Source organism: Sphaerodactylus townsendi, linkage group LG03 (genome assembly GCF_021028975.2).
Source record: "Sphaerodactylus townsendi isolate TG3544 linkage group LG03, MPM_Stown_v2.3, whole genome shotgun sequence".
Lineage (NCBI taxonomy): Eukaryota > Metazoa > Chordata > Lepidosauria > Squamata > Sphaerodactylidae > Sphaerodactylus > Sphaerodactylus townsendi.
The window spans coordinates 149,171,024-149,242,763 of record NC_059427.1 but is presented as its reverse complement, the minus strand read 5'-3'; the positions used below and the strand labels follow the sequence as shown (position 1 = coordinate 149,242,763).

Below are 71,740 nucleotides of genomic sequence, written 5' to 3'. Positions count from 1 at the left end.
AGAAGGCACCGCACGACAGAGAAAAAGGTTTTATTTTAGGTCAAGAAAGTGCAACTGCTAGGAGCTAAGCACTGCATCGTGCCAAATTAAGGTTAGAAGTGGAAAGGAGGTTCGAACCATTTAGAAATAGCAGGTGGAGAAGCATGGGGGCCAGAGGCGTAGCAAGGGGGGAAAGCACCTGGTGCACCGGTGCGTCTCCTGCCTGGAAATGCCCCGCCCCACCCCAGAACACCCCCGCCACACCCTCGCCACACCCCCACAGGGGAGCGCGCCCAGTCCTGGGATTCCAATAATTTAACAACAGGGTTCCAGTGGTGGAATTCAAATAATTTAACAACTGGTTGTTGACAAGCACCATTTTAACAACCGATTCTGCCGAAGTAGTGTGAACCTGTTGAATCCCACCACTGAGCATGCCTGGTGCGTCGCGCAACACCGCCCCCCCCCAGCACCTTGGAGCTACACCTCTGCTTGGGGCAGCTGTGCATTGTCTTTTCCTGAACTCCTGCTAAGACAGTGGTTCTCAACCTGGGGGTCAGGACCCCTTTGGGGGTCAAATTACCCTTTTCCAGAGGTCTCCTAAGACTCTCTGCATCAGTGTTCTCCATCTGTAAAATGGATAAATGTTAGGGTTGGGGGTCACCACAACATGAGGAACTATATTAAAGGGTTGCGGCATTAGGAAGGTTGAGAACCACTGTGCTAAGGTTTGAAGCTCTCTAGTCTATACTTTTGCTGGTTTAGTTCTCTAGTCTATTCTGTAACTAAACTAATATAGCATAGTCCTTGCCACCTTCAGATTGCTGGTGCACTGGAGGAACTGCATGTTTGAGTCCACACAAACCATTCTATGCAAGTAGTAGAAGAAGAGTTTGAATTTGTACCAGACTTTTCTTAACTGTAAGGAGTTTCAAAGCAGCTTACAGACCCTTTCCCTTCCTCTCTCCAAAACAAACACCTTGTGAGTTAAGGTGGGGCTAAGAGAGTTCTGAGAGAACTGAGAACTGTAGTCAGAGGTAAGCCAGCCGGTTTCATGTGGAGAAGTGGAGAATCGAACCAGGTTCTCCAGATTAGAGTCTGCTTCTCTTAATCACCAAACCACACTGGCATTCGTGGTTTAAATGCTGGTATAAACCATTCCTAGTAGCCCTGCGATGGCGAACCTTTTTGAGACCGAGTGCCCAAATTGCAACCCAAAACCCACTTATTTATTGCAAAGTGCCAACACGGCAATTTAACCTGAATACTGAGGTTTTAGTTTAGAAAAAATGGTTGGCTCCGAGGCGTGCGTTACTCAGGAGTAAGCTTGGTGGTAGTCGATGGCTTTGCTTTGAAGCAAACATGCAACTCTTCCAATGGGTAAATCATGACACTAGGAGGGTTTACTCAGAAGCAAGCCCCATTGCCAGCAACCAAGCTTACTCCCAGGCTACGCTTTAGTTCTTTGCATGAAAATCAGTGGGGTTTAACAGCACTTAATAGCTTCCCGAACTGCTTCCCGAAAACTAGGTCTTAGATTTAATCCCGAACTGCTTCCCGAAAACTAGGTCTTAGATTTAATGCTAATAATCAAGCCCAGCAGCCCAGGCCAGCCTCGATGTGGGGGGGGGCACTCTGTTTGCGCGTGCCCACAGAGAGGGCTCTGAGTGCCACCTCTGGCACCCGGGCCATAGGTTCGCCACCACTGTACTAGCCTGTGGCTATAGAAGACTTTTAGTAAGTTGTGCATAGGGTTTTTAAAAAAGCTGTGCCTGCCAAGAATTCCCTAACATGCACAGTAAGTAGAAGTGTAACAGTTTTTAGCCTGGAAAGTGGATCATCTCAGCTCTAGCACACTTTTAAAAATATGTGGAAGATTTCTGAGTTATTTCTTTCTGAAGGCTCAGTTGCGGTCTACGGAGTGAGAGGGAGAAGGCATTGTTCGCATCACACTGCTTTGCAAGATGTGTTGATTCAGTTGTAGGAGCCGTGCAGAGTGGTGATAATCCAAAGTTCCTGCCAACTCTGTGTGTGTGTTCTCCGTGTTACACTTTGACCTGGGGTGGCCAGATCCAGGTTGGGAAATACCCGGAGATCATTTTGGGGGGAAGCCTGAGGAGGTTGGGGTTTAGGGAGGGAAGGGCTTCAATGGGGTATAATTCCATAGAGTCTGCCTAGATGGGCCATTTTCTCCAGGTGAACTGATCTCGGCTGCCTGGAGTTCAGTTGTAATAGTGGGAGATCTCTAGCTACCACCTGGAAGTTCGCAGCCTTACTGTGACATGGATACATCTGATCTGTGTAAGGGATCCCTGGGCCTTGCTGTAAGATGAAGGTCTGGAGCAGGTGAATGTTTGCTTCTTCCCTTCCTGACCAAATGATTGATTACAGGTGTATGCCATCCTTCCTCCATGGCAGTGTGCATAATCATTCTCACCCTTTAATCCACTTTACTATCTGGTATCGTTGGTTAAACTGTGAGGCAGGTCAACTCAGTAAGCTTCACAGGGGGAAGAAGAGGAGGAGTTAGGATTTATACCTTGCCTTTCTCTCCTATATGGAGACTCAAGGTGGCTTACAAACTCACCAGGTCACCCAGTTCACCAGAGTCTGCCACACATGTGGACCAGTGGGGAGCAAAACCTGCTTCTCCAGATTAGAGTCCACCACTTCTAATCATTACACCATGCTGGTTCTCTCTGAACTCCCTGGGAGAGGAATCCCCAACTTTGTTGAGCCTGAAGGGACTTCCCAAATTTTAAGAACAGTGAGTGGGTTGCACCACAAAATGGCTGCCATGGGGACTGGGTCGATCAGAAAATATTGGCAGGTTCCAAGCCAAATGCCCTTCTGTAATAGAGGCAGCTGCTTCAAGATGGGTGGTCCCTAAAGACAGAAAGGTGTCTGGGATCCTTCGGAAGCTTTTTATTGTGTTTTGCTTTGGGGACAGCTTTGGGCACCTCAGTGGCCATCCCAGGCACCAGATTGGGAATTACTGTCCTAGGACAAGTGTGTAACTCAGCGTATCCCACTGATCTGCAGCTCTGGGACTTGGCGGCGGTACTAAAAATGTCATCCAAGTCACAGGCAACATGTGGCGATCCTGTAGTGTTTTTAAGGCAAGAGATGTTAAGAGGTGTTCTGCCATTGCCTGCCTCTGTGCTGTGACCCTAATATTCCTGGGTGATCTCGCATCCAAATTCTAACCAGGCCCAACTCTGTTTAGCTTTCAAGGTCTGAAGAGATTGGGCCAGTCTGGACCTTCCAGGTCAGAACCCCTTGTTATATCACCGTGGTGGCGAACCTTTGGCACTCCAGATGTTATGGACTACAATTCCCATCAGCCCCTGCCAGCATGGCCAATTGGAGACTGCGGAAAAAATAGGAGGAACTCAACCAATTCATATATACTATATAGCTGATGCCCGATTGAGATGAAGAGAGGCATGGCCAATTGGCCATGCTGGCAGGGGCTGATGGGAATTGTAGTCCATAACATCTGGCGTGCCAAAGGTTCGCCACCACTGTTATATCAGATCAAGTAGGCAAAAGTGGTGGTAACTTCGAGCTGTTTTGTATTTTTCTCTGTACAGCCTTCCATCAAGTTATACAAACCTTTGAGATAGTGTTGTCAACTCTAGGAAATTCCTGGAGATCTGCAGGTAGAACTTGGGAATGGGCCTCAGCTGGGTGTAATACCATGAGGTCCACCCTATGATGTTGCTATTTTCTCCAGGGAAACTGGTCTCTACAGTCCAAAGATCAGCTACAATCTTGGGAGGACTCTGGACTGCACCTGGAGACTGAGGAAAAAAATAGGAGGAACTCAACCAATTCGTATATACTATATAGCTGATGCCCGATTGAGATGAAGAGAGGCCCTAGGACGGGAGTGTCCAAAGGTGGCCCTCCAGATGTTCATGGACACCCCTGGCCTAGACTATTCCACTTGTGAAGCCCCTCCCAACCCTCCACTCTCAGGACGACAGAAAGATGGAAGAGTGTTTTAAACAAAATGGAGTAAAGCCAAGGATAATGACGGGTGTTTTAAAATTCCGCGATTCACAATTCCTCCTCGAACGGGTGTAAGATGCTGTTAAATTCTGTATGGATTGGGGAAAAAAATGCATAGATGTTAAAATTAGAACTGTGAAAAAGTTCCGCCACAACCAAACTTGGTAAACATTTTGTGGAATAGGCAGGAATTTGTCAAAAATATTCTACACTTTGGCTGGAGGGCCCCCTAGATCATGAGGCCCTAGGTTTTAGCCTGCCCAGCCTATGGGTAAATCTAGCACTGGAAGCTGGCAGCCCTACATTAACAAATTATGCGCAGACAATTGCCGGCCATTGAAAAGCACACCATTGTGCAATCAGGTCGAAGAATGAAGAACTAACATGTAAAAGGTTATTTCTCCTCTCTCCTTTCTTGGCAAAGGATTGTTGAGGGGGAGGGGATTAAACAGCGTACCTGTGGACGATCACAAAGAAGCGCACCTGCTCCTATTAAAAAAAGACTTCCATGGAAACGCGGGAAGCAAAAGTTGGCGGTTGATCTTATACAAAAGGCCCCTCTGTTTTCTTTGGGAAATGCCAATGGGGGGATCAGCTTCTTGCCCGTTCCCCTCACCCAGCCACACCTTTGGTGTTTAAAGTATATATATGTGTGTGTGTGTGTTGGCAAGCCAGCACAGACAGGAACAGAAAGCAAACAATACTGATAAGTCCCCAGGGTGGGTCCCCATAGACTGAAAAGTCAACAGCCTGTAATGTTTTCTGCAACTGTAGCCAACAGTATCCAGCTGGGGTTGGGGGAGGAAGAAAGAGGGAAAGGCTGTGGGTAGGGCTGCCGCCTTAATAATTTTAATCGACCTTTTAAAAGTCTCCCAGTCCCATACCTCACAATCAAAGGGCGTTTTCCTATTTGACATCAAGGACAAATGTCTACTGCAGATTTCAACTGGTTTTTTTTAAAAAAGTTATTTAATACAGTTTTATCCTGCCTGTTCCCTCACACCTCAAGGCAGTCGATATGGGCCTCGCCTCCTCCATTTTACCCGCACAGCAATCCTGTGGGTAGGCTAGGCTGAGAGAATGTGACTGGCTCAACTGGGTTAATGGCAATCCTAGTCCAGCCCTACCCGCGACACAAGCGTGACGCTCAAAGCACCTAAAATGTTTCTAAAACATTTTTAATCCCCACTTTAACACGATGTATGTCTGCCCTCACCCCCTTGAAACGATCCATGGCTGCTATTATGTCATCTCCCTTTTTTTTTAGTTTGTTGCCAAATCGATACTTTGTCGGCTTCACAGACTTGTTCTGTTATTCTCTGCACCTTGTATAATCGGGTGCCTTGAAAATTAGCCCCCCCCCCATGCAAAAAGGTACAGAAATGCTCCAGGAACAGGAAAGGGGGGATGGAGAGTGAGCTCACAAAATGGCGCTGAGGAGCAAGTTCAGGGAAGGTGTGGAAAATGTCTTACAGAGATCTCATCAGCAAGGGAAGCCATTTTGAAAATGTTTCAACTGAAGAATCATTTTAAATGGTCATTCAAGTAAGACCTGTTGAGGCGGCCAATAAAACATTTGAGACCCAAACTGTGCAGAACTCCATGGATGAAATGTTTTAATTCCTGCCTCAGAATATTTTTTAAAAATTGGGGAAAGAGAGGGCCAAGATGCCCAAACCACCTTTCCTCAGATACCTTTGGACACAGTTGTTCAGGGGGAGGTTGTGGATCTTGGCACAGTCAATGAAGTACATTTCCTAGGTGGGGTTTTTTTGTTTGTTTTTTGAGGAGGCAGCTATAAGAGAGTTAATACTGTATAGTAGTGATACAGTTCTGTAGTATAGTTTTCCACCAGGAAACAATTTTGAGCCTCTCAGGTTTCTCGTGTCAGCCCATGTAGAAGTCATTAATGTAGGAAAGAATTCAGAAGAAGAAAAACTACCAATGCAGATATTTATGCTTAGCTTTTTTTAAAAAATGAAAATTTGTTTTAAAAACAAAAAACCTCACCCATCTTCTCAACAATGATGTATTTACTGTTGTCACTCTTCTTTGTCATAGATATTTGTGCAATTGAATTCTGACTTGCACTGTTACCACAAGGTCACTTTGTGACTCTGGTATCATCAGTGTTTCTCAGCCCCAATTCCCCATCAGCATGTTTTCTCATTTTAATTTTGAAAAGTGGTTTGCAAATTCAATCACGTGAGGACCATCCTTGCTATCTAGGATGCAAAATGGTTCTCTCTGTGTTGCCTGTTTTACTCTTTGGAAAACAACAGGCCATAAATGGGTAAGGAAGCTTGTGGCTTACCTACACAACAGGTTTTAGGCTCATGCAATGGAATTCTCCCCACCCCCATCAAAGGAATAAAGATTCTGACACACAGAAGACTATGGCACTTTCCGCACGGGCCAAAACCACGGGCAAAAACGACCTGGCTCCCCTTCCCCTCCCTCAGGGCTAAGCGTCAGGGTCAGCCCCTCAAAAACACCTCGCTTAAAGTTGGGAGTTTTTGAGGCGAACAGCGTATTCTCTTTCACGGGCATCGGGTGCTAACAGCACCGCTGGAACACCATTGCTTCGTCTCCTCTCTTACTTACCTCGCCGCCAGCTTGCCGCTTTCAGTCTGCCTCCTGCCCAGCCCATGCTGTCCTCCGACCCCTGGAGGTTAGAGGGCAGCGTGGGCGGGGCTTAGGAGGACAGCAGGGTGGTGACAGCGATGAGGTAAGTAAGAGAGGGACGGGGAAGAGGCGGCTCCGTGCGGAGCCGCCTCTCCTGCACCGGCCTCTGTTGGGGCCTCACTGCGACGCCAGACATGCGAACGGCCTCCACCCCCACGCCGGCAGAATTCTTGCCGGTGTGAGGGTGCATAGAGGCCCGTGCAGAAAGGGCCTCTGTGTGAGGAAGGTAATTAGTTAGAATACATCCCTTATTAGTTGTTTGCAAGCTGTTATAAGAGCCCGTTCACACATGCTAGTCACTAAGGGTTGGCTGCCAGTGGCTGGCAAACCCCAGGAGACTGATGAGGAAGGGCCGTATCCTGGCCATTTCAACACAAGTCACTGAAAATGTTTGCAAAATGTTTTTAGCCCTCCCAGTTTGTCCACACTCACCGCATCGTAACACTTCCTGGACACAATTTTGTGATTCTCTCGTTTTGTTTTAATGTCTTTGTGGATTTGTAACTTTGATGTCTCAAAGTCTCATGCTGCGATTCTTCATGGATTGTGTCTTTGGCCCTTTCAGCACGGGCCATAAACGGCACCCTGGGGACGGCAAAAACGCCATCCCCAGGGAGCCATTTGCACAGGCGGCGCTGCGAAAACGCAGCAGTGCTGACCTGGCTCCCCTCCCCCTCCCCCAGGGCGGCGTCAGGCTGCCTCCAAAAACCTCCGTCCTGGAGGGAAGTTTTTGGAAAAACAGCGCATTCCCGGCGATGCGGTGCAAATGGCACCACCAGGAACACGCTGTTTTTCCCGTCCCTCTCCCACTCACCTCGTCGCCTTCGTCGCCCTGCTGGCCTCCTAAGACCCTCCCTCGCTGTCCTCTGACCCCTGGGGGAGGGACAGGGGAGAGGCGGCTCCTCCTGTGCCGGCCTCTGCGAGGGCCACTCGCATGCTCTCGTGCGAACGGCCCCCACCCCTCCACCGGCATTCCTGCCGGTGGGGAAGCACCCTTTGGCCCGTGCGGAAAGGGCCTTTGTATCTTTGAAGATATCAGCCCCCCCCCCCAATTTTTAAAAATGATGGAAGTCGACAGGGGAGATGATGGAGCGAGCTCAGAAAATGGTGCTGAGGAGGATGTTCGGGGACTGCAGAGAGTCTTGGGAAACATTATACAAACATCTGCCCAGCAAGGTGAAGACATTTTGAAAATGTTTTCACTAAAAGAATTACTAAAATAGTGGATGCATATAAAACATTTTGAGGTTAGAAATAAAACATTTTGGACTGAAAACCAGGACTAAAAGCTTTCAGAGAAAAGGTATTATTTCCTGCCTCAAAACTTTTTTATTTTGGTTGTGTGGAAAAGACCCCTAATAGTGTTGCACAATGCTGCAGTTTCGCTTCTGGTCATTTTATGGCAAGATATTCTAAAATTCACCCAAAACTCTGTGGTAAAAATGGTAGAGTGTGGGATGAATTCTACATCATCCTGTGATTCATTGACGTAATTTCCTATTACGTAGCTAGAAACAGTCCTACGGCATCATGAGGTGTCACTTCACTCCATTTCTTCCTTGATATTCCTTTGAGTGCTGGCAAGGAATGGGGGCATGCTAGAGGAGGTAGCCCCACTGGTGGGAAGCAAATGGCAACCCTAATGTCATTGTTTCATGCTGAAATAATCCCCTGCTGGGGATGGATGTTTGAATGCACTTGGAGGGTCAAATTTGCACCAACAGTTTCTCAGGATGGCAAGCTATCCACATGGGAGGTGCCATCAGAGACCATATCATGCCCGTGTTGCGCCGCCTGCACTGGCTCCCAGTTGAGTTCCGAATCGTCTTCAAGGTATTGGTGTTAACCTTTAAGGCCTTACGCGGTCTGGGACCTTCGTACCTAAGGGACCGTCTGGCCCCATATGTCCCACGTCGGTCTCTGCGTTCGGCAGAGGCCAACTTGCTGGGGATTCCCGCCCCCTCCATGATGCGGCTGGCCCCTGCCTGGTGGAATGCTCTCCCTCCAGCTGTCCGGGCCCTGCGGGACCTAAATGAGTTCCGCAGGGCCTGTAAGACTGAGCTATTCCGCCGGGCCTTTGGGGAGGCCGGCTGCTGATTATGCCCGTTAACAGCTTGGACCCGCTGTTCCCCCTCTCAGAGGAGTTTAAATGGTCATACGCCATCTGTATTTTAAATGGTTAAGAATTTAAGCGCTGCATTTTAATATTTAATATTTAATATTGTATTTTATCCTTCCACTTGTTTGTATTAATGTTGTAAACCGCCCTGAGCCCCTCGGGGGAGGGCGGTATATAAGTGGAACAAATAAATAAATAAATAAATAAATAAATAAATAAATAAATAAATAAATGAGAAGCAGCTACCGCAGGGATTTGATCAATGTCGTCGGTTTGCAAATGGTTTCCTGCCATTTGCAGTGGCATAGTGAAAGTAATTCATTTTGCTCAAATTCATTCCCCCCCCCCCCGAAATTAACGTGATACATGAAAGTTAGCTGCTCGAAATGCATCTTCTACGTGCAGGGGCCTATCTATGGAAAATAGCGTCTATGGCAACCCTGCGCATGGCATTGGTGCACTCTAGGAGGCAGAGAAGGAGAGTCCGGTGGCTGAAGACCAGTGGAGCTATTCACAGAGCTTTGGTGGACTCTTTCCTTCTTCCGTGCCCTTCTTCAGGCACAGATATTTCAGGCTGCCCCTTCCCCTCGTTGGATGAAACTATTCTGGCCCAGGGAGCTCTGGAGAGCGCAGGCACAATCCCTTGGACTGGGAAGCCTACTTAGCCTGACAAGCTAGTTGAGGTCAATGGCCACTTGACATTGACCACTTGATGCTCCTACCTCTCCAGAAAGACAGAAAGAAGGTGAGGTAGGCTAAGAAGACCATCTCCCTTGGCCTTTACTGAAAGGGCCAGGCAAACGCAATCCTGTGGCCGTCCCCCAGGGGCGTAACGAGGCAGCCCTGGGCAAACTGTAGCCCTGGGCAAAACCTGAGTTGGATGCCCCCCCCCCATGGGCGGCCACTCCACCATGACCAATTTTTTTTGGCACCAGGACATTGGTGCCTGCAGAGGGTGCATTTTTAGACATATCAGCACCAATATTTCAGCATATCATCAGGAGACTGTCATTATGCTACTCCCCAAGTTTGGTGAGGTTTGGTTCAAGGAGTCCAAAGTTATGGACTCCCAAAGGGGGTGCCCCTATCCCTCATTGTTTCCAATGGGAGCTAATAGGAGATGGGGGCTACAGTTTTGAGGGTCCATAACTTTGGCCCCCCTGAACCAAACCTCACCAAACTTAAGGGGTAGCATAAGGGCAGTCTCCTAATGATACGCTGAAATTTTGGTGCCACTAGCCTAAAAACTGTGCCCCCTGCAGGCCAAAAATGGAAAACCTCTAAAATACCCCAAAACGGACCCAGCATTTTGATGCCCCCCCACAAGGTGATGCCCTGGGCAGCTGCCCACCTTGCCCAATGGGCATTACGCCAGTGCCGTCCCCCATCCCCCTGGAGATCCTGAAGATATTGGGCTAGCCGCGGGGGGGGGGAGTTGAATGTCCCATGCAGTGTCGAATATCCCATGCGGTGAACAGGGCTTCCAACAGCTGGGGTGGGGGAAGCAATATTCTGGGGCTTGAGCACCAGCTTAATGCACAGCAGCAAGCGGGGAGGGGTCCTTGCATGGAGCCAGGGCCAACCCTGCTGTTGTGGACCATCAACCCACGAAGCCTCTCTCTGTTCAAGAGGCTGGGTGCTTGTCCTGCCAGCTCTGGGCAGGTGCTCCGCTGGGCGTGCGTGCAGCCGGCTGGCAGGGGGGCAGGCAAGACAGTGAGAAGGGGGAGGTGCCAGCCGGCTCACCAATATGAATGCTCAGCCTCTCCCAGCGGCAGTAGCTGGTGCCGGAGTTACAGCCACAGCCCAAGGGAGGAAGACTGACAGAGTTGTGTATGGCACCTGCAGTGGGTGGCAGGCATATAACTGGGCAGTGGTGGAGGCAGGCAGGCAGGCAGGGATGGCGCCCACCTTCAAGTGGTGCCCAGGGCATGTGCCATATCTGCTATACCTCAGATATACCACTGTCCACGGGACTGTGTTGGAAGCAACCCATACAACTAGACCAGGGGTCTGCAACCTGTGGCTCTCCAGATGTTAATGGACTACAATTCCCATCAGCCCCTGCCAGCATAGGGAATTGGCCATGCTGTCAGGGGGTGATGGGAGTTGTAGTCCATGAACATCTGGAGAGCCACAGGTTGCAGACCTCTGAACTAGACTGTGCAACAAATTTGAATCCCAAGCATGATTCCACTTCCTTTGCCCCCCCCCCTGTGAAATGCTGTCATGGCAACCATATGAATTAATGTTGTCCAGTTGTACTGTCATTAGCTTGCTCAGATTTTGCACACTGAGGGCTGCGGCTTCCTTTGTGGAGTCATCTTGTGTTGGGTCTTCCTGTTTGCCTGCTGCCTTCAACTATTACTAGCATGAGTATCTTTTCCAGGGGCACTTGTTTTTTCACAATGTGACCAAAGTACAATAGCCGCAGTTTAGTAATGTTAGCTTTTAGGGGGAGTTCAGGTTTCATATGCTCTAGAACCCACAGATGTATCTTTTTGGCAGCCCACAGTATCCATAAAACTCATTCCGCACCACATTTAAAAATATGTGAAAGATGTAGGAACCACGCTCTGTTTTGTAGTTGGCCACATGAACCATATCGCAGTGAGCTCTGGGAATGAGGACCTACTTGATAGTGGTGAGGAAAACACCTAACATTACTTCTAATTCGCGGGAAGGTTCTAGCCCAGGCCTGGCAGTACTCCAGCCCATACATCATGGACTACAATTCCCATCAGCCCCTGCCACAAGGGCCATGCTGACAGGGGCTGATGGGAATTGTAGTCCGTGAACATCTGGAGAGCCGCAGGTTGCAGACCCTGTCCTATCACATTTTATAGGATTGGGGTTGGCTACCTCCAGCTGTTGGCTGGAAATCTCCTGCTATTACACCTGATCTCCAGGTGACAGATCTCAGTTCGCCTCAAGGAAAAGGCCCCTTTGGAAGGTGGGCTCCATGACATAATACCCCATTGAAGTCCTTCCCCTCCCCAAACCCCACCCTTCTTAGGCTTTACCCCAAAAACCTCTAGGTATTTCCCAACCTGGAGCTGGCAGCCCTACGCAGGGTCTCGTGTTGTGTGTGTCAGTGTGCAGTTTTGCAAGCTGGTGATATGTGGGACGGAACCAACAAACTGAAGGGAAACAAAACCCAATCTGTAAAACAAACTAGGAACCAAAAAGTTGAGAGAAAAGGAAAAAAAATAAGTGTAATATATATTTAATGTCCCCTCCTCAACCTTTTGTTCCTGATATGAGGCCCTGGAGCATGAAAATCAACGTGACTGCTTGGGGCTATCTTTTTATCTTATCTATCATTTAACTCTCACAGCCCTAGAGTTAGTGAGAATCTAAAATGAGATCACCCCACTTGTGTTATCTTTTACGGAAGGGCAAGATCTGACCTCAATCAAATAAACAAATCAGGCCTGTAATAACTTACCGTACTCACCAGGGTTCCAGAGAACAATACATTTAAAAATGTACCTCAGACCATAAATAAAAGCCAAAGTACTAACATGAAGGGCCATTCGGGGGTTGTATGTTTGGAATTAGCGGTTCAGAACATATAACTAGAGCTGCATCAACTGCACGGATCACCTACTTGTTTCAGGGGCTCGATTTAAATTACGTTTAAAGCCCTTCGTGGCACAGACAGATTGGCTATTGAACTTACACATAATTTTTCGAATGGGCTGCTTCCCCACAGAGCAGCTGATAGTCAGGCGCAAGCATAGACAAACCCCAGCAGCTCTACTCGGTCCCCCATCAGAAACGATAACAGATGTCAGCGTCCAGCTGTCTCCTCCTCCCATGTGGTTGCCACTTTGCAGTTGGATGCCATGGCTGAGCTGATGCCCATTATTGGTATCTATCAGCTTCGTCCCTGCAGTGCTGGCCTGTGTCGCTGTGGGGGCTGCTCAGCTTGGCCCTGGGCCATTTTCATTTCCCAGTCTACCCTGCTTCAATGGCCTAGAAACCTCATTCATTCTGTCAGCTCTTCCATTATAGGAGACCTCTCAGAAGCAGCCCTTGACCCCTGCCACTGCTCAGTGGGGAGATGGAGGTGGGGGGTGGGAGGTGAGGCAAAAAATTGATGTTGATCTGACAGTGTGATGTCACTTTTGGGGGAATCCAGAGTGACATCATTGCATCATTGCATCATTGCATTGGCACGATACTCTAAGATTCACTATTTCTAGAACATTGGGCCAACACAGGCCCCTTCTGCACATTATTATTATTATTATTATTTATTTAATTTATATACCGCCCGATCCCCGAAGGGCTACATGCAGAATAGTGCACTTTCAAACCAGTTTCAATCCACTTTGCAGCTGGATTTTACTATGCGGAATAGCAAAATCCACTCTCAAACAATTGTGTAAGTGGATTGAAAATGCATTATTCTGTATCTGTGGGAGGGGCCGCAACGATGTCACTTCCAGCCTCACGCTGGAAGTGACATCATGCCAATGGAGCTATCATTCCCGACATGTCCATCATGCTAAGCCTTCTGCTTGGTGCCAGCTGGCAGTCCTAGACCTCATAACCATTAGCTTCTTCTGGCATAACCCCAGATTACAGTTGCCAAGTCTGAGTTGGGACATCCCTGGAGATTGGGGGGTGGAGCCTGGGGAGGGTAGTAATAGGGGTCTCAGCAGGGCATAATGTAATAAGGACCACCCAAAGCATCCATTTTCTCCAGCGGAACCGTTCTTGGCCATTTCCCCACTGAGAAATTAAAGCTGGATACAACCAGGTTTCAAAAGAAACGGCACCTTTTCATCACGGTTTCACCCTCCCCACTGCAGCGTGTGTCTGACGAGGACATCTATGTCTATCACACTTTCAAAAACAGCAGCACTCCCCAAGTTCGCATGATCGAACACGCAATCTGCTCAGCGGCTCTTTCATCCTCGTCCTGATTGGCTGTTGAGCTGTGTTGGGGTGGGAATTTTTTAAAACTGTTTTTTTTTTTTTGCACAGCTACGTCACCACATGCATGCATAGATAAGATGGTAGCTGTTTTTTGCACTAAGCTACATTTACGCGCGGCTTCAGCACTCTTTACCCATGCAACTGCACGGGCATGAAAGTCTAATTTTAGTTAACAGTTGGCACAGAAATCATGTTCCACGCAGCCACATTTCAACATAGCCTCCGCCGGAGTGAAAAAAAAAGGGCTGTGTGTGAATCGCGCACAGCCCACTGCGCTCTGATTGGCTGGAAGGCTCCACGTCACTGCCAACGGCGGGAAAACAAACCTACACTCAACCCCCCGAACCTCCCCACCGATCTGGATTCAGCGCGCGTTTTTTAAAAAGGCGCCCTTTCATACAGGTTCTTTAAAAACACTTGATAAGAGGGAGGGGGAGTTCCAGAACCGGGATGAATCTGTGTTTGGCGGTTGAGCGGTGGGGAGTTCTTGCTGAAACCTGGATATTTCGTGTAAGTATCATGCGATTAATTGACCGTGGGGATTCGACCCTTGTTTGTCTGGAGATCAGTTGTAATTCTGGGGGACCTCTTCCCTGTGTGCAATCATCAAACAACCTTCTCTTTGCAGTGACTTTCTTAGGACTATTCATCGAGCAACAGTCTGCTGGTAGATTCTTGCTGTGGTCCTGCAGCATAACAGAGTGGGTGCAGAGGACACTTTCTATATTCAGGAAATCATGCAAAGCAGTCTTATTTCAGAAGGAAGTTAATGGTTTTGCTGGGCCTGCCTGCATTTCTATGCCGTGCGTTGTTTTATTTTTGATTTTTTTTGACCGATTGTTCTCTTGTTATCTGCCTTTTACTACCTGAGAACGGGGTGTAATAATTAAAGAAATACAGAAAGGCTGCAGTTAGGGCAAAATCCGTGAGCTGGAAATGCCGAAGAGCCGGCTTTGCCCTCAGCTGCCTTATCTCCAGTTCCTGCCCTTTGAACTCTTGTTAAAGGAAACTGGCCGGATGAGTCAGAATTCCCAAAGTGGGTGCAGCAGCTCAGCACGCAAGGCTCAGAAGCAAAAAATATCTCTCCCCTCCTTTTTGGCTTGCAACACTTTGGAAAATACTTAAGAAAATACTTACTTTGCAATCCATTCCAATTAGTGTTGCCATCTCTGACTTGGGGCAGTCCTGGAAATTTGAAGCCAGTGTGTGAAGGGTGTGTTCTGGGGAGGGGAGGGATCTCTGGAGGGACATCGTGCCATCCTGCCTGCCTGCCAGCCACCATTTTTTATTTTTTATTTTATACAACTGCATGCCATCTCTCTGCCTAATCAGGACCACCCAGGCAGCTAACCGTTACAACAAATCTTTATAAAAACATATCATAACAGTAATTCAGTCCGAATGAAAATAGCTGTTCAAAGCACATAAACAATGCTTAAATCATAAGGCAGAAAGGAGGGGTCCTTGAAGGAATGTTGGATGAAACGAAGTCTTGAGAGAGGCTACAGCTCTTATCTGTCTGGAATCCAGAAAGTCTCACGTTCAATCTCCCAGCATCTTCAGTTCCAGAGATGATGTGAAAGAGCTCTGCAAAAGTCCCTAGGAATATATATGCAGCTGCAGCTATAAGCTTCAGGTTCTTCTAAGAACATAAGAACGTAAGAAAGAGCTTGCTTGATCAGACCAGAGTCCATCTAGTCCAGCACTCTGCTGCTCGCAGTGGCCCACCAGGTGCCTTCGGGAGCTCACGTGCAGCAGGTGAAAGCAATGGCCTTCTGTTTTCCCAAGCACCTGGTCTGCTAAGGCATTTGCAATGTAGCCATAGATCGACGTCTCCTCCATAAATCTGTCCAAGCCACTTTTAAAGCTATCCAGGTTAGTGGCCATCACCACCTCCTGTGGCAGCATAAGTGTGCTGAGGAAGATTCAAGCCAAGTTGGCAGGATTTCCAGGATGTAAATTTTCCAGGATGTTTGAGAATCAAAGCTTCCTTGATGAGATGCTGCCGCTGGGAATCTGTAGAAACCTGCTGTTCTACTGTAGACTGACATGGTTACCCACCTGAAGCAGCACGGTACTTGCTTAACTTTTTATCATCCATCTTATCTGTGCAGACGTGGAGTGGTGGTTAAGAGCAGGTGGACTCTAATCTGGAGGACCGGGTTTGATTCTCTAATCTGGTGAACTGGATTTGGCTCTAATCTGGCGAACTGGATTTGTTTCCCCGCTCCTATGAAGCCTGCTGGGTGACCTTGGGCTTTGCACAGCACATTCAGAACTCTCTCAGTCCCAGGGGCGTAATGCCCATTGGGCAAGGTGGGCAGCTGCCCAGGGCATCACCTTGTGGGGGGGGGGCACCAAAAATTCAGGGTTTGTTTTTGGGTATTTTTAGTGGTTTTCTGTTTTTGGCCTGCAGGGGGCGCAGTTTTAAGGCTAGAGGCACCAAAAATTCAGCGTATCATCTGGAGACTGTCCTTATGCTACCCCCCATGTTTGGCATAGTTCGGTTGAGGGAGTCCAAAGTTATGGACTCCCAAAAGGGGTGCCCCATCCCTCATTGTTTCCAATGGGAGCTAATAGGAGATGGGGGCTACAGTTTTGAGGGTCCATAACTTTGGCCCCCCTGAACCAAACTGCACCAAACCTGGGGAGTGTCATTAGGGCAGTCTCCTGATGATACGCTGCAATTTTGGTGCCAATATGTCTAAAAATGCACCCCCTGCAGGCACCAATGACTTGGTGCAAAAATAAATTTTGGTCGTGGTGGGGTGGCCGCCCAGCTCAGGTTTTGCCCAGGGCTTCAGTTTGCCTCGTTACACCCCTGCTCAGTCCCACCTACCTCACAAGGGAAAGAAGAAGTGGAAAGGTCTTTGTAAGCCGCCTTGAGAATCCTGACAGGAGACGAAGGTGGGGTATAAATGCAAACACTTTTTCTTCTTAGCCCTGTGGGTTTTGGTTTTAGAACAATGGTTTTAGAACTTCTCCATACAGCAATGTATGTATATACATATGACTGTATGGTAAAACACCCATTTGGCACACAGTAAGTCTCTGGAATCTCCAGTTGAAAAGATCAGATAGTAGGTCAAGTCAAAGACCTGAGACAGAGACCATGTGGTCTGAAAAACACGGCTTACTTGAGTAGCCAGTATTGACCTTGATGGTCTTCATGAGTGTTTATTACTTTGGATATATGAACTGAAGTCGGCCCGCGAGGGTCGTGAATGGGAAGCAGGCGATGGCAATATCATCCCAAGTGGGAGAGAGCCAGAGGTAGGAAGTTTGATCCGTGGATCTGGCAACTCTACGGATCTGGCAACTCTGCTGTGTGCTAGTCCCTGGCACCTTTTATTAGGGTTTGCAATGGGGGCGGACCGGGAGGCGGGAGAGCGGGAGAATATCATATGATACATGACATCATGCTAGCTGTTGCCTACGCAGCGGGAGGAAACGCTCAAGGCCTGGGTGTGTAATCCATACCTGGGGGCAAGCGCCCCTTTGTCCCTTTGTCTGGGACACCTGGTGACCGTGAGTCAGGTAGTTCATGACCTGTGACTCACGGGACCTTCTAATGGGGTCTGGGGGATGGGTGAGCGTGTGCGCCCAGAAGGACACAGATGGCACAGGCATTCCTGCGCTCTTTCTGAGGCTCTGCTGGGTTCACGGGGCTCATCCCTACAATGAACTATTGCTCTTCAATATTTCCCACTTCAAATATCTAACCAGTCATTTACTTCACATGGGGCTGACCTACTATTCATCTTTCCTCATTCTACACTGATTGACCTACCTTGGGCTCCTAGTCACCATTTTGTCGTGTTTCTTGTTTAGCTTCTATCTCAGTCTCAGTCTTTATTCTATTCAATCGAAGACCAGCATAACTTCACAGATTCTCCACAGACAGTAATAACTGGTAAACTCTAAACCAGTGATGGCGAACCTTTTCAAGACTGAGTGCCCAAACTGCAACCCAAAACTCACTTATTTATCGCAAAGTGCCAACATGGCAATTTAACCTGAATACTTGGTAAGGTTTTAATTATAGAAAACGGCTAGCTCGCCCAAGTACAAGCATTTTGGGCAGTGCAGTGGTAGTCGGTGGCTTTGCTTTGAAGCAACTGTGGAACATTTTGAACGGGTGAATCACGACCCTAGGAGGGTTTACTCAGAAGCAAGCCCCATTGCCAGCAACCTAGCTTACTCCCAGGTAAAGGATCGTGCTTTAATTCTTCCCATGAAAATCAGTCGGGTTTAACAGAGCTTAACAGGGTTACCTACACTACTTCCCCAAAACTAGGTCTTAGGTTTAATGCTAATAATCTCCCTGAAATAATTACACTATTATCACATGACAAATTCTGTGCACATGTGCCCACAGAGAGGGCTCTGATTGCCACCTCTGGCACCCGTGCCATAGGTTCGCCACCACTGCTCTAAACTAATGTCCACTTTTAAGTCCATAAAGATAAATATAAACTTAAAAAAGTATTAAAAGATTTAACATTCAGTATTTACATTTAAGCCTTCATCATCAATGTTTGGAAATGTTGCCATATTTCATATGCTTTTCTACAGCTGTGATTGGGCATAAGTTGCTTCCAACAATGAAAAAAAATAACAGATGTTGGTTACATCTGTGGAATCATCACATGTGGTTTGGAAAACGTGGCAGGAAGTGGAGCTGGTGATTAATAAAGGGTGCATCTAAGGGTCACAAAATCAGACCCATTTTAACGACTTCTGCCACTGAGTCCAAATAATTCAGATGGAGCTTTCTGATTTTTAAAACAATGGGAGCAGAATTTCGGCAGCAGGGTTTTGTGCTATGATTTGTATGTATGAGTAAATCTGAACAAGCCATTTTATCCCCCCCCCCACTCTACCCCCAACAGATATGAAGATGAGATCAACAAGCGCACCGGGGCGGAGAACGAATTTGTGATCCTCAAGAAGGTGAGAAGCACGAACAATTTTCTAAGGGACTGTTTCCATACCATCCCCAGGTTCAACCCTTGATATTTCCAGTTAAAATCATTTAGTACTGGCCTTAATGGACAAGTGATATTGAGCAATGTAAGGCAGTCATGTGAATTCTTATGAGCAGGTGAATTCTTCATATGAATGCATGATCTTCCATGTGTAGCCTGAAGTTTTCCTACCATGCGTCAGATTTGGGTGACAGGACTAAATGCAATACCCCCAGAATGTTAGAATGTTGGTGGAGAGGAGATAAGAAGATTGGAGGATACAGCCCGGAAACCACACAGCACCCAAATTGGAGGATAGTTTTTTCAAAGGCATCCCCTAGAACAGTGGTGGTGAACCTATGGCACTCCAGATGTTCATGGCACCCCAGATGTTCCCCATGGCACCCCAATTGGCCATGCTGGCAGGGGCTGATGGGAATTGTAGTCCATGAACATTTGGGGTGCCATAGGTTTGCCATCATGGCCCTAGAAGGAGGATGCTTAATGTTTTTGAAAATGGGTTATATTAGCAAGAGGTATCTTCTCAGATGCAGTTAGTCATGCTGAACAGCATACCTGGTGGGCCACTGCGAGTAGCAGAATGCTGGACTAGATGGACTCTGGTCTGATCCAGCAGGCTAGTTCTTATGTTCTTATGTTCTTATTATTTGGGCTGGCCACCCAAAGCAGTATTTCCATTATGTAGAAAGGTCTTTTCTCTTTCCTTGATTACACACTAAACAGACTAGACAGAAAAGGAAAAGGGCAAAGGACACACAGAAAGAACAAGTCATTTACCCAAGGTCAAAGCAGCCAGTGACATTGCTGAGAATGATTCCAGTGGAATAGCTTCTAGTCTGTGGTGGCAAAAGGAAACAGAGGTCTCGTAGGATTTTAGAGATGATCATGATTCAATTCCAGGATAACCTAGTGTGGGCTACAGCCACTGTGGACGTAATGGGTGCTTATGAACTCACAAGGTTAGGAAGAAGATACCACAGATCCAGGAAATGCAGGATGTACAGGAAATGATGTAATTATGTAAAATCCAAATATAATTAAGAAAAGTACAGAGAGTATTCACAATAGTAGCAATGGATGATAATGCAAATTTAATTAGCTAAGTGAGATAATGAGTGTAACAACTGAAGAATTCCAAGTCTTCATTACATTGGTGTCAAACTTCTTGACGAATTTTAATTCAGCAGTTTCACACTGGAAACTGCCTTTGAAGCTCTTATGCTGGGAAATGGTGGAGTTCTCTTAGAAATCTCTCACCTACCTCACAAGGTGCCTGTTGTAGGGGGGGAAGTGATTATAATCCACTTTAAGACTCCTTTCAGTAGAGAAAAGAAGGGTTCAAAAACCAACTACTACTTCCTTCAAGCAAGGTTCTGGCAATAATGTAATTCTAGTAGCCTGAAATGTTACCCAATGGCCAATTATCAGACTGGTTCTCTGGAGCGTGGTGGGACTGTCATGATATATAAAAAAGTGAGAAAGGTTCACAGAAAGGTCATCTTCTAAGTTAGCAGAAGTTTGCAAAACCCAGGGGACGGAGACAGTCAGTCTAGGGGCAAAAGTAGCAAAGATTGACCTTTAACATGATTGGTGAGTTCAACTGTGACTCTAGACCAATGAGAGACTGTTGTAGGGGCAGGGAAAAGTATCCTGTTGGATGTATGTATTGTATATGCTAAGTTCAGAGAAATAGAGATAAAGTTTGAGTTAAGTTCAGTGTGTGCGTTGAACTTTGTTATTGCTGAAGAATTCTGTATAGTCTTATAGTCTTGTATAGCATAGACTTGTGTAACCTTGCAACTGCTAAAGTAAAACCTGCCTATGGAAAGAATATCTTGCATGGAGAGTATTCTTTTCCAAGTGTGATAGAAGGTTGTAGTGAGTGCAAGAAGACTACTAAACATTCTCATCTTACCAGAGTGACTCCGCTTTAAACTCTGCTGATAGGGACCTAAAGTGCATTGGGGCAAGAAATCTTGTCCTGATGCTCTTCCTTTTTGTGGATCTTTGACAGGGGAGGCACATCAGGGCAAGATTCTTGTCCCAGGGCGGCATCTCCGCATGCGACACGAAGTAAAAATAGGGTTAGATCCAGTTCCTGGAGGAAGGGTACTAACCTAGGGTCGAAGCCATTACTGTTAGAAAACCCCCCCACTGCAAATTCCAGCTCGATCCCAGCTCCGGAGGGGAGGGATCATCCCAGGCCCTCTTCGCTGTTCCAGCATTCCGACACATTGAGCTACCGTTCTACGGCATGGAAACACAACCTCAAGGCGCTTCCCCTTTTTTTTTAAAAAAAAAACCTACATAGGAGCTATGTAGAGGCGACAAAGCGCCGTACAGATGAGGGTGAGATTTGCATAGCTCTCGCCTCTTGTCAGAAATTTGGCGCGATTTTCGCCACGGCGGTTCTCCAGCTCTACGCATGCCCGAAACACTCAGCTGTGATTGGCTGAACAACAACGCCTGGCGCCAGAGGTTCTGAACTTTACTGGAATGAGTGGTTCCACAAAAAAGTAGTAGTTCCCAACTGGATTTGGAAATTTTACCGTTACACGGGGTGAAGCTGGTACAAAACCACGTTGACCCCAGTGAAGAAGAAGAAGAGTTTGGATTTATATCCCCCCTTTCTCTCCTGCAGGAGACTCAAAGGGGCTGACAATCTCCTTTCCCTTCCCCCCTCACAACAAACACCCTGTGAGGTGGGTGAGGCTGAGAGAGCTCCGAGAAGCTGTGACTAGCCCAAGGTCACCCAGCTGGCATGTGTGGGAGTGCACAGGCTAATCTGAATTCCCCAGATAAGCCTCCACAACTCAAGCGGCAGAGCGGGGAATCAAACCCGGTTCCTCCAGACCTGAATGCATCTGCTCTTAGCCACTGCTCTTAGCCACTACGCCACTGCTGCTCCCAGTGGTTGTGGTTGTGTGGAGCACTTAGGTCGAACACAGCTCAAACTTAGGTCGATAATGCAAGTGTGGAATCGCCCCCAGTGTGCTTCCCCTTGCCCTGCATGTGCTTCTCGCTTTCTGACTTTTCACGCCAGAGTGGGGCAAGGGCAGGGAACAGCCTTCAGTGGGCCATTGGCCAATGGCTACAGAGTACTCTCATGTTTACTGTTGTACCTTCTGGGCAGGGAGTGACCTTTTTGTCCACTGTAAAGAGCAAAAAGGAAGAACAGTTTAATTGTAGCAACACGGTTTTCATAGTAAAGGTGGAATAAAACAGGTGTCCAGTGGCTCCTTTCAAGACTCATGCTGCAGTCCTAAGCAGGAATTAGATCATCATCCTAAATCCATTGAAGTCGGTGGGCTTAGATAGGGGTGATTTTGGTTAGAATTGCACTTTATTGTTTAGTGATCAAGGCTGCAGTCCCAAGAGCACTTTGCTGGAAGTAAAACCCCACTGAATACAAGGGGACTTCTTTCGGGATAGAGTTGGTTAGGATTGCATTGTAGCTCTTAGAATCATGGAGATTGGGCTTCTTTATCGTTTTCCTCCTCTTCTGCGCTTCATCAAAATCTCACTCTATCCTGTTATTATGTTTCCAGGATGTTGATGCTTCCTACATGAACAGAGTGGAGCTGGAAGGCAAGGTGGATGGATTAAATGATGACATAAACTTCCTGAGAGCTCTCTACGAAGCAGTAAGTAACCACCTCTGTGCCATCTCTGCTCCTGGGACTAAGGAGATCAATAAGGTGCCAATTCAGAAACGTTGGAGATCTCAGCTCCCCCTCGTAAAGGCTATTTGAATACCGAGATCACATCATTGCATTGCCAGTCAAGACATACTTATTTAGTGAATCAGCAGAAATACTTGTAAATTCAAAGCTAGCAAGTTTCTCTCATTGATCCATTTTGGAAAGGTATTATGGGAGTCCCAAGTGGAACACAGCAGGAACAGAAGGCTCAGGGTGTGTGTGTGCGTGTGTGTGTGTGTGTGTGGGGAATGGGAAAGAAGCTTTCTCAACACATGTCCTAAAAGCTGAACCAGATTCAAAGCTGAACCAGAGTGTAGTGGTGTGGGAATGAGCGAAGGAGTGGTTCTGGGAAGGGCTAGTAGTGATAAAGGTGTTCATTATAAAAATATATGTGAGGAAACAAACAATGGAGATAAGCATCCAGAGATAAGAGCCTTAAAAGTCTAAGAAATCATATGTTCCCCTCAGTTTCCCAGGCATGCAACTCCAACTGATAAAAGAGAAGTAACTGGCTGCTATTGCTTTGCCTCAGAGAACAGGATTTTCTCCTCTGGGAAGTTGAATTCAGGCCTCTGTGACTGGTGTCTCTTTATCCAAGAAAGTCATATTGCCTTTAATATGATAGCTGTAATTCCTCCTTACGCTTAGAAACTGAAAAGCTTATTTTCCTTTGTCAAAAAGCAAACCCTGGTTAGTAGTATCTGTGAGTTTTCCAGGCTGTGTGGCCATGGTCTGTTAAATCTGGTAGAACGTGGCCACACAGCCCAGAAAACCCACAACAACCAGTTGAATCCGGGCCATGAAAGCCTTTGACAAACCTGGGCCCCTTCCACACACGCAAAATAATGCGTTTTCAAACCACTTTCACAACTGTTTGCAAGTGTATTTTGCCATTCCGCACAGCTTCAAAGAGCATTGAAAGCAGTTTGAAAGTGCATTATTCTGCATGTGTGGAATGAGCCCTGGTTAGTAGGTTTGCCGATCTTCAGGGGGTACCTGGAAGACCAATGTGTACTTACAAATGGAGGTGGTCTCATGCTGTGCAAACTGGAAAGAGATAGATTCAACTTCTGAGGAAGCTTACACAAAACAAGTAATACTTGTCAAGTTCAAAATCCAGGACTGAAGTTTAAACTTCAGGGCTGAGGTGTCTGAGAGAGTGTTGAATTCCTGCGAAAATGATATAGAAGATCCTAGGATTGAAGATCTCAAGTGTCCATTAAAGACACAGGTTATATTAGGATAATCATGCTCTGGACCATTCTGGGAGGATGGGCTGCTTGGAAGTGACACCACAGCGTTGCACAATACTCCCCCACAGGGGCGTAATGCCCATTGGGCAAGGTGGGCAGCTGCCCAGGGCACCACCTTGTGGGGGGCATCAAAATGCAGGGTTCGTTTTGGGGTATTTTTAGTGGTTTTCCATTTTTGGCCTGCAGGGGGCGCATTTTTAGGCTAGCGGCACCAAGATTTCAGCGTATCATCAGGAGACAGTCCTTATGCTACCCCCCAAGTTTGGTGAGTTTTGGTTCAGGGAGTCCAAAGGTATGGACTCCCAAAGGGGGTGCCCCCATCCCCCATTGTTTCCAATGGGAGCTAATAGGAGATGGGGGCTACCCTTTTGAGGGTCCATAACTTTGGACTCCTTGAACCAAACCTCATCAAACCTGGGGAATAACATAAGGACAGTCTCCTGATGGTACACTGAAATTTTGGTGCTGATATGTCTAAAAATGCACCCCCTGCAGGCACCAATGTCCTGGTGCAAAAAAAAATTTGGTCGCGGTGGAGTGGCCACCCATGGGGGGGGGCATCCAACTCTGGTTTTGCCCAGGGCTACAGTTTGCCTCGTTACGCCCCTGCTCCCCCACCCCCACCCTCCATACACACATTTCTGCTCCTGGTAATCCAACAAGCACCAGCAGGAGCCGAAGGCCAGGGCGGAAGGTCTGAAGAGGAAGCATTGAAATATTCTAAATAAACAGCAAAGCCCAACCTCTGGAGGACTTGTATAAGGAGGCTTCAGTGGGATCTCTTTGAACTGGTCGTACAAAGAGGCCGGAGAGTGTGGATCCTGAATTGGATCCTGGTTGCGGCAATTTTTCTGCTAGTAAAATAAGTTTATGTCTGTGGCATCGGAGATTGCTGCCTCCCTGTCCTACTGCAGCCTCCCAAACTCCTCTAAATGCTACAGGAAAGATTAGGGATGCTCAAAAACAGCAAGAGGGGTAAACTAGGGGGGCTAAAGTGGGGCAGGGGAGATCAGTGAAAATCATTTTGTTGGTGTTAAAATTAAGGGTGGGTGTATGGTAAATCTGAATGAGAAAAAAAACCCCAAAACTTCCTTGTTGGTATTTGGGGGGCTGCCCCCAAACAAGGCAGCAATAAAAGACAGCTGAAAAAATCATAAAGCTGGACTGAAATGTTACCCCGATTTCAAAGCTGGAACCAGCCAGGTCGAGCCCACTGCCTCCCAAACAGACGTGCAGTCCAGAGGCAGGCATATTTTTTTGGTTTTAATATCCCCCCCTTTTTCCCCAGAAAACCAGAAAAAGCCGATTTATAGGGTTTTTTTTAAAAAAAAGTCCAGGTTTTTTCCGCTTTTTCAAAAATTCCACACCTCTAGTTAAAATCACTGCTGAATCCAACCCCGTGGTTTGTCAACCCTCTTCAAACCATGGCTTCAGATCCTGGTTTGCGGCTGAACCTTAACAACTGTTTACATTGCACCCTGGTGAAGAAAAACAAGCCACAGTTAGGCATTATGTCTGTGTGCGTCCTTTAAGGGCTTGGGCTTCCTCTGTCATTACCAGCTGCAAGAATTGTGCCATATTCAAGATTTATTTAGTACAATATTCATACCCTGCCTTTTTCTCCAGTCATGGTTGCAATGAATTATGATGCCATTAATATATTTATTTGGTAATTTTTTGGCAGTTTTTTCTGGTTTGGACAGTAGAAAACTGTAGTTTTGACTTCAATATTATATACTGACTCGCTGTGTAGAATGAACAGTTGGACACAATCCTTAATTCCACAGTGAACCGGCGAATCATTTGCATGGGGGACCCAGGAGGAAACATACTGAGGCTGGTTCTGGTGGGTTTTCCGGGGGGCTGCGTGGCCGTGGTCTGGTGGATCTTGTTCCTAACGTTTCGCCTGCATCTGGGGCTGGCATCTTCAGAGGTGTATCACAGAGGGAAGTCTGTTACACACTGTGTTACACACGTTAGGAACAAGATCCACCAGACCACGGCCACACAGCCCCCCGGAAAACCCACCAGAACCAGTTGAATCTGGCCGTGAAAGCCTTCGACAATATGCTGTGGCTGATGATAAAAAAGCTTGTGTAAGAACTAGTATTTTAAGAAAATAAGAACATAAGAACATAAGAACAAGCCAGCTGGATCAGACCAAAGTCCATCTAGACCAGCTCTCTGCTACTCGCAGTGGCCCACCAGGTGCCTTTGGGAGCTCACATGCAGGATGTGAAAGCAATGGTCTTCTGCTGCTGCTGCTCCCGATCACCTGGTCTGTTAAGGCATTTGCAATCTGAGATCAAGGAGGATCAAGATTGGTAGCCATAGATCGACTTCTCCTCCATAAATCTGTCCAAGCCCCTTTTAAAGCTATCCAGGTGAGTGGCCATTACCCTCCTGTGGCAGCATATTCCAAACACCAATCACACGCTATGAAGAAGTGTTTCCTTTATTAGTCCTAATTCTTCCCCAGCATTTTCAACGGACAGTCCCTGGTTCTAGTATTGTGAGAAAGAGAGAAAAATTTCTCTCTGTCCACATTTTCTACTTCATGCATAATTTTGTAGACTTCAATCATATCCCCCCTCAGCCGCCTCCTCTCCAAACTAAAGAGTCCCAAACGCTGCAGCCTCTCCTTTTGACTGAGGAACCTTTCCTAAATGCTTGTTGGGGAAAATCTAGTTACTTTGTGTGTGTGTGTGTGTGTGTGTGTGTGTGTGTGTGTGTGTGTGTGTGTGTGTGTGTGTGTGTGTGTGTGAGTGTGTGAGTGTGGTGCCATCAAGTCACAGCTAAGTTACAGTGACCCCATCGGGTTTTCAAAGCAAGAAGCGTTCAGTGGTGGTTAACCTGCCTCTGCGTCACAACCCTGGTATTACTGGGAAGTCTCCCATCCAAATATTGGTCACAGCTGAGGCTGACAGCGCACGCATTTATTTATTTGCTCCATTTAAAGTTGGTCTTTTTCACTGGATACTCAGGACAGTTTACAACCGGAGTGCTGATCTGCATGGTTCTTGAATTCAACAGATGGGAGTTTACCAATGCCGCTGGCCTAATTTGTGTTGCTTTTTTTTAATGTGATCAGTATTCTATATCTTGAATATCTTATTGCTTATATAGGTAGCTGAAACTTGCACAGTAATTGAATGCAGCTGGTGGTTGCTATTCCTCTATTATAAAAGCTTTTCAGAAAAATATTCGCCAAGACATAGTGAATTCCCGACCAGCTAATAATTCTTTGCTGCTGTTGTACTTGACCTGCATAGCTGCAGCCTTGCCAGTTTTCCCAGTCTGCTTTGGCACTCTAAGTGCTGTACACAAGCACCAACTTCGGCCGAAAGTGACGCTTTCGTGTAAAGCTGAAACCTTAAGCTTTTTTTGCTCAATCAATCTGGTTCCCCGCCTTCACCTGATTCTTGAGCTCATGAGATGGGAGTCAAAGGGAGTTTACAAAGGCTGCAAGCTTAATGAGTCCATGTTGATTTTCTTGTGGTAGGATGTTCTCATTATTGGCCACGTTGCAGGAACCAAAACAGAATCTATTTCTGAGCCTGTACTGACCTATTCTGTGGGACATCTGTTGTCTCCCTTATCCTCAGCGCTGGGTAAATTACACAACCGATTTGGTCACAATATGGTCACAGTATGGGTAGAGTTAGGCCCCTTCCACACATGCAGAGTAATGGCCTTACGCGGCCTGTAACTCCCCCATACTCCTTCGGGACCGCAGATTACCCCATATGTCCCGGAAGTCGCACTTCCTCTGGCGCCAGCAGAGGCCGCATTTACTATCAGGAGTATCCCTGGTCTCCCTCAATGATGCTGGCTGGAGCCTTTCCACCTGCCAGTGGCCTTTACAGCTTCTGGCTCCCCTGTCTGGTCATGGGAACACTCTACCACCAGTTGTCCGTATACTCTGCGGGACCTTTGAGAGTTCCACAGAGGGGCCTGCAAGACCTAATTAGTTCTTTAATGGGCCACCGGGCCTCTGGAGAGACCAGCTTCGCTTCGAGGGTGCTCCTTCTGCTTTTATCCCTCCTCCCCCCTGCTGTATAGGGTCAGTGCCCTAACATCATCGTGGGACCCTACCATTCTTTCTTTGGGAGGGAAGCTGCAGGCTATGGGTTTCATGGGATACTGTTTTATAGAAATGTAAATTTTAAAACTTTTATATGCTTTGCTTATATATGCTTAGTATTGTTCACGCCCTGAGTTCTTTTCGTGATGGATAGGGCGTATATCAAATCACACAAATAATAAATAATAAAATAAATAAATAAATAAATAATGTGCTTTCAATCCCCTTTCACAATTGTTTGCAAGTGGATTTTGCTATTCCATACGTAGTAAAATCCACAGCTGCAAAGCGTATTGAAAGTGGATTGAAACTCGCATTATTCTGTATGTGCAAAAGTAATTCTACACATGTTTCACTCGAAAGTGCTTGGAGGCCATTTTAAAATGTTCCATGTTTAGGGATATTTTTTCCAGTCAAAGGAAATCGGTGTAATTATTGGCCTGCCACTTCCAGACCAGAGGCAAACAACAATCGCTAAATGAGCTATAGTATAGTGAAGTATACGACATACAAGTAGCGGGCAAAAATCACTGGCGTATACCATGATGAATAGATGGCTATTATATTGAAAGTAATGTGAAATTACAAAAAGTGTGCTAAGTAAAACAATGCAAGATCTGGAACATAAGCATCAACATGCAAGTAATAGAAATACTATGTGATTGCTCATAGCGAAGAGACACATCTTCCTTGCAGGAGCCACCAGAGCTTAAGGAATTTGCGGTGAGCAGCGATAGATCCCGCATATGTCTTAAGGCAACAAGCATAGCGTGAACAATACTGATGAAGGGAAGCGACTCCGCTTTGAAAACAGGCATTACATCTCATCTGGACACCTGTCTTTTTGGAATTAGTTTGGATCAACTACCAGGAAACCTGCTGACACCACCCGTCAAGCTTCAATATCGGGTGGCGAAACGCCTGCCCGGCGCTTCCTCGACGCCACCGGAGACGACGGGACCGGCCCATTAACGGTTCTAAAACAGCTGGGCAGCCGTGGGTACCGGCAGAGAGCGCCATGCCTGCCGATTAGTATATCTTCGGAATATACAAGCCGCCGAGGCCTGGGGACACACCCCCTAATTCTGCGCCGCTTCGCTCCAGCTGCTGCGAGGGTGGCGGTCCCCAGGCTCCTGCCACGCCGGAGGCCCAGGGACAATGTGGCGCCGGTGTAAGAGGGCGCGCCGCCGTCGCTCGCTGGCAGCAGCCAGGCGGCGCTTTCTCGTTCCAGCTCTAAGCGCTTCGAAACTGCCCGCGACGGTATGGGCGGCTTAGGGCGGCGCTGTTGCGATGAAGCTGCGCCTTATCGGCTGGAGATCGCGTTTTACCGCCTCCAGGCCATCATTAAAATGCCCGCGGCGAAACGGCCACTCGTTTTCTGCAGGACTGACTTGAATTGAGTTCCTTCACATCGGACTGTTATTTCATTGCCGTTATCTCGGTATTCCTTGTTTCTTGTCTCCTGCAGCATGCTAGATGCTGATATTTCTAGTCTTAGTATTGCTTTTTTGCACTTTTATGTAATGGAGGTTGCACTTTTCTTAATACATATGTATCTATTCATCAGCCGTACATGTTTCTATGATGGCCATTGCATAGTGATTTGGGTTCCTTTTGCCCTTCTTGGTATGTCTGCCGCTCAGGCCAGACATTTCCCAACCTATCAACACAAACAAGTTCGTGTTTAGTGTGATAGAGTCAGCAGTATGGGGTTTAGGGTGGCAGAATAAAATACAATTAGAATAGAAAGGATCCTGTTCTTGACTTATGGAAGCCTCATCACTCTGGACACCTGCTTCTCTCACAAAGCCGTTGATAGTAGAACAGTATTTTGTAACAACAAATAATGTTTGATACATTTGATGCATTAGTAGCATCATGGGAGAACATCCACTATCTCTGTCTTCACAGCACATACTTTTAGAGAATCTGTGGTAGATAAGGGTGATAATATTCACAATTTTTCTTTCATATAATTTGGAGTTGGCTCCTACTCGTGGGCCTTGGGTCTTTGCAAGAAAAACAAAGCACGCATCTGAAGTGAGTTAACCCTGAGTTAGAAACCCTATTGAAGGGAATGATGGCTGGAAGGTGCTAAGAAGGGTAGGAAACAACCAATGTATATGATCTGCTTCTTTTTTTCAGGAGCTGCGTGAGATGCAGACACAAATCTCTGACACTTCCGTGGTCCTTCAAATGGACAACAACCGAAACTTGGACTTGGACGGCATCATTGCTGAGGTCAAAGCTCAGTATGAGGAAATGGCCAACAAGAGCAGGATTGAGGCAGAATCTTGGTACCAAACTAAGGTGGGCAACAGTAGAATGAGTGGATCTGTTTGTGAACCACAAGCTGCAGATTCTAACAGTCTGTTCATTCTAGCAGTCTGTTCATCAAAAGTTGAATGAAAGCTTCTTCCAGCTTAAGGAGATTCCACCAACAGAGGAGCTACTTAAGCTGGAGGAAGCCACCTTAGACTGGAGGAACTTCCTCCAACTCAACATTTCCTCTAAGCTGCACAGGTGCATGACCACGCAGTCACCATACTGGCACAGATAAGGGGTCACCTGGCGGGTGGGTGGCTCAGTTCCTTGCAGCATTTTGGAACGTCCACACAGAGGGTATGTTGGTCCACCCTCAAGACAGGATACATACTTTTTAATTCTGTCTTTTCACCATGGTTTGTCAGACCCTGATTGTTTTCACAAATGAGACTCCCATGGTTTTCAGACTTCATATATTTGCTACATCAAGAGGTCTGTTTTATCTACACACCAGCCCTATGATCAGAAGTGGGTGACAGTTCTGTGATTTACCTCGAGTAAAATCCACTGTGACATCATCAGCTTCCTAGCCAAGTGTCCTCTTTCTTCCATATTGCATGCTTAGCCAATGTACATTGGTCAGACATTTTTTAAAACTCCCCTCTTTGCACAAATAAGCACCCAGATTAATAAGCTAACAGACAAACATTCACAAGTTACCCCCCCAAAACCCTTTCTCTACCCATTACACCTTTCCATAAACTCACTTACTCCTCTCACAGTGCGATCCACAAGAGAGGGCTCGAGAAGTGGTGTCACCCCCGTGCCAGTGTAAATGTCATTGCATCGACATTGGGACATAGACCCTGGAGCAGTGGCGGGATTCAAATAATTTAACAACCAGTTCCAGCGGTGGGATTCAAATAATTTAACAACTGGTTGTTTACAAGCACCGTTTTAACAACCGGTTCTGCCGAAGTGGTGCGAATCGGCAGGGCAATGTCTGTGCCATTTTCGGCCACATCTACCTCCCCCCCCCCCCACCCCAAGGACTGCACTGTTTGTCATGTGAGTCACCCCCTCCTCAAATCACTCATCGTTTTGGAAACTTCCCAAAGAGAGAATGAGGCAGCTGGAGCCTTCAGCTTATGGTCCCTGACAGTTTTTTTGGGATGTAGGCTTGGTGGACAGAAGCCTAGAGCAGGGAAGGCAGCCACAAAGAAAAGAAACACCTTGTGCTGAAACAGGTTGACAGCTGACCTTCTCAAGTCTGAATCTGTCGGACACCTTCTGAATTCTGTCCACGGCACCAGATGTTGGGATCTGATATCCCAAAGTCTATCCCTTCCTTTCTCTTCTGCAACTGAATAACTGTCATTCACTAATGTCTGGAGTAGGGTGGGGGGAGTAAAACGCTTTTCTTGAGGCCTTGATTGCAAGGAAATCCAAGAAGTTCCTGCCAGGACACTCCCCTGACCCTGAATAGGTTGTGCCTCCCAGACAGGGGGGGGGCCCCCGGTGGTCACTGTCTTTTGTTTCTGTTGTATTCATCTCAGTTTGAGGCCCTGCAAGCCAGCGCTGGGAAGCACGGAGATGACCTGCGTAGCTCCAAGTCTGAGATTGCCGAAATTAACCGCAACATCCTGAGGCTGCAGGCTGAGATTGATAACATGAAAAATCAGGTGAGGAGAAAACTGTTCAAGGGGGTTGCCATCATATAAGGTGCATGCTGAATGGAAGCGAAATCATGGGGGCTGGGATCAAAAAGAATCACTACACCTTCACATTTGTTCCAAGTCTTTGACCCCCCATTGAGTAGTTTTGTTGACTTGCAAACTGTCCCACTTTTTGAGCAGGTACTAAATTCACCGTGCTATCTCAAGCTGAGTTACACCCATCTAAGTCCATTTCAGTTAATGGGTTTAGAAGGATTTAACTCTGTTTAGGATTGCACTTTGGGTTACTTAGGATAGTTTCTGCATCTCTGCAGACTCAGTTATACTCTGTTTCATGTAAAGATGTTAGTAAACTGTATATTGCTCCACCATGGATCAAAGCATGGATCAAAGCATTCTTTGTTGCAGAATGCTCTGTCTGGGTCCCAGCACCTACCTCAGTGGCACAGCACCAAGGGGTGGGGTGGGGTGCGCAATGGGTGTGCAATGCACCAGGGTGTGGTGAGGGCATTCCGAGGGCATGGCAGGGGCGCTTCTGCCGGGCGCTGCAGGAGCATAGGCAGGCATGCACTCACAGGCTACAGTTCCCCCTTGCTCCACCCCTGGCTCACCTAAGAACATAAGAACATAAGAACTAGCCTGCTGGATCAGACCAGAGTCCATCTAGTCCAGCATTCTGCTACTCGCAGTGGCCCACCAGGTGCCTTTGGGAGCTCACATGCAGGATGTGAAAGCAATGGTCCTTCTGTTGCTGCTGCTCCTGAGCACCTTGGTCTTTGCTAAGGCATTAGCAATCTGAGATCATGAGGATCAAGATTGGTAGCCATAGATTGACTTCTCCTCCATAAATCTGTCCGCCAAGCCCCCTTTTTAAAAGCTTTCATCTGTGTTAGTGGCTATCACTACCTCCTGTGGCATAGCATATTCCAAATACCAATCACACGTGCTATGGAAGAAGTGTTTCCCTTTATTATGTCCTAGAATTTCTTCCCCTAGCATTTTCTTTCAATGAATGCCCTTGGTTCTAGTATTGTGAGAAAGAGAAAAAAATTTCTCTCTGTCAACATTTTCTACCCCATGCATAATTTTATAGACTTCAATCATATCCTCCTCAGACGCCTCCTCTCCAAACTAAAGAGTCCCAAACGCTTGCAGCTCTCCCTCATAATAAGTGGTGCTCCTAATCCTTCAATCATCCCTGGTCCTCACACCTCTTGCACTTTTTTCATATCTTTCGATATCCTTTGAGATGTATGCGGCCACTCAGAACTCGAACACAGTACTCCTGTAAGTGCTACCGCACTTCACGCTTTATATATAAGGGCATGATACAATCTTTTGCAGTTTTATTCTCAAATCTTCCCTAACTCCTTATCCCTTTTAGCATAGAGTTTGCTCCTTTTCACCGGGCTGTTACGCATTGAGTTGACATCTCTTGTATGGAACTTATTTCTAACTAAGATCTTTTCCTTCAAATCCCCTTTCCTGGTTCAGGACTGATAGCACTGACCCTGTGAAGCTGTAAGTGTGAAGTTTGGGATTTTTTGCCCCTCATCGGTGCATCACTCTTTACATTTCTCGCTACATTGAACTGCATTTGCCATTTCAGCCCACTCACCTAATTCTATCAAGGTCCATTTTCAACTCTTCGCGAATCCTTTTGTGGTTCTTACCAACTTCACATAATTTGGTATCATCTGCAAAACTTGGCCACCACACTACCCACCCCTACTTCCAGGTCATTTATGAATAAGCAAAGAGCACTGGTCCCAAAACGGGATCCCCTGGGGACACCCACTCCCTCACATCTCTCCATTGTGGTGAGAACTTCTCCCATTTACACCCACTCTTTGTTTCCTGTTCCTCAACCAGTTTTAATCCATAGGAGGACTTCCCTCTTATTCCTTCATTGGCTGAGTTTTCTCAACAGTCTCTGGTGAGGAACTTTGTCAAAAGCCTTTGGAAATCCAAGTAGACACATGTCCACTGGTTCCCCTTATCCACACATGTCTGTTTACACCCCTCAAAGAACTCTAGTAAGTTTGTAGAAGACAGGACTTGCTCTCTACAAAGCTGCTTATGCTGACTTCCTTTTCCTCAGCAGTGGTCTTGCTTTTTTCTACATGTTTAATAATTTTATCTTTAATGATAGATTCTACTAATTTACCAGGAACAGATGTCAAACTGACTGGCCTGTAATTTCCTCGGTCCCCTTGTAGACCCTTTCTTTTAAAGATTACAGTGACATTGGCCATCTTCCAGTCTTCAGGGATGGAGCCTGGATTTCAGGATAAGTTGCATTATTAATGTGAGAACATCAGCAATTTCCATGCTTGAGCTCTTTTAAGAACTCTTGGATGAATGCAATTCAAATAGGATTTGGTAGCATTTGAAGTTTATCAATGGCTGCCAGAACTTCTCTCTTCCCTTTGCTCCACTACTAACTTCACTAGTTCCCTGGATCTTCACCTCCTAAGAAGCTTGGTTCAGGGTGCAGGAATTTTCCTCACCTTCCTCTTGGGTGAAGACAGATGCAAAGAATTCATTCAGCTTCTCTGCACTCTCCTTGTCACCTTTTAGCACACCTTTTTGTTCCTTCATCAAGCCCCAACGGGACCCACCGCTTCCCCTAGCTGGCTTCCTGGCTTTTTGGATGTAATTCTGAAGAAACTGTTTGTTAAGGTCTTGATGTTCTCGGCAGCCATGCTCCTCATAATCCTTTTTTTGCCTCCCTTACAGCTAGCTAACTCTTGCTTCTCTTTTTGCCACCATTTGTGTTCTCCCTGGTATTCTTCATCAGTTAAGTTGGACTTCCATTTTCTAAAAGACATCTTTTTTTTTTCCTACACTACTCTCAACCTCCCTTTGTTAACCATGGTGGCTTCTTTGGACTGCTGCCTTTCCCCTTAACCTGCGGAACACATTCCAGCTGAGCTTTTTAAGACTGTGTTTTTAAATAACCTCCAAGCACCTTGGGACATTTTTGACTCCCCTTTGGATTTTCTCCCTTTCAGCTTCCTAAAAGATCTAATCATCCCCTTCATCTTTGAGAAATTTCCCTTTCTGAAGGCAAATGTAACTCAACATTTCAGGAAGTTGTCACTTGTTCGGCCTGGCGGTGAGTTCTAGCACCTGACAGCCATTGTGGCCAGTTGCTCCCCAGCCCGCTCAATAACACTTTGCCCATCTTCCCACCAGGTCCTGGGTCCCACATAGATCTAGGATCTAGGATCACATCTCCCTGGTTGGTGCTACAACCATCTGCTCTAAGCCACAGTCATTCTAGTTATTATCCAGGAATGTTCTCTCCTTACCATGACCCGAACATGCATTTTCCAGTTTATGTGGGGATAGCTAAAATCACTTCCATTACCACTCTATTATTTTTTGCTTTTGTTGGTCTCTAATTCTCTTTTTTTTTTTTTTTTCCATCTCAGAATCCCTCTTTGTGCACTTCGGCTCAGGGACGACTATACTGATATTCCTAATGTTAAACTTTACTTCACCCCTGGTATTGATATCCACAGTGCTTCTGGTAGAGGAATCAGCTCCCTGCATTGTCTATTTTTTTATGTGACACTATGCTCTCTTTGATGTAGAGGGCCAAATTCCCACCCCAATACTTCCCTGTCCTATCCCTTCCGCAGAGCCTGTAACTCCGGGGATACCATCCCACTGGTTCCCTCCTCCTCATTCCACCAAGGTTCCTTGTGATGCCCCACTATATCAATGTCCCTCCTTCAAACTCTGTAATTCAGCTCCCCCCATTTTAGGCTCCACGTTTCTACCATTAGCATAGACACTTGTATACTCTGTCTCTGTCCTTAACCTTGGGATTTAGTTATGTGTTTTGCCCTCAGCCTTTTTGTGGACATTTACTCATCACTTAACACATTGCTATGCTCCTCGCTTTGTATGTGGTTGATTTAGAAACTCTCTGTGTCTGCATCCCCATGTGGACTCTGTATTATTCCGAACCTAAGTCACTCCTCAGCTCCTGCTCTGCTTTCCCCCAAGTGATCAGCTTTAAAAGCTGTTCTACTTCACCTTTTTTAACGCTTGGAGCCAGCAGCCTGGTTCCTCTCTTGGTTAAGATGAAGCCCGGCCCCTTTGTGGCCAGGCCTGCCTTATCCCAAAAGGAAGTTCCCCAGTTCCTGACAAAGTGCTGTGGGAAACCCTCTGCCTTTACTAATTTTTTCACCTTCTCATCCACGCATTGGAGACCCTGTATCTCCGCTGCCTTAGCTCTCCCCGCGCTGTGGAATAACAGGTAGCATTTCGGAGAATGCCACCTTGGGGGTCCTGATTTTTTAACTCTTTTTTTCCTAGCAGCCTTACCTCTCGCCTTCCAGGAACCTCCCCGCCACATTTCCCAATGTCATTGGTACCACAAAATTTCACAACTGCTGACCTTCCACCCCCAGCACTGTCTAACAGTCTATTCTAGTGACGGTTGCCGTGACATCCAAGCAACCTTCGCATCTTCAGGCAGGCAAAGTCACCATGCGTCATCAGCCTGTCACAAACCCAACTCTCTACATATTCCTAACGATCGAACAATCACCCACTACAAGGGAGCTCCCCACCTCCCCCTCTCGGGGTATCCCCCAAGCAGAGGATGGCCTCTGGACCACTCAGCTAAGGAAGGGGTCCCATCTAAGGGAGCATCTTCCACCACCTCAGACTGGCAACCTCCGGGCTACCCAGACTCTCATTCTCCATGACATCTGAAGAGATGTCACCTTGGGAGTGGGACCTGGCCCTGCTCCCCTACATCCTTTTGAAAGTAAAAATACGTTTTGGCATAAATGCTCTTTTATCAAAGTATCATGTTCAGTAACGCAGAAAATAGGGGTTTTGACAAAGACCGTGCATTCAGCTGAACGATAATTCTCATATTCGTTCGGGACTATATTCTAATGTGGAAGCATACAATTATCTGAACCGCTGCACCTCAACTGACCAAAGTAACATCTTTATGTGAAGCAGACTATAGAGGAAGGCATTAGTGCTGTCAAAACAGCCCATGATCCACCGCACTTTAACACAAGGCATCCTGTTGTTGGTAACAGAAGAAATGAGTCACGATTTCCGTCAAATCTGCCAATCGGAAGCTTCTTTGCATGCACGGATCAGATCCACCAAGGGGTTGCCACCGGTTAAGCTAATTCACTGCCCCTGTTTATGAATATAACTCTCTCCCCCTTGCCCTTAAGAGCCAAAATTGGCCTCCTATCTAAAGCTGAGACAAAAATATATGATCATTTGCAGTAACGCCAAAAAACTATTACTTCTTCCGGTATCTTTTCTAGCACTCTTTGACAAAGATCGATTCCCCACCCACCATTAGATGCACGCTCCTCACAGCAAATACCCCGGGGTCCTGCAGCACTTCTATCACACCAGAAGTGACAACGCGAAATAACTCGCATTCTGCCGCCTCCCACCCTCAGAAGCACTGCCATTTCCAGATCCTGGTCGAAGTATTAATTTTTTTTGAAAACCCCGCGACCTAAATACTAAGCAGGGCCCTCCACTTTCACTTTTTTTTAAAAAAATTATTTATTGGATTTACAAAAATTAAAATACATAATAGTAAGTTACTATTATGTATTCCACTTTCACTTTTGAAGTGGGGAAAAGCCCCCCAAAAAAGTTTTAAAATCTTTACTTCTATTTACTTTGCCCTCTCTTGACCTCAGTGGTTTCACCCACTAGCTAAATCTGGTTCGTTGCACAGTGTTATGATGTTATCATCATATTCACTGTGTAATCCCTGATTGGGTGGGATTATCCCTGTGACAAGGGAAAACACAGCGGCCGTCAGGGAAGGGGAAAATGGCATCAAATCAGCAGCATTCAAGGGGAGCAGTGATTGTGAACATGGCTGGAAAAAGTTAAAAAATATGTATAAGTTTAAAAAACGTTCCACCCCACTGAAATCACATCCCCAATTTGATGTGGGATGTACCAGACTTAAGGGCACCAGTGGTTCATTGAGATGGCTCTCTGTGACTCATTCAAAGATTTTGACATCTGAAGGTCCGATTGTTGCATTTGAGCAAGACCTCGATGTTTTCCTCTACGCCAGTGATTCCCAACCAGGGTTCTGTGGAACCCTGGGGTGCCATGAGCGTGTCCCAGGGGTACCATGACAATGCTACTTCCCCCCTCCCACCCGAATCAAATGGATTTTGAAGGGGGGAGCCTCATGAGCTCCCTTTAAACAACACTGAAAAACAGCATTGTTTTATTTGCCTAAATACGGAGAGCTCCCTTTAAATCTAACCCCCAATCCATGCCGAATTTAGGCAAACAAACAACGTGGCTGTCAACGCTGCTTTCCCTCCCCTTCCTCTCCCCCTGCTTGCCACTCCCCCCACCTACAGGCCAAAAACAGGGAAAAAACTAAAAAATGCAAAAAAAAAATCAAACGAACCTCAAGGGTACCCTGAGATATGAAGAGCGAGTTCAAGGGTACCGTGACGTCGAAAAGGTTGGGAAACACTGCTCTATGCAAATGCTTCTGTAATGATTTCCATGGAATTATATTCCTGCTACAAACTCAAAGTAGTTTTAAAAATCACACAACCAAGAGCTATATATCTGTGAAAGGTAACCAAAGAATCTTCTTTAATTAAAGAGCGCATAACAGCCTCCCCACAGTGGAATTCTTAGAAAACTTTGGTAGAAGACACCACAGTTACAGTGGTATAATACTGATGAGGTGTGAAGAATAGACAGGGAAGGAAAAATCAATCACACACACACATCAGACGGTTGTGGTGGGCTTTTCCTCGACTGTGTGCCCAAGTGGGTCTGGTGGATCTTGTTCCTAACATTTCTGCATCTGTATTGGCATCTTCACAGGTGTATCACAGGGGAAGTCTGTTACACGCTGTGTCTAGTGTTACACACATCAGAGTTTTTCTACCATCTGGATTTTCAAGAATAGAATCTGGTAGCCCCTTCATGAATCCTCTTTGAAAAATCCTAATGGAAAGGGCCAAAGAATCAGGAATGGTGTGTCCATCTCTTTGGGAATTATGGATGTAATAATAACAAATGCCTTCTTGGGTTAGATCCCTTAGCCAGGATTTAAAAAATGTCCAACCAAGCAAAACATGGTAGAAATTCCTCTGTTATTACACCAGGTTTAGATAACAAGAGATATTAGGCTTAGATCAGATAAAAAGTAAAACCATTGTTCAGTTATACTATCTACAAATGGAGTTCATGTCTGGATGCAAGCTCCTTCATTAAACATGATAGCTGGAAGAAGTATGTCAACCCAAGATCTGAAACCCTAATTGAAGCCAGGAACTAACCCTTGGTTAACTATGTATTAATAATGGTTAAAAGTAACTATGGTTTTGTGTGATGTATGTGCAAGTAGACATCCTAATCCTTAACCCTGGCTTGTTCCTAGGTGCCTCACATAATCCGCTAGCTAAATAAATGCCTAAGAGTAAAGACAGTGAAATCAGCACATGTCAAATATGGTCACTACTCTAACCACACCTTGAACAATTGAACCATACCAAAATCAGCCATGGTTTTGCATTGTTCGACTCAGAATCTGAAGTTTCTCCAGATGTTCTTGGACTACAATTCGACAATAGCCACAGGCTGATGGGATTTGTAGTCCATGAACATCTGGAGAGCTACAGGTTGCAGACCCTGAACTGAGCTATTGTCTCAGAACTTAGAAATTCCATCCCTGAAGATGGAGAACTTTTTAAAAAATATATTTTTATTGATTTTCACCATTATATAAAACAATCATATATAGCATAGGTTACATGATATTGAAAATAGAAGAGGAGTTAAACATTATCAAATATCCCCCCCCCAAAAAAACCATAATAAAACAAAAGAAAAAAAAGTATAGAAAAGACTATCAAAGGTCCCTCTCTTGTTCAAAAGGCGAGGTATACAGTAAATCAGGACTGAAACATTAGAATACATTATCCTTATCAGTTATAACTTCTAATTTTTTTTCCCCACTATTTCCTTCTATACTGTTCCCTCCCCTAAAATATTATAGTCGAGGAACTTACTATAAAAACAAAATAGGTTTTTAAAATACAAATTTTTCTGACTGCAGGGTGTACAAAAACTTCCCCCCTTCTTCCCTCTTCTACACCCTGCACCTAACCCCCCCTCCCCTTGACTTCCCCATCAGCTTGTCCCCACCTGAAGATGGAGAACTATTGCCTGGACCAAACCTGATACATCATGTATTTCATTTTTTTTAAAAAAAACCCTTATGCTAGTGTCCAGTCCACCACACTACTTGGCAATGAATTCCATAGCAGTGAGGCCTGGGTTTCTATTTTTATCAAAGCCTCATTAGTAAGTAGCAGGGGTAGGGAACCTGCGGCTCTCCAGATGTTCAGGAACTACAATTCCCATCAGCCTCTGTCAGCATGGCCAATTGGCCATGCTGGTAGGGGCTGATGGGAATTGTAGTTCCTGAACATCTGGAGAGCCGCAGGTTCCCTACCCCTGGTAAGTAGAATGAGAGCATGGAGATAGTTCATCTGTTCTGTCAGTCAATTGCCATCTCTACCTGCTGGGGACAGGACAGTGGCTCGATGGTGGAGCATCCACTTTGCTGCAAAAGGCCCCAAGTTCAATTCCAGGCATCTCCAGTTAAAAGGATCGGCTAGCAGGAGATATGAAAGAATTTTGCCTGAGATTGTAGAGAGCTGCTGCAGACAGAGTAGACAGTCCTGGCCGTGAGGAGACTGTCCTGATGATACCCCCCAAGTTTGGTGCAGTTTGGTTTAGGGGGGCCAAAGGGGCAGTGGGAGATGGGCCCTACCCTTTTTGGGTCCCATAGAATTAAACCCCCTGAAGCAAAGTTCCCCAAACCTGGATGGTGTCATCCAGAGACTCTCCTGAAGATACCCTGAAAGTTTTGTGACAATTCCTTCAGAAATGTGCACCTCACAGCCCTCTACCAGAAATTCCCCATTGACAGAAATACAGCTAAGTCACTGCAGAACGAAGAATCTTGGGCAAATTTCTGGGGGTGCCTGCAGGGGACGTATTTCGAGATGTATCGGCACCGATAAATTAATTTAGAGTGAGGTCATCAGGTGACTGCTTTTCCCATATGATGTTCACTAAGTTTGCGTGCAGCTTTGTTCAGGGGTCCAAAGTTGCGAGATGCTCGAAAATGTAGCCCCCATCTCCTGTTAGCTTCCATTGGAAACAATGGGGGATGGGGCACCCCTTTTGAGGGTCAATAACTTTGCCCCCCCTGAACCAAACTTCACCAAACTTGGGGAGAATCATCAGGACAGTCTCTGGATGAAATCCTGAAAGTTTAGTGCTGCTAGCTTTAAAACTGCACCCCCTGCAGGCCAAAACGTGTAAAAACATCAAACATTAAAAAAATAATAAAACGGACCCGAATTTTTCGGATTTACCCGAATTTTCGGGCATATCCGAATCGGCTATGATTTGGATTTGGGCATACAAATCATTTTATGCCTCAAAATACCCAAATCCGAATTTTACCTATTTTTTTTAGTATTGACCAACCCTATAAGAATGTTCTGACTTGTGAGTTCAGCCCACGGGGCATTTTACTGCAGCATCTAATGAACTACAACTTTGGCTCTGCGATGATTCGTGCCAGAGCGCTCTGCCTTCTGGTGAGCCCTGACGATTTGCTGGCTGTAGCTGTGCAAAGACTAATTCTGCTGATGGTGCCCTCAAGGGGTGGATATAGCATGATGAATAACCGGAGCCCGCACAAAAGCAAAGAGAGATATGCTATTGTGAATCACTCCCCGTCGTGTTCGTTTGGCTTTAGGGCAGGGTGGCGAAGGCAAACATCCCTAAGCAAACAGTGTGATCCAGGGAAACCCACCTCTGAATATTGAATGGGAGCTTTGCCACTGATGTTTGATGCTACGCCCTTCCTCTATAGGGTTTGCATTGCACGTGTTTACATTGCACTATAGGAGAGCAAGTGGCTGATAACACTGTGATAATAGGAGCAAGGGAAAATAGGCTAGGCCGTCCATCCCCAACCTTTTTTCAGCCTTTGGGTGCCTTTGGAATTCTGATACAGGGTGGGCGCAGTCACACGCAAGGAAGCGGACGCAACCATAAAATGATGGGAAGATCTTTGTGCTGTGGTGGCAGCTGCTGCCAAAGCAACATTTTAACAAATCTGCACAGCCTTTCACATTTTTGATGGCCAATCAGAAGTCTTGCTGGACCAAAGCTCCAACTGGCTCCACCTACTTTTTAAAAGCACTTGGTGGGCACCAGAAAAAGTGGTGGTAGGTGAACAGAGGTACCACGTTGGGGAATTCTAGACAAGGCATTGACATCTAGGCAAATGGGTAGCCATATTGGTCCTCTAAAAGGAGCTTCCTTCAATAAGCATGTACAACATTTATGTTCCCATCAAGTTGCAGCCAACTTAAGATGATTCTGTAGGATCGTACCGGGTAGCAAAGCTGGTACTGGTAGTAGTCCATCCAAATACTAACCAGAGCTGCTTCACTTCCAAGATCTGATGAGAGGTGATTTCCCCACTGGTGATTAATCCTGGGATAGTCACCCAAAATATCCCAGTTTCCTCCCGATCTCCCCACTGCCGAAAAGCAGAACACAGATCAATCCCAGCTCTGTCGCTCCTCCTCCCCCTTATCCTGTGTTTCCCCAGTACCTGGTTGCTTGTGCAACTTTTTGGGAAAACACATTACCAATCCACATCAGTGGGGAGGTTCGGGGGCCTGATGCAGTTCAATTTCCTGCCATTCACAGTGACGCAAATGCCAGCCAATCAGAGCATGGCAGTTTGTGCGCGATGCGCGCGCAGTTATTTCTTTGTTTTTGCTTTGTTATGGTTTCGTTTCGATCTAATGTTTGACCGAGGGAATGAGAGCAAGGAGACACTCTTCTGTATCGTTATATTGTTATAACATCATAACATTTAAACACAGAGGGGGTGCCTTGCTCACGGTCTCACATCTTCATGTGATGACGTGAAGAGAAGTTCCCACCCCAAAACAGCACAACAACCAATCAGGACAGTCCTGGCAAGCCGATTGCATGGTGGTGGGGATTGTCATATTTCTGGAATCCAAGACAGGTCCAGATGTCTTCAATTGAACATGGCGCAGTGAGGACAATGAAACCGCAATTAAAAGTTGCCGTTTATTTCGAAACTTGGATTAATCCACGTCTGATTTTCAGTGGGAAGTCGACCAGAGTGTGCTAGCCTGGGCTATCTGGATGAGTGTATGAGCAGTGTAGGTGGAACACAATGAAGAATTCAATCAATGGCTACTAGACATGATGGATGAAGCGGTCTCTCCTTGACTCATTTTCTTGATGCAGGGATTCTGAAGGGTCATCTGAACAATCTTGTGCTTTTGTCTTTCTAGCGTGCCAAGCTAGAAGCAGCCATTACTGAAGCAGAGGAACGTGGGGAGATGGCTGTCAGAGATGCCCGGGCAAAGGTGGAGGAGTTGGAAGCTGCCCTCAACAAAGCCAAGGGTGACATGGCCCGTCAGCTGAGGGAATACCAGGAGCTGATGAATGTCAAGCTGGCCCTGGATATTGAGATTGCCACCTACAGGAAGCTGCTGGAAGGGGAGGAGAGCCGGTGAGTAACTGCAATCACCATCTGTATTTACACTCTGCGCTTAGCCGTTGTACGCAATCCTCCACTGACAGTAGTGTAAGTAAGAAAGTTTTGTTACTGCAGGTATAATCAGGTTTAGCCTTGTGGCTCCATCAGCTGCATCTTGTAGGGTAGGGAGCAGAGAACATCCCAACCCCTACCTCTGACCACTGTTGAAGGAGAAGGGGATACTGTGCCCTTACTGGGGGCCATCGGGGCATCGTAATTCTAATGACCCTTTCCTTCCTCCCCTTCAGCCCAGGATGAGTGAGCAGGACCAGATGTTTATTAATTTCTTTTCTTAATATATACAATGAGAATGCAGCTAAAATTAATTAGAATGCTTAAATGATTAATGACTAAGGTTGTTTATATCCAGTAGACCAGCTAATGTTAGTTTATCTTTATTAATAAGATTATAAAGATTACAAAACTATAAATGAAGATCCACTTAATACTTAATTCTGATATAGATTATATCTGAATTTATAAGTCAATATGTGCATTTATTAAAATTATTTTTTCAATTGTGAGGACTATTATTGGTACATTTGCTTACTTTTTACCTTTTACTTCCTTTTGTCCTGCATTTATTTAGTTATTAAATTATTTTTAAAAATATTTTTGCAATTTTTTTAAAAAAATTAAATAATCTTTTAAAATGTTTTAAACAATATATTTTAATTTTTTAAAATAATCTTTTTTTTTTTAAAAAAAGGAAAAACCGTATGTGAACAAAGGGAACTAAAAGCTTAATGAACAGCACATGCTTTAATACTTGCATTAATTATGGAAATTCTTAAACTAGAATTAAAGGAGAGCAGAAGACAGTGCATATCTGCGGGACCGCCTCGCCCCATATTGCCCTCAAAGACCACTCCAGTCTGCAGAGGGGAACTTGTTGGTGGTCCCTGGCCCCAGGGATGTTTGGCTGGCTACGACACGGGCCAGGCCTTTCATGGCTCTGGCCCCAGCCTGGTGGAATTCACTACCTGGTGACATCCGGGCCCTGCAGAGCCTGTCTCGGTTATGCAGGGTCTGTAAAACAGAGTAGTTCCACCAGGCCTTTTCTGCTGGGCCAGCCGGGCATCCCTCCTTCCAAGATCGTGTCTGGTCCTTGTCTGGATATGGTGTGGCATCCGCCTTATGTCCCCACGTGGGTTTCTTTTTATGCCATCTGTTTGTAACCTCTTTTTAAGCTTATGCTATTTATAATGTTTTAAACGTCTATTTTTATACTATTTATGGAATTTATTTTATTGATTGTTTGTATGCTTTTATGGTGAGCTGCCCAGAGAACTGTGGGGGATTTGCGAGATATAAATGGAATTAAGAAATACATTCAAATTAGGGAACAATAAAACAACGAAATGAGAGAAATCCCCGGGAAAAACCTGATCCATTGTTTTTGAAGTTTCCTTCTGTTCACAGTTGTGGCCGACTGGACTGAGGACCTTGGTCCTGATCCGGCTTGGCAGTTATGTTCCCCCTATAGGGCAGAAACAAGTGCATTGCTTATGCAGAGTTCAGGGACCCACTGCTGTTGCTTCTTAATATTTCATATTGAGAACAATGGCTTTTGTGCTGCTCCTTTGTCACCACAAGCTGAAATCCTGCGGGCGCCATTAGAGAAATGAAAACTCATTCCCTTTCTTCTTTTCTTGGCAGGCTGTCTGGTGATGGAGTTGGCTCCGTGAACATCTGTGAGTTTGCTTATTATTTATTGAATCCTCCATTTTCCATTGCAGCTAATTGACAGAGGCTGTCTTTCAATTGGCCATGCTGGCAGGGACTGATGGGAATTGTAGTCCATGAACAGCTGGGGCACCAGAGTTGGACACCCCTGCTAGGGCGTGCATGTTCTGTTCATGTAAAAGGCACTGTCTTTAGATAGTGAGTGCAAACACTTAGTGCCAGAGGAACATGCTCTGTAGCAAAGGGCTGCCTGTGCACCAATGAGGTACACAGTGCATGCTGAGATACATGGCATGATAATTTACATATCACCTGGAAGGCCAGCTGTTACATTCCCAGGAGCTATTCTGTTCTCCAGACTGAGCTGGAAGTGCATTTTGCTGCACCACGGTTTGGATCCACTGGAGTTCTTCTGGTAGGGTTTACATCTGCCCAATTACGGTGAGAGACCTCCAGGTGATTGCAGCTCTTACCCACTGATGCTCACCTGATCAGCAGGCAGAATCTGGTTGACCAAACTGGCAGGGGGAGGATAGTCATCCTTGTCCAGTGACTCAGCTCGACCCAGAAGAGACGATGTTGTGCTGAGTTGGACTTGGCCAAAAACCTGAGGTTTTGATTGGATGCTAGAGCATCACTCTGGCGTGAACCTGTTTCTTCTGGGCCATGCCAGAGGTTGCATCATCAGATAGGAATGACGATTGTGCCCCCGGTAAGCTCCCATCTCCCCACCTCCCAGCAGTTGCCAGAATAGTTTCTTCAGATAGATGGATTTCGCTCCCCTTCTCAACCGCTGCAAGTCCAAATTCTCACCTGAGGTCCCAGGGAAATATCTAGAACTCTTCTATAAAGGGTGAAGTCTTGAACATTTGTAGGCAAACAGAAGGGAGTTCTCCAGCTGTGAGACAGGTATCTTGTTTCACGATTAGGGAGTTAGGTTTGCCAGATCCCCTCCAGGGGTAACAGATGCCCTGCTTTGGGGCTTCTCTATCCAGAGCTGTTAAGCCAGCTAGCAGGGGGATTTACCAACAGCAAACTGAGGCCTAGGCCTCTGTAGCTGGCAATGCATTAATGCACTTCTGGCACTTATCACTGCTTCTACCATAGAGTTTTTGCCCAAATGTTACAGTATCTCTATGTCACAGTTAACATGAGTGGTGGGTTCTAATCTGGAGAACCGGGTTTGATTCCCCTACTCCTTCACATGAGTGGCAGACTCTTATCTGATGAACTGGATTTGTTTCCCAGCTCCTGCACATAAAGTCTGCTGGGAACCTTGGGCCAGTCACAGTTCTCTCAGAACACTCTCAGCCCCACCTACCTCATAAGGTGTCTGTTGTGGAAAGAAGAAGGGAAAAGGAATTTGTAAACTGCTTTGAGGCTCCTTACAGGAGAGAAAAGGGAGGTATAAATCCAAATTTCTCCTCCTCCTCCTCCTCCTCCTCCTCCTCCTCCGCCTCCTCCTCCTCCTCCTCCTCCCTTTCTTCATCCAGCCCAGAAGTCATCCTGTTTTCCTTCTGAGAGGGTGTAACTGACATGCATCTGTTGAGGCAAGAAAGGATTTTGGTCTTGCTATGTTGTCTTTGGTTTTGTGGGGGGATGTTTTCAACTGTTATTGTAAGAACCTGGAACCAGGACGAAAGGCATAAACAAATAACACATCTTTCTTTTCTACTGCAGCTGTGGTCAATACTAGTGCTGGTGGCCATAGTAGTGCTGGTGGCTTTGGCTATGGAGGAGGATTCAGTTTGGGAAGTGGAATGGGCAGCGGAGGCCTCGGCTTTTCTACCGGTGGCGGTTCTGGCGCTACAAAGTCATACAGCGTGACAACCAGCTCAACTCGGCGGAGCGTCAGAAACTAAGCTCTGAAAACCAGGATCATCACTGCCTGAGCAGAAGAGATAGCATCTATACCCCCTCCCCTTTCCCACAACAAAGCAAGGGAGAAATCAGTACATGGTTTCCCCAAAGCCATACTGGATGCAAAACCCACACAGTCGTGTTTTCTGTGAGTGCATAACCCTCCACCACGTACAGCCTTGCTGAACCTCCGCAAGTGGAATACAAACCAAATATAGGCAAATTTCACATTGTCTATTTTCAGTGCAGAAATTGGCTTCTCCCTTCTCCTTCCTGATTTCCCTGAAAGGAAAGGAAATGTGAAAGTCCCCAAAATAAAATTGGAACCAGAGGCCTGGATCCAGGAGAAAAGTTCACCTGGCGGAAGGGATTTCTGTCGGTAGCGGGGGGAAACACACACATCAAGGTGGTTTCCTCACCTCCTTACTGCCTCTGCACCCTAAAACTCTATGCTGAAAAGTTATTCTTGGGGGACGAGGGACTCCTCCCTCTGGAGCCGAGGGAAGAAGGGGTTGGAGGTTCATCATTGAGGATGGGGGGAATCAGTGGAAAGAAACCCCTCCGTTTTGTTGGCTGCAATTTTCTGCAGAATTCAACCTCTTCCCTTCCCCTTCCTTTTGCAAAATGACAGGGTGTTTTGTGATATTTCCCCCTTCTGTTCTGCCTGCCAGTCACAGAAATCAGATGAACAGAAATCCAATTGCCAATTGAGCTACACTGACTGGATGCTGTGGTTCTGAGCAAGGTATCTGAGGCCCCTTCCGCACTGGCAGAATAATGTACTTTCAATCCGCTTTCACAATGGCTTGCAAATGGATTTTGCTATTCTGCACAGTAAAATCCAGCTGCAAAGTGCATTGAAAGTGGATTGAAAGTGCAGTATTCCACATGTGCGGAAGAGGCCTTGAAGGCCCATTTTGACACTTTTCTAGGGAAGAACAGATCCCGTCAATTCCCCGTCTCTTATTTTTCCACAGTTCTATGACACCTGGTATTCCACATCAGTTGTTTTCTGTCAAGGAAGGAGAATTTTGCAATGTCGATAACAGATTTTGTGCAAGAAAAAAACCCATTCATTCCTTTAAGCATGTCAGGAATATCCAAAATAATTAGTTTCTTTACAATGACAATATTTTATACTTGCTGGGGTTGCACAAAAGCATTCCAGTACATTATGGTAAAATACCCACTCAAGCGGTACATCTCCATAAAAATTTAACCACTTTTCCACCAAATAACGTTTGTTGTTTCTATTTTTTCCTGGCAATTTCTATGTGACCTAAACATGTTGGAAAAAGACAATCCTCTTCAAAACTATCACTTTTATGCCATTTATTTTTTATTTTATATTTTAAAAATATTTTCCTCCAGTTTGATTTTTTTTTCTTCATTCTATAAAACTGCCCAGGTGCTTCTGAACAACAAAGGAACAAGAAAACAAATAAATCTCTTAAAAGAAAAACTCAAGAAATGTTTTATGGCAAAAAAAGATGGCAGTTTTGAAGGGCTGTAGCCTATATTGTTCGTTGATGTCATGCTGTTTTGGCGTGCTGCTATATTCTTGTAGGAAATAAAAAATAAAGACAGTGAAACATATTTGTTAAATATCTAGTTTTTTAAATATCTAGTTTTTAAAAAATCAATTAAAGCATGTTTTGCCTCAAAAAAACCTTGCTTTTTGACAAGGTTTATCAGGTTTTCTTTGCTGACTTAAGAAGCTGAGGTGCTTCGGTACTAAAACCAAAAAATATAAAATGAATGTATGGGTTTTTTTCCCTCCAGCACAAAGTAGTAAATTTCAAAGGAATGTATGTCTACATTAAGGTTGTTTTTTACGCAGTTCGGCTCTTCAACAGAAATACAGTCATACAATAAAACCTTTATAAAACAGCTGCTTGAGTATTGTGTGTGTGTGTGTGTGTGTGTGTGTTTTATTGCAGTTCCATTGTGGAAATAAAACTCCAGCCAAAAACCAAATAAATGTAAGAAAATACCTATTTGTGGTAAATTAGAATCACCATCAAATACAGGGAGAAATTCAGCCAAGGAGGACATTATAGATGACCCCACACTCTCTGCTGAAGTGAATAAACTCATTGAAAGAGCTCTCAACCTGGGCAGAATAATTATAAATGAGCTAATCTGCCATGGGGGCGTCACTTGGTCCTCACTACAACAGCAAACACTTCTGTCCTGTTATATATTAATGAATGTAGATTCTTGAATCTGCATGATGCCTCTTAATAAAGCTTGCCTATGGTGCCCGCATCAGGATACTGTGATTTTATCGACCCTTGATCCAAGAATAGGTCATAGTTGTGTGGGGCCAGGACCGCGTTTCTGGTCCTACACAGCTGAATTAGTTTAAGAAAAACTTAAAGTTAGAAAACACCCAAGAAACAGTTTTGAAACAGAAGATAAGTTTACTGGACAGCATATGTATCTGACCAGGGTGTCCTCTTAAGTAAGAGGCACCCCCCACTTCATTCGAAAGGACCAATTTTATAGACACAGAATTTAGAAAGTTACAGAAGGTTTAACCCTCCCGGGTGGCTCTCGAAAGAGACACGCCCAGCATAGGAAGAACCTTAGTTTTTATAGATACAAGATATACAGACGTCACACAGTTCATCCCCTTATTCACGTACATAATCCATACCTCTTTCACGTGCTATAAGCATGTACTTTCAAATCCCATTGGATAGATCTGTCTCCTGGTCACAGTAAGACAGCCTCTTATTCTACGTGTTACATACCTTAGCTCAGGGGTAGGGAACCTTTAACACTCAAAGAGCCATTTGGACCTGTTTTCCATGGGAAAAGAAACACTTGGAGCCGCAAATAATTTTTGACATTTAAAATAAAGATAACACTATATATATTGGGTTTTTTTACCTTTTACTCCACTCATTCTGAGACGCGCATGGATGCGTCCGCCCTGCTGCCTGCAAGGCGGGCAAGGATGGGGCCAGCAGCTCGGCCTCACCGGCCGCCGAGAAAGCGCCCGCCCTGCTCAAACGGGGCAGGCAAGAGGGGAAGCCCGCATGGTGGCCAATAGCCACGAACCCAGGTGGTGCACCCAGCCCTGCTGCCTGCAGGGTGGGCAAAGGGATGAAAGCAGTATTTCGGCCTGGAAGTCGGCCCGCCCGGAAAAACTCCAGCCCAGCTCCAATGGGAAGTGAGGCTGAGGAGGAAAGGAAAGCCAGCGGCACAGCCCAGCTGGCCGTGGGCAGTTAATCTGCTCTGCCCTGCCTTGCCTGCAGAGGCGGGGCAAGGATAGGAGCCGGCAGCTCATTTCGTGGAGCCACATAGTCTGCAAGGAGCAGAGAAAGGCGCATGTGGCTCTCGAGCCGCAGGTTCCCTACCCCTGCCTTAGCTCATGCTGTTAGCGCGTGCCCTCTCTGCCCATATGCAAAGGGCTGCAATAAAACTAGCTTCTGCCTTCAAGAATAACTTGTTCTTCTGTTTTTCTCCCAGAGAGAGATATGTCCTTAAGGCATGCAGCATTCTGACATTCCTTAGGATCATAAAACTTTCCTTCAATTCCCCAGTTTGAAATGTTAAAACATTTAAAAGATTTCATACAAACCATTCTAACAATTATAGAATTATTGTGAAATACTAATACATGTGAATCTCTCATTATCGTTTCTGTGTTCATTCAACTATATAGAAAAACACTTTTTAATTTAACTAATCACATTCATTTCTATTCTAACAAAACAGAGTCATAAAATGCATATGTCTTCTGTCACGTTGGCCCTTTAGTGACAAGATCTTAAAGATGTTATCTTTGCTTGCCTGCATAATCACTAGCAAGCTTGTAACATTCCTTTGACCTGCTGCAAACATGCAGTCCTCTAGTCACTTATACAGAAGCACCCATTTTGATTCTTCGTATCTTTGGTTCATATGACTTTCCATATTCCTTAATCCAAATCCAAATCCAAAAAACCTTTATTAGGCATAAAACCAGTGCCAAGAATTTCAAAATAACTATGAACCTGTCTCCATGTCTAATGATCAGTTAGTTAATCCTGAGCCTGATTTGCAATCACTTTGTATCCTTGCAGCAGCTTCTCTACAGGAAATTCTTAGCAGTTTTAAAAATGTAGCTGGAAAAATTGACAACCTGAAAGAACTGATTGAATCAAACATCCATACTCAGTCTTACAACAAGGTTACTGCACGGGTTGTACTAAGTCTTCTATCTCCTATAAGCAGGGTCTGCCCACCCGTGGAGAGGTTGCCACCAGATTGCTTTAGTCCTTGTTGAGATTGCTGTGACAATGATGTGCAAGCCTCCTGGATCACTAGGACACATCTAAAACCAGTTTTATACTCTTTTGCCCAAACAAAATTGTAATGTATATGTATTTAAGCTCAGGGATAAACGCCCTGTTTGGAACTCAACCAGCTTGGCAATAAATCACCTCAGTAATCTTATGCAAATCCATCGAAGGAATATCGACCTAGTCTCTGTTGGTCCTGGACTCCTTTAGCTCCCCTTCTACTGCTTTTGCTCCTCAAGAGACTTATATTTATCATTTAATACTCACTTATATTCCTAAGTTGTTGTTAGGACAATCTTTAAAATGGAAGCTTGCTCATCAAAGAGTAATATGGATTAAAAGAATGTTTCATAATACTCTTATTCATCCGGCCAATTCCACCTGATGTACCAGAATCTGCAGACAAAGAAGTTTTCCAGCGTAACCCCCGATGTAACTAAGAACTTCCAGACTATTACAGATAAAGATACAGATGGGGGTCTGAAAGCCAACCAGTTGGTGCCTTATGGATGTCAATCCTCTGCTGTTGATGCTCTATCTATTCCTTAATCAAATACAAATTTATAGACATTCTGATCCATCTCCACAGTTGTGAATGGCTTCCTGCCACGCCAATCCTGTCAATTGTTGTGCAGGGCAGCATAAATCCTACTGACCTGTATAGAATTCATGTGACTACAACAAAACCCCGGATTGCAGCTCCTTGCAGACCTTACAAGGCAGAGGTCTTTACCCACCTAAGGGAATTCCTGGTGTGGAAAAATATGACTTTGTGAATCAACCAAAAGTAAGAAAAAAATCTGTAAAAAACAAAAACCCAGCCTGTTGAAACACAGGTTGATTCTGCACATCAAATGTATTATAATAGGTTGCAGTTGTGATAAAGGAACCTGTTCTCGGTTTACCCATTCACATGCATTCCCTGCAGGCAGCCTTTGGAGACCATAAAAACCGGATTGCTGTCATGCCTTTGCATGGAGACGCTTCTCTTTTTTAAAAAATTGTGTGTAACACATGCATAGCTAAATTGTGTGCAACACATGCACATGCACGTAGAAATGAACCCCCGCAGCCATGCCGAGCATCCCACGATATGACGGGCAGCACCTGTGTAGCTATGCAGATGTAACCTGCAGAGGCGTTCCTCCCATTGGGCAAAGTGGGCAGTTGCCCAGGGCGCCACCTTGTGGGGGGCGCCAAAATGCAGGTGGGTTTTTTTTAAATTTTCAGTGTTTTTTCCTGTTTTTGGCCTGCAGGGGGCGCAGTTTTTAGGCTAGCAGCACCAAAAATTCAGGGATTTTTCAGGAGACTATCCTAATGATATCCCCCAGGTTTGGCAAGGTTTGGTTGAGGGAGTCCAAAGTTATGGACTCCCATAGGGAGTGTCCCCATCCCCCATTGTTTCCAATGGGAACTAATAGGAGATGGGGGCTACACCCTGAACCAAACTTCACCAAACCTGGGTGGCATCATCAGTAGGGGCTCATGAAGATACTCTGAAATTTTGGTGCTGCTATCTTAATAATTGCACCCCTGACAGCAGGCACACCCTAAAAATTTCCCCAGATTCTCCTTTTAAATCCACCCCCTTCCTGCCAAAGCTTGTTTTCTTTCTTTCTTTTATTCTTTCAATGCCCAATAAAGGTTGTTGTTGTTGTTGGGGGGGGGCATCAAACTCAGGTTTTGCCCAGGGCTCCAGTTTGCCTAGGTACGCCACTGGTAACCTGCAAAATTAAAAAAAGGAAAAGAGGTCTCCGTGCGATGGCCAGACAGTGGTGAGTGGCTTCTCTCTAACTATGGAAGATGTGGTGAAAGGGAGGGAAATGATGTACCTCCTGCCTGGCCTTCACTCGGGAGCAGCTCCAACCCAGGGTTTTGCAAAAGGATCGCTAGTTTAGCGATTTTCAAAAAACCTGGGTTGGGGGAAATAAAACGGGGCTGGCTCACTTTTGGAGCAGGGCCAGTGCAAAGCCCCCTCCCCTCAACACGGGTTATATAGCATCCTACATCCATTATATTTTCCCTGTGTGGAATCAGCCAGGAAATACTTTAGAAGAGAAGGAATGTGGAATGAGGAGAGGCTGCAGCGTTTGGGACTCTTTAGTTTGGAGAGGAGGCGGCTGAGGGGGGATACGATTGAAGTCTACAAAATGATGCACGGGGTAGAAAATGTGGACAGGGAGAAATTTTTCTCTCTTGCTCACAGTACTAGAACCAGGGGGCATCCGTTGAAAATGCTGGGGGGAAGAATTGGGACTAATAAAAGGAAACACTTCTTCCCGCAAGGTGTGATTGGTGTTTGGAATATGCTGCCACAGGAGGTGGTGATGGCCACTCACCTGGATAGCTTTAAAAGGGGCTTGGACAGATTTATGGAGGAGAAGTTGATTTATGGCTACCAATCTTGATCCTCCTTGATCTGAGATTGCAAATGCCTTAACAGACCAGGTGATCGGGAGCAGCAGCAGCAGAAGGCCCTTGCTTTCACCTCCTGCATGTGAGCTCCCAAAGGCACCTGGTGGGCCACTGCGAGTAGCAGAGAGATCAACTAGATGGACTTTGGTCTGATCCAGCTGGCTTGTTCTTATGTTCTTATGTTCTTATGTAAGGGCTCACCTAGATAATATATGTAGCCCATGGTCGAGGGCCTCTAACCTGACTTGTGTTATGAATAACATCAGGGGATTAATGATTCCAAGTTCTTTGAGCCCATCCTCCAAAGCATCCATTTTCTCCAGGGGATCTCTGTAGTCTGGAGATGAGCTGTAATTTCGGAGGATCCCCAGGACCCACCTGGTGGCTGGCATCCCTAGTGCCACCTGTCTCACAGGACCCCAGTCTCATGCCCAAGGCAGCATCTAGTTGATGGCTCTGAGGTGCCACTGAGGTGTCACTTAAAGTCGTGAGGAGAAATCCACCTGCACAAAACTAAGCCCATCTTGGAAGGGAAGATTTGGGGGTGGAATTTCTGAATTATTGCCCCAGGTCAACACTTCTCAGCAGCCTCCAGCTCTGGAGTCCCTAACATAAAATTAATGTATTGTCAAAGGCTTTCACAGCCGGATTCAACTGGTTCTGGTGATGCCCCTCCGAAGATGCCAGCCACAGAGGCAGGCGAAACGTTAGGAACAAGATCCACCAGACCACAGCCACACAGCCCCCCGGAAAACCCACCAGAACCAATAAAATTAATGATCCATGAAGCCGTTGTCAGTCTGCCTGCAACCTCTGCGTTGCTGAGCTGAGAAGGCCGGTGAGATCCGGTCTGGCACACCTGATGGCTGTGTGAGAAAAATGTTAGGAAATCCAAACCAGCTAATTGATATGCTGCTCTTGTGGTGTTAAGACAACATTTGCAGGCTCTTACATGCCACCAATTCATGCAAGCATTAATTCATCATTCTTCTTTACCAGTGTTTCTTGGATCCAGAGAGATTTAGCTGATTCCAATGCTGGTGCAACTCCCGTTTTTGTGTTTTGTGTTTGTTTTTTTTAAAAAAAAGGGGGGGGGAACTGGGCCACAGAAATAAGAGGCATTCTGCCATTTATTTCTCCCACTGAACCACCAACCCACCCTCAGGGCCTCCATGTAAACAATAGCAGGACGCTACTGAATCTCCTCATTCCTATTGATTCCATTTGAAAAGCCTTGTTTCTATTCCCAGTAGTTTTATCCTGCCCTTTCTCAAACGAGCACAGAATGGCAAGCATTGTTCTCGCTTGCCCCTTTTACCTTCATCTCAACCCTGTGAGGTAGGTTGGTTGAAAGAGTGTGCGACTGGCCCACAGACATGGTGCAAAGTTCATGGCAGGGAAGAGATTTGCCCAAATAAACTCAAAAATGCACACGTTGCACTCTGGCTGTGTCTAATCTTATATATGAATCTTATATATAATTGAACAACTCAACACTTCTATTTGTATTTACATTTCCTTATTTCTCTGACCAGGTTCTTAAAAATACAGCAAAAGTCTTCCAACTCTTATAACTAAACATAAATCATCACTTAGTCCATTCAATTCTCTATTCAGCAACAAAACTTCAGTTCCATATAGTCCATGTATCAATTCTGTAGGTTCTACATAGAAACGTCTCGCGCGTATAGAACGTTTTTCAGGTGCGTCTTCCTCAGTATGCCAGTATGTTCAAACAAACGGAAGGCAGAGATGGGAGCGGGCAACTCTTAACAGAGAGCCAATATACCCATTAGAAGCCTCAAAGAACTGATGGAAGTTGTTTGAACATACTGGCATACTTGAGGACGCATCTAAAAACGCTCTACAACGCCAAGCAGGACGCTTCTATGTAGAACCCACAGAATTGATACATGGACTATAAGGAACCGAAGCCTTTGCTGCTGAACAGAGAAACTGAATGGACCATGATGATTTATAAGCTTAGTTATAAGAGTTGGAAGACTTATGCTGTATCTTTAAGAACCTGGTCAGAGAAATAAGGAAATGTAAATACAAATAGAAGTGTTGAGTTGTTCAACTATATATAAGACTAATATATAAGATTAGACACAGCCAGAGTGCAACGTGTGTATTTTTTAGTTTATTTGGGCTAATGTTGACATTGCACTCGTAAAGATAGTTGGTGATTGTTAGGGAAGAGATTTGACCATGGCCTCCAAGATCCTAGTCCAGTGTTCTAACTTCTACACCATACTGATTCCTTTCAGTTCTCCCTGAAAAATAAATTGGACTATAGTAGGAGACAGGGATTCATTAATTTCCTTATCAAATTTTCGCCAGCATGGCCAATTGGCCATGCTGCATGCAGGGAAAGGCATACAGCGTTCTACCTTGTGAGGCGTTTCTATGTAGAACCTACAGAGGTGATACATGGACTATATGGAGACTGAGAGGTCTTTGTTTGCTGGGCAGAGAATTGAATATGGACTAGAATTGATGATTTTATGTTTAGTTATAAGAGTTTAGGGAACTATACTGTATCTTTAAGAACCTGGTCAGAGAAATAAGGAAATGTAAATACGAATAGAAGTGTTGGAGTTTGGTGTTCAACTATATATGAGGCTAATATATAAGATTAGACACAACCAGAGTGCAACATTATTGTATTTTTTTTTAGTTTATTTGGAGCTAATGTTAGACGGTACACTCAGCAGAATGGATGGGAATTGTTAGGGAAGAGATTTGACCATGGCCTCCCCAAGATCCTTCTAGTCCAGTGCCAACTAGGTGAATCGGCTACACCATACTGAGTTCCTTTCAGTTCTCCCTTGGCCTAAATTGAACTTCTGGGGCAGTGGTAGAACCTTGGCACTCCAGATGTTATGGACTGCATATTCCCATCAAAGCCCCTCTGCCAGCATGTGGTGACCCATGCTGGCAGGGGCTGATGGAATTGTAATCCCTGTATCTGGAGATATAAGGTTCGGCCACCTCTCTCTAGGAGCATTTTTTGTTTCCTTGAAACTTTTTTACATTAAAAAAGAATACATGTTTCCAGTGCTGATTCTGAGATTCTGAAGGAGGAGGAGGAGTTCAAACTCCTTCTCTTCCTCTCCCCACAACAGACAGCTTGTGAGGGAGGTCGGGCTGAGAGAGTTCTAAGAGAGCTGTGACTAGCCCAAGGACATCCGGCAGGCTTCTTGTGGAGGTGTGGAGAATCAAAGCCCTGTTCTCCAGATTGGAGGAGACCACTCTTAACCACTACACCACGCTGCCAGACTATCTCTTGAATATCTAGTTTGACCCTCAATACCCTCACCACACTATAGTTCCCAGAATTCTTGGGAGGTGAGCTGCTTCTGTAAACATGGAACTCGTATAAAGAAACCAAGCACAAAATGGTGGCTAGGAATTGTTTCGAGGAGTGGATGCAAACAAATGAAGGGGAAATGGAAAACGTTTTGCAAACGTTTTCATTGATTGTGCAGAAAGGGCCATGGTGTGAGAAAGGGGACACAGGATAAAGTGACCCCCCCCCACAAGTCCTTGTGATTTCCTTTCCTGTCTGTTTATTTTTCTTCTGAACAGCTTTGGATCCTCCCTTTTCCTGTTGCATAGATCTCTTTGTATTACCATGTTTTACAGTTTTTATATAATGTTTTATTTATTTATTTATTTATTAAATTTATAGGCCGCCTCATCCCCGAAGGGCTCGAGGCGGCTCACAACATGACTGTTTCCAGAACAGCAAATCAATATAACATAAAATCTAACTCATTAAAATTCAGCAGCAATTAAAACAATAAGTACAGATTAAACAACAAGGTTGTGTAAAAACACACACACACACAGGCGCCCGGTCTAAAGGCCAAAAGAGAAGGGAGGAGAGGCAGGGCCCAGGATGGAATCAGGGCCCTACCAGGATGGAAAAGGCAGCTTAGTTCCGATTTCAGTGGGGGGCAATAGAACCGCGGCCAGCCCCTCCAAAAGCCCGGTGGAATAGTTCTGTCTTACAGGCCCTGCGGAATTCACTCAAAGTTGTCCCGCAAGAGGCCCGGACAGCTGGGAGGAATTAGAGGTACGATTCCACCAGGCAGGGGCCAGGAGCCGTAAAGGCACCTGGCCCGGTCGAGGCCAATACCGCGACTCGTGTCGAGCAGGGCCAGGGACTCCACCCCAAGCAAGGGCCATGAAGAATGGGGGCGGATGCCCCCCTGTAAATCATGTATCAATATAATATTCACACCATGTGTAATGCTGAGTTATTGATTTTGTAAATAGCACTGGAAGTGCATAACATCGTAGGAGCGGGAAAATGCTATCAGGAAACCAGAAATGTGTTGAAATTAAGGAACTCTGGGTTTGAGTCACTCAAGTGGAAAGTGAAATTGATCCAGGGCTTTTGAGGTAAAAGCCGCCTGGATGAGATATTCATAACCAACCCTAGAACTAACCATTAAACCAGCATGTTCAATAGATATTGCCCTAGTTTCTCAGTGATTTAATTCCTGAGATGTCTACTTGCACCTATCTGTCTCCAGGCTTTCTCGTTCTCTCTCTCCACATTTGCTAGTCAAAGCACAAAGGCTGTGTGTGGTCTGCGAAACCTTTGTAATTACTAGATACTCCTGTATGATTATGTACTTGGCAAGGTGGCTCTGTTCTTACCAGTCTTCTTTATACCTTTACCAGGAAAGCCTGAAAGACACAAAGTTGCATGTGAATATGAAATCCCTTGGAAAGCCTCTGCCTAGGCTAGGAGCCTTCACTTTCGAGCTCATTTTATTCCCATGTTTTTTTGTGTAGGAGGCATTGCCATTTTCACAGGGCAGGAATTGCTTCTTTTTCAAGTGATAAAGAACTGCCCATTAATCATCATGGTGACATGTACTTTGGCTTCTGTGTTTTCAATGTGAGGAGGACAGTTACTCTCCTGTTATGAACAATATCAAGTGTAATTGCAGCCAGACGTGCAGAGGCTACTTGAAATAATCACAGACTCGGCTTGGATTGAAATAGGGCCGCAGCCCTTTTTATTTACATAATTTTGAACGAAGCTGGGTGATCAAGAGGAGCGCATCTTCCCTGCCGGACAGCCGCCCTGGCTGCTCCCAGCTCCTCTATTGGGGAGGACAGAGGTCGTGGGCCACTGGGCGTCCGCCCCCATTCTTCATGGCCCACCCAGCTGGGGTATTGGGCTCACCTGCAGAGGCCCTCAAAGGCATGCTCCCCGAGCCCGCCCCACTTCATGCCTCTTAAGGAGGCCCCCATAGGCGCGGGGGGGGGGGAATCCGGCATGAAAGCTCAGTCCCCCCAAAAATTGATGCACTCCTCTGCCCAAACCGTCCCCCAAAGGACTGCAATGAGAACTAAAATCCCCATCCCTAGCAGTAGGGAGGGTGGGTCAATTTGCTTCAAGGCCTCGAGAGAGGCCGAAGCCACCACGTGCTCCCTTATATATGGGGAGCCTGCTCCAGACTGTGCGCATTTTTCTCGCTGCTGTGTCCTTCTACTGCCAGGCTGCCGGCATCACGGACCCGTCTGGATCTTTTACGGCCCGTCGGGCTTTGCGGGGGTGGGACAGAGTTGCTGCCTGCCCAGCTGATGAGCAGTGCCCGGTCTCACTGGACCTCCTGGGGCGGCTCATGGTTATCCTTGGGGGCGTCTGCTCCTTGCACTACGAGGTCCTCATGTTCTGGCCCGCCTTCTCATTAGCGTTTTGGGGGGCCTTCCAGAGCAGCAAGCTGGTGGCAACTGATATGTACACATATATAGTTTATAGTGTTTTAAGCCATATAGACACATATAGGTAGCCTTAAAAGTTAGCCTGCACAAAGAGTGAAGCATGTTATATAAAATCATCTTAGCTAACATCCCTGATGAGGCTTGGAATTGAGTTTGCTGAAGAGGTAAACACGAAGAAATGCGAAAGGGGTGAGTTAAAGGGCATAGAAAAATGAAACTCATGGGGCAGCCTGACACAGGTTCTGAGTTGAAAGAAATAGGGCCTCTTCAGAGATAAGGAGCTAAGCAAAATGTTCACAAAACAGATAGGAATTAGCAGAAAATTTGGTTGCTATAGAAACCTTCTACATAAGGTGTTTTAGACTCAAGTTACATTAAAAATATGAGATGAAAAGGTGTGGTAAGAGGTGGGATAAGATGACCAGGTCTGTACGTTTATTTGACTCAACCCAATGAGCAAGAAGCGGGGAGGTATGTTTTTCTAACTATAAATTATGTCACACAGGCGGCAGCTTCCTTGAACCTGCTCTCTGTCTGATTTTTATAGAGAGTTCTGGTTCCCAGCTAAATGAATGCTTTGAATAAAAACTCTGAACACTAAAGAAGTTTGTAAATAGTTATTTTTGAGTAACCGAACAGAGCCTTAGCTCTGAGCACAGGGCTTTGCCCTGTGCCTATCACAACCTCCCAGCGGGACAGGGGTGACAGGGCGCTGGGCCTGCACGACATGGCCCTACGGGATCACAGCTTGCTCATCCGGCTCCACCGGTCCAAAACCGGCCAGAGGGCCAGAGGGCCCGAGGCACCTGGGTTACTCTGCAGGCCTCACTGGCCAGTGGGTCTTGCCCCCTTGCTTCAACAGAAGCCTACATGGCGGCTCGTCAGGCAAGTGGGGGCCCCTTCCTGATCCACAGGGACCGGTCCAACCTGTCCTGATACCAATTGGCCAGCGTTTTCCGCCTGGCTCTGGCACGGTTGGGGGTGCCGGCGGGGTCATACGGGTTGCACTCCTTCCGCATTGGAGTGGCATCCATGGCAGCCGCTATGGGGTTGCCCGTAGAAGGGATTCAGCAAGTGGGTAGGTGGCGTTCCACAGCTTCCAGGGCATACATCCACCCCTTCCCTGCACTATGACTTGCCATTTTCTCAGTCTCCCCAGGTTCCACAAGGTGGCAGGTCTGGGTAGTGGGCCACAGTATGGTCCACTGGGCATCTCGTTATGCAGCCTCTTCACCATGGTGTGAGTCTCTAGGCTTGCAAGCGCAGGTGACCATCCGGTGGCTGGGAGTCCGAGGCATGTGATGGGCGTCACTGCTGCAGCTCCTCCGGGAACAATGCCAGCACCTTGGCACCCCGCAAGCCGTCGTTCTGCAGCTGGGAGAGAATGACTTGCCTGAGACTAAGCACATACAGCTCCTCCACGACATCCTGGCGGGCTTAGGGGCAGTGCCTCTGCTCCTGCCTGGGGTCACGGTCTTCTGGTCTCAACTGCTGGAAAGACGGGTGTGGTGTGGGCCAGGGCCCCAGGCCGGGTTGATGCAGCCAGATGGAAGATTTGCCGAGCGGTGTCCCGATTCGTAGGGGCAGCTGGAAGGAGATGCATAACTCACAGCAATATCTCGGCCTTGTATAGGGACGATGGGGTTCACCTGTCTGACCCAGGCATGGATCTGTGGCTGCATAACATACAAACAGCATTAAGGGATTGGCTGGGGTTATGAGAAGCATTTGGCGGGAGCCGGGGGCGGGCCCCCGTGCTCTTGTGGCAGTTTTCGCACATGGGTGTTGATTTGGAAGGGCAGAAGGGGGGAGCTAGGGAGCTACCCCTCCCCTAGGGATGGCAGACAATGGCAAGAGGTGTCTGCCCTGCCAACCAGGGCATCTGGGGAGCAACTCTTGCCAGGACCGTATGCCCAGCAGAACCCCACAGCGGGGCGGAGCTCCAGCACGAGGCATCCGCCCACTGGCGCTCCGGGGTGATGCTGATACGATCGAATCAAGACCCATGCTGCGCTTCACGCTTCTGTTTTTTGTTATTAATAAATACGGCTATGGCCGATCGATTTACCACAGCCAAAAAGGAGTGCAGTGTGGTTTATGGTTAGAGAACTTGCCCCCAAAAGCTCCACCCTCAGATGGCAAAGAATGGCTATGGCCAATTGATTTAACCCAGCCAAAAGTGTGGAATTCCGCTCTCGGACAGCAAGTATCATTTCAATTGCGTAACAATGCAAAAAAGAACCAAACAATGCTGACCGCACTTGGAGTACTGTGTTCAGTTCTGGTCGCCACATCTCAAAAAGGATATCGAAGAGATAGAAAAAGTGCAGAGAAGGGCAACGAGGATGATTGAGGGACTGGAGCACCTTCCCTATGAGGAGAGGCTGCAGCGTTTGGGACTCTTTAGTTTGGAGAGGAGGCGGCTGAGGGGGGATATGATTGAAGTCTATAAAATTATGCATGGGGTAGAAAATGTTGACAGGGAGAAATTTTTCTCTCTCTCTCACAATACTAGAACCAGGGGGCATTCATTGAAAATGCTGGGGGGAAGAATTAGGACTAATAAAAGGAAACACTTCTTCACGCAAGGTGTGATTGGTGTTTGGAATATGCTGCCACAGGAGGTGGTGATGGCCACTAACCTGGATAGCTTTAAAAGGGGCTTGGACAGATTTATGGAGGAGAAGTCAATCTATGGCTACCAATCTTGATCCTCCTTGATCTCAGATTGCAAATGCCTTAGCAGACCAGGTGATCGGGAGCAGCAGCCGCAGAAGGCCATTGCTTTCACACCCTGCACGTGAGCTCCCAAAGGCACCTGGTGGGCCACTGCGAGTAGCAGAATGCTGGACTAGATGGACTCTGGTCTGATCCAGCAGGCTAGTTCTTATGTTCTTATGACCACTTCCAATGCATTGCTGAAGGCTTTCATAGCCGGATTCAGCTGGCTGCTGTGGGTTTTCTAGGCTTGCGTGGCTGTGGTCTGGTAGTTTTTGTTCGTAACGTTTTGCCTGCCCGTATGGCTGGCATCTTCAAGGGCATGTCACAATAGGATGAACTAGGGTGCAATTGTTTGCAACTGCAAATGTAAATGAATTCCATGTGCAAATATATCTCCCTCCCTCCTCCCCCATGAAGTCGACGAAGCATCTACCCCGCCACCTAATCACTCCACACTGCCATTGTCAGGCCTGGCTCCTGCTGGGCCTGGCATCTTCCATTCAGAGTCACGGCTGCATCTGGCCCCATTATCACTGTGCTCGAGGCTGGTTCTTCTATAGCTTGTGTAGTCATCCCCGCAGGGTCGTCGCTAAGGAAGAGGCAAGACGCGGAGGTTTCATCTGGTGGAGAGTGCCAGCAGCGGGAGCGCGGGTGTCCGTGGTTCCCTAGCTTACTCTGGCCAGCGTGCGGCTGGTTCCTGGCACACCTTTATTGCCAGATTCTAGTGGGGGCGTGTAGAGAGGGCGGAACGGGGCAAGGAATCCGGGAGAGCGGGAGAGCCGGGAGAGCTGAGAGAGATCATCATGTGATGCATGATCTCACCTGGCTGCTATGTGCGGAGAGGAGCATCCAGCTGCGTCTGGGGCCTTAATCCCCTCACCTAGGGAGCAAGCATCCATTGTCCCTTTGTCTGGGACGCCCGGTGGTTGTGAGCCAGGTGGTTCATGACCCGCGGACTCAATCGGAGGGGTGAGGGAGTGGGGATGCCAGTGCGACCAGAAGACCGTGAGGAGCGCCCGGTGTGCCAGCCGCTCTATTTCACGGGCGCTTGCTGGGTCAGGCAGCTCATCCCTACATCCTCCTCCTTTTACATTTAGAAGAGGAGGCCGTAATTGACTTAGGTGGGCGATTTAAAGGGGACGCTCACCTCACCTTCTGCCGCTTGGCAAGAAGCTTTCGGCCCGAAGCTGCTTGTGCAACATTAATAGAACTCTGGTTGCGATGTAAAGGGGGAAAGTCAAAGAGTTTCCTTGCACACGTTACAGGCAAAAAGTAGATATGCATCGAGGGAAGGCAAACTCCAATAATAAAGCATAGCCAGGAATCAAACCAATGCAGAGAATTGAAACGAGTAGTACGAGGTATCTGGCAACCTCATGCACTTTCATATGAATCAACAATGACAAACAATCAATGCCGGGCATCGATTATCATAAGGTCGCTTATGGCGAAGCTCCTGTTCCTCGGAGACCAGAGCATCCAAGGCAGTTGAGGTAGAATTGGTGAACTCCAGGCAAGCGGGCACAGGCCAGAACGTGGCCGATAGTCTCTATAGGTGTTACAGGGAAATAGAGTCCGGGGATTCCCACAAGGGAAGTCAGCGAGGGAAACATACTCCATGCCTTTGGCTAGAGTCACTTGCTTGTCAGCCTCCGGCAAAAGGGGCCAAAGGGAAGGGGGAGAGGCTGATCGGTGGCGCGTGCGAGCTTCCGGGGTGGAGCCTGAGGCAGGACGATGGTGAAGGCGGTGGCAGCAGAGAGGTCCGGCAGACGGATGCAAACAACAACAAATAACATAACTCTAAAATTAAAGCATGCAATAACTTCGCATGATCAGCCTGGGTTTACAGTACTTTCCAATATAATTCCTTTGGAGGTCAGCTCCAAAGGGCAATCATGCTAGATGGAAAGCAATAAACATAGCTAAACAATACAAAGGTTGTGGGTGGATGAAAGGAAAGGGGGGCAAGCTCCATGGCTGCATAATTGTCCAATGCTACGGCTCTTGCTGTTTGGGCCACCAAGAGCCTTTAAGAGCCTGATGGTGGTAGAGGTCCATGGATTTCTCAAGAACGTAGAGAGAGAGCTTTCACACTGATAGTCTTTAGTGCATTTGCAAGTTCAGTGACTCTCACGCAGCAAGGCTGCGAGAGAAGGCATGTTCCGACATTAACAATCAGGTGGCTGGAAACAGGCGGAGGAGTCTCCAAAGCGTTAACCTATCAGGAATGTTCCTGGCTGCAACTTCAAACTCCAGCTAGGGGCTGCAGAGAGGGAGAGAGAATGGCGGCTGTAGATTGAGGAGCAGCCACACACAGCGCCAACCTCCCTGAGTCACTAGCTGGCTCCAGGCAGAAGGACGATCTAAACGCTACGGGCGGCAGCGAAATTGCTCCCAGATGTTGGTTTGGTCAAAGCTCATCAGGGGGTGGCCGACTGCCACCGGCAGGAGGCAGCAGAGCAGGCAGAGAATGGTGACTGCCGAGTTGGCGGTGATGATCGCACAGATGGCAGCAACTGAGAGACCCTCGGGTGTCTCGGGATAATTTCCTTGCTAGCGCAGCAGCTCGAAGCTTGGCTGGTAGGCTGCCCTTGACATCCCCACAGGTCATCTGGGTGCTGCTTGGACCGTCCGGGCGTCAAGGCGTCGGAAGCCTCTCCGCTTGGGAGCCCAGCGAGAATACATGGGATCCTCCAGAGAGATCCTGTTCCATCTCCGGGATGGGGTTGGTCTCCCTCCCTGGCGCCATTCCATGGGCTGGCCGGTGCATGGCGGTAAGTCGGAATCCCACAGGGGACCACCAGCCCTGTAGGAAGAAGGACTCCGAAACACACCCCCTTCCCCAGGTTATGGGAGGTCGAGGTCCCGCCAGAGCTCCGGTTCTAGGAGCCGAGATGGCAGGGAGGGTCAAGATCGAAGTTTTTTGTTTGAGTTAGAGTTTAATATAAGAAGGCTTATTTTGCAGCCCTGCATTGAAGGTTGCTTTTAATGCAATCTACTGGGGGCCGCCTACTCCTCTTTCTTTAAATTGTTTGACAGGTGAAGGGCAGAGGGTAGAAGGCGATCCCGATGGGAAGCTGGCTTCAGAGCGTCATCAGGGTGCTGTCAAAGCCGCAGGGTCCGAGCCTCAAAGGGAGGAGGGGCTGAAGCTGACCCTGAGAGGGAATTGTAGGAGTGTGCATGCTTAATTTTGGCAAACACAAAAGAGGGGCTTGGATGCGCTTTTTTGGGTGATGGATGCATCCGAGACAAAGCAATTAGAAGCTGATTAGGGGTAAATTTCACACACAAAGGGGAGGAGGGTCTTTCTTTGCATGGGAGAAAATGTGTACTTACCGTGGACCTTGGTGGTTAACGCCTTGAGAGGGCTGGAATGGTGCTGAATTTGTAATCCCGAATTATCTTGAGGAGGGAGGGCCAGTCAGCCAATGGTGGCCCTCCGCCTTGCTGGTTGAAAAATAGAAGGAAGGAAGGGAGGGAGGTGGGGGAACAGCTCCTGGGCTGAATCTCTAGGGAGTGAATTCAGGAGACAATACAAAGGGTACGCAGAAGAAGAGAAAAGGGGGGGGGAAGGTTTTGGAACCCACCTTCCCCTCCCTGTAAGTGAGACCCTTGGGTGGTTTGAGACTCGCTTCCTACCCTTCACAGCCCAGGAGGCTGTGTGGCAAGGGTAGGTGTGGCCTGAGAGAGCCCCCAGGCATTGTGATTCAGCCAGGTGTTCCCCAGCGGAAAATGTGGGAGCACGGAAATAATTCTGGCTCCCATATATGAAACTTGTGCTACGCCTAATGTGGTAATGTAGGTGGCTCAGACAGCCAAAGAAAAGGGTTCCCTCAAGGAATGGGCAGAGCAACCTTTCAGTGGCACTGGCACACATAATCAAAAGGGAGAAAAACTCTTTAATTGAGGTACAAGAGCATGGCTTAGACGCTTAATGGAAAAATCCCTCTTATGAGGGGGAAAACTTTAGGGTCTCTGAGCAAGGGGGCAAGACATTATTACAGAACATATATAGGCATACAGAGCACATATAAAGTAATGAGGAGTGATTGCATCTCTGATTTGAGTGTCTTGCTTTCTGGATCTTGCAGGGCTGATTCCTTTTGCAGGCTGTGATCCTGCTTTCCCTGAAGGTACTTGACGATTTTGCTGCCACTGGGAGCTTTGAGCTTAGGAGCTTTGCATATCAGGCTCAGAGGCTATATGAGATCTCTGGTTTGAATCTTACAGCTGGAGAGGGGCCAAGGGGCTTCTTCTTCATGGAGGATGATTTGGAGCTTAAGGCCATTGTCGGCGAAAGCATCTTCCCCTTTCCATGCCCCTCATTGTCCCTGTAGATTGGCTATGGGGGCATTCCGAGAGGGAAAGGAGTTCAAAACGGCAGTCCCTCTTGGTTAATGAGAGGCGGACTTCGGGCATAGTGCCTGCCAAGAGATGTTTGGCGTTCTCTTCCGTCACAGCATTTCTTTCTGTTGCAATTCAGTGACTGTGGACTCTGTAGAGATTTTTGAAATGCGCGCCATACTCTGGGGCACTGGCGGAGAGCATGGTGACTTTGGAAGTAGAAGGGGCTAAAGTAGAGCAGGAAGTATAGGACGTAGGGGGGGAGCAAGCAACGAGATTTAGATTAGCTGAACTTAGATCAGACTCGAGTGAAAGCATAGAGGCAGGATGATCGGATGAACTTGGCAGTTCCTGCGGGATGTCTGTCCACACCTGGATGTGGATGGCTCCCTGGTGCGTGGAGTCGATGACCCCTGGGATGATGAACAATCCCTGTTCAGCGGCAGGAGCTTTTGGCAAGACCAGCCCAATGGTCTCCTCGTGGGATGGGATCACTACACTGAGCTGGAGCAGCGAAGATCTCATGGGGGAGCTTCGGGGGAAGGGTTTGAGGTGCGGATCTTGGTTCCGGGCTGGGGAGATGCCCGGGCGCGGGCCTCCCCAGCGGGTATTGGGAGCACCCTGCCTTAGACTTTCCTGGGGGTCTTCGCCCTCTGGGGAAAAACCCTCCTCCGTCAGGGTTGTAGGCCCCCCCGCCGGGCAGCCCACAACCCCTCCGGAAATGTCCTGGTTTGCCGCAATTGAGACACTCGTCTCGGGGCTGTCCCATGGCAGCGGAGAGGGCGGTGGCTAGAAGGCTGGCCTGATGGGCGAAAGACCCGATCTCCTGGCAAGCCTTAAGCATGTCGGCCAGTTCGGGGTTCCTACCTAGACCTGTGATTGCTTTGCGGCACTCAGCAGAGGCGTTCTCCTTGGCAAGGCACTTAAGGAGTTCGCCCTGGGCTTCCTCATTGTCAACCTGTCTCCTGAGGGCCTCCTGGAGCCTGTTCACAAAGTCAGCATAGGGCTCTTGGGGCCTTTGTTGGATGGTAGAGAAGCTTTGGGTTGGCTGCCCGGCACTGGGGACCTTTACGAACGCCTTGTAGGCACAGTCAGAGGCGACCGCAAAGGTGGCCTCTGGCAGAACAATCTGATCGTTGGGGTTGGCGAAGGCCTCGCAGCCGTAAAGCTGTGTGGCGGTGTAGGCGCCGCCAGAGGCTGCTCCCCTGTTTATGCACTGCTGACGGTACTCGCTGTCCCAGATCACATACTGTGCGGGGTTTAAAAGCATGCGAAAGGTGGTTTTCCAGTCCTCCGGAACCATTAGGTTGTTCCTGGCGACTGCTTCCAACATGCCTCTCACATAGGGGCTGGTGATTCCTATGTCCCGCATTGCCTTGCAGAGCTCAGTGAGAATGTTGTAACCTAGGGGCCGGTACTCGACAACTCGCCGAATGATGCCATCCTCCCCCTCGTTATCTGTGTAGTGGACGGGGCATAGGGCGAGGATATCGGCATCGTCTTCCGTCAGGGTTTCCTTTTTCCGCAGGTCGTGGCTAATACGTTCTGCAAGGGTTTTGAAACCCGCGCCATTATGTGGCGCTGGCGGAGGTGCTGTGGCTTCAGAAAATGAAGGCGGAGCAGTAGAGGGGCGGACCGAGCCGCTGAGAATTTGAAGGAGGCGGGGGCGCAAGGGGGGCAGAAGGAGGACAGGTGTCCAATTTAGAGGATAGAGAAAATTCTCGGGGTGAAACTGGAAGCTGAAGGGTCGAAAGGAGGGCGCATCTACAGCAAGGGAGCCATAGACCTGCAGGCTGATGGCGACATAACATTGCCTCCATCGTCAGTAGCAGTGACATCGGGCGCGGCGAGGCTCTGTGTGAAGAGTGCGCCCGATGTTTTCCCAATCCTTAAGATTCAATGTCCCCCTTTCTGGGTACCATGGACATTGAGCTTCAATCTCCTCAACCAATTTGCGCAGCTCCCCTCTCTTTATGGAGACCCTGCCGCATTTCGCTAGCGCTTTCAATTCGCTAACGTGCTAGCGCTTTCAATTCGCCCTGCTTTTGCAAGCTCCCATACTTACCGGTGTTTCGTCGGACGAGAGAGTGTCCTAGAACTCGGGTCCCTGGATGCGCCGATCCAGCGGACGGGCGATACCGACAGGTGGGTCCCTGGATGCGCCGATCCAGCGGACGTCGGTACCGCGGCCCTTTCCCAGGCGACCGTAAGCAGGGTGGAGGTTCGAGGATTCCCGGGTTTCGGCACCAGCTTGTAGTCATCCCCGCAGGGTCGTCGCTAAGGAAGAGGCAAGACGCGGAGGTTTCATCTGGTGGAGAGTGCCAGCAGCGGGAGCGCGGGTGTCCGTGTTCCTAGCGACTCTGCCGCGTGCTGGTTCCTGGCACCTTTTATTATGATTCTAGCGGGGGCGTGTAGAAGGGCGGAATGGAAGGAAATCCGGGAGAGCGGGAGAGCGGGAGACTGAGAGATCATCATGTGATGCATGATCTCACCTGGCTGCTACGTGCGGAGAGGAGCATCAGCGTCTGGGCCTAATCCTCACCTGGGGGCAAGACCATTGTCCCTTTGTCTGGGACGCCCGGTGGTTGTGAGCCAGGTGGTTCATGACCCGTGACTCATCGGGGGTGAGGAGTGGGGGAGCGGTGCGACCAGAAGACCGTAGGAGCGCCGGTGTGCCAGCGCTCTACTTACGGCGCTGCTGGGTCAGCAGCTCATCCCTACAGCTTGCTTGTAACATAAGGGATTAGGCAAGTCTCCACCTTATCTCCAGTTTCCTGGAGGAGGAGGAAGCCTGTTGCGTTGAAGTACCATAGCAATGGTAACCCATACGTCCCTACATGGCCTCTATGTTCGTCAGAGGCCAATTTGCTGGTGGTCCCTAGCCCCTCGATGATGCGGCTGGACTCTACCCGGGCCAGGGCTTTTACAGCCCTGGCCCCTGCCTGGTGGAACACCTTACCACCAGCTATTCGGGCCCTGCGGGACCTTGGAGAGTTCCGCAGGGCCTGTAAGACCGAATTGTTCCACCAGGCATTTGGGGAGGCTGGCCGCAGAGGTGCGCCCCACCCCTTCCTTTCTCCCTTTCCCCTTTACTTCCTGGGTTCTTCACTTCTCTGTTTTGTTTTTCCAGGGTGGATTTATGAAGGCTGTGTTTATGTTGGACACCACTGCAATGCATTGTTATTAATCTGTTTTAATGGGGGTATTGTAATTATTGTTTTTATCATGTTGTTCACCGCCCAGAACAAGACTAATTATAAATAAATAAATAAATAAATGTTTCTTCCCACTGTCCTTTCTCATGCGAATTGTTTTGGGAATGAATGGGAGAGGGTATTACTTGGACGAGCAAATGTTTCAAGATATATACTGGGAAGGGAGTGGGGAGGGAACAGAACCTTCAGCTCTGGCTTTTGGAACCCTGGGTTCTGACACGGTTCAATAAAGCTTTCGAAAGATTCCTCTCAATTATTGACTGGAGGAACAGACCCTAACAGCCATGGAGAGAAACCCGCCTGACCATCATATGCTTCTGAAGATGCTAGCTGTAGATGTGAGCGAAACATTAGGAGCAAACATGGCAAGGGCCGTTTCCGCACGAATGCGGAAGCGGCCGGGTCGGCGTATCTGACGCCGACCCAACGACGCTAGGACCGTCCGCATGGACGGTCCTAGAAAGAGCCGGGCAGCCGGCGCTGCGGAGCGCTGGCACCCGGCCGACCCGGCGTGTCCCCGGGCCTCCGCGCGTCGCCGAGGCCTGGGGACACGCCCCCTGGCCCTGCGCGCCTGCTCCAGCGGCGCAGGGCAGGGGGGCATGTCCCCAGGCCTCGGCGACGCGCCGGAGGCCCGGGGACAAGGTAAGTGCCGGGAGCAAGGAGGGGGGGAGGCGTCTCGAAGCCGCTGCCGTTCGCTCGGCAGCGGCTTCGTGGCGGTGTTTCCCCAACAAGAGCGCTTTCAAGCGCTCTGGGGAAACGCCGGCTTCGTGGCGGTCGGGCGGCGCGAGGGCGGCGCGGCTGCGATGCAGCTGCGCCCCCTGTGCGAATGGCAGCCTGGGGACGGCGTTTTTGCCGTCCCCAGGCCGCCATATTCCGCCCGTGCGGAAACGGCCATTGATAAGAGATGGGGAAAAAAGTTTTGATTCAACCACCCATAGCTTGGAGAAAGAAATATTTTGAAGCACAGCAAAAGACAAAAAAAAAGCCTTCCTCATTTCACTTGTAACTTTGCATGATATGTGACATTCATAGCAGGGAAGAGTTAAGAGGAAAAACCAGCTCTACTCTCTCTGTTTCTGGCGATAGCACTAACCACCCCGTCCTCAGTCTTAAGGGCAGCTCCCTGGCCTGCAGCCTGATGGGAGACTCTGTGCCTGATAAAATGAGCTGTTAGGCTTCTTCCACGCAGGGGCCATCGTCTGCAAACCAGTCGATGCTGTTCTGGCAGTAGCCACGGGCAGGATTACAACAGAGAAGCCACATATCAGCAGCCACTGAATTTGCTCACCTCATTTTCCCATCTGCACAGCGGATGCTTCTATTCTGGTCATGATCTTGGTGCCTTCTGCTGCTCCCTGATGCCAGCAGAGATTTTGGCCTCCATGGCCTTTGTAAACGAAAAATAAGTGTGAGCCAATCTACAGTATTATTGCACAGTATCATGATGCAATTCTCATGTCTCTGTCATGACAGATGGCAGGACCACCTTTGTGGTTTAAACAAACTTATTAACAGCTAACAATAAGAACCATTAGAACAGTAAACCAGAAGCTCTCAGTCTTCACTCTCCCAGGTTGCAGTTCCAACTGCTCTTCCTGGGTGTCTTAACTCTGCCCGTCAACTCAAAATCTTAAAGGTACACATCATCACAGTCTCCATAGTTATTAAGCATCAAATCTTCAAACACAGCATTCAGTTCCCAAGGAGTACAGTATACAGTGGAACCTCGGTTTTCATTGCCTTCGGTTTTCATCGGTTTCGGTTTTCATCGATTTTTTCAGTGAAACATTTGTCTCGGTTTTCATCAATTTGCAGTCAGGTGCAGGGGTTTGTGGAGAAAAATCACCCGGACAAAGCTGTGGCGGGCCGTGTCTGCAATTTGCTTAATGACAATGTCTTGCCCCATTTCAGACAAATCTTAAAGAGGCATCAAAACCAGACCTCTTTGGACAGCTTTCTGGTGCGACGTTGGTCCACTGGCTCTGAAGCTGGTCCTAGTGTTATTGTTTGTTACTATTTTCAGCATTAAACACTATGTTTATTCACCAGAAAATTTGTTTTTGGTATGTTTTTTGGAGTGCCTAGAATG

The 71,740-nt window shown here is 47.1% G+C and overlaps 1 protein-coding gene across 1 annotated transcript; it reads left to right on the top strand.

The window, feature by feature from the left end:
* Window positions 1-18,569: 18,569 nt before the first annotated feature.
* LOC125429141 (keratin, type II cytoskeletal cochleal-like) lies at window positions 18,570-48,806 on the top strand. Its single transcript, XM_048489969.1, has 7 exons — window positions 18,570-18,694; window positions 22,278-22,373; window positions 29,913-30,077; window positions 31,589-31,714; window positions 43,123-43,343; window positions 45,030-45,064; window positions 46,737-48,806. Exons 2-7 carry the CDS (start codon window positions 22,296-22,298, stop codon window positions 46,916-46,918), a joined length of 807 nt encoding a protein of 268 aa, XP_048345926.1. The 5' UTR covers window positions 18,570-18,694; window positions 22,278-22,295; the 3' UTR covers window positions 46,919-48,806.
* The last annotated feature ends 22,934 nt before the right edge of the window (window positions 48,807-71,740 follow it).

What these genes read in the sequence shown, in the direction of transcription:
- LOC125429141 (XM_048489969.1), top strand. Translation starts at nt 22,296, where the DNA reads ATGAACAGAGTGGAGCTGGAAGGCAAGGTGGATGGATTAAATGATGAC. An exon ending in TGAGAGCTCTCTACGAAGCA is followed by an intron (nt 22,374 to 29,912) that starts GTAAGTAACCAC and finishes TCTTTTTTTCAG; the next exon opens with GAGCTGCGTGAGATGCAGAC. An exon ending in AGTTGGCTCCGTGAACATCT is followed by an intron (nt 45,065 to 46,736) that starts GTGAGTTTGCTT and finishes TTTCTACTGCAG; the next exon opens with CTGTGGTCAATACTAGTGCT.